Genomic DNA, 72,089 nt, shown 5'->3' with positions numbered 1-72,089 from the left:
CTAGAACCAAATGAGGGTACCAACTGCGTCACAAGGCAAGCCGTCATATGGAATCCTCAAGGCCAAAGGAAAAGAGGAAGACTAAAGAATACACTACAACGATAAATGAAGACAGACATGAGAAAAATGAATAAAAATTAGATAGAACTGGAAAGAAAGGCCCAGGACAGAGTGGGTTTGAGAATGCTGGTCAGCAGCCTATGCTCCTTCGGGAGTAACAAGCGTAAGTAAGTAAGTAAGTAAATAAGATTTATAAACCAGTGTGAGGAATCAGAATTAAAATTTACAGTTGATGGTTAAGGTTAGGAATTACATTTACAGTTTTCATCACGAACTGATATCAGCTATAACGCCAAAACTCTATTTAGTCAAATAGATGAGTGAATTTCGCGCCAAAATCCGAGACCTGTTATCTTATACCTGATTGGTTCGTCCATAAATTATAGTCTTGCTCAAAAAAGTAAAAAGCTATATAAACAAACTAGTTGTTAGTTTATTTTTCTTTATCAGAATGAGGGTTTGTAAATATTGTTGTAATTTTAATAATTCAAATCATGAGTTGATCTAACCTAGACCACTGTTGAGGAGTATCATACTGCTACTAAACAACCGTCTATAGTTTCCAGGTTTTCAATAGTGGTCTGTATTTTTTGTTAACAATATGAAGTTTCCGGTTTCAAACAAATAGCTTGTTTACTCAAATGTAAATAGGATTATGTAATAGATATAAGATAGATATGTGGATAGATAGATAGATAGATAGATAGATGTGTGGATAGATAGATAGATAGATAGATAGATAGATAGATAGATGTGTGGATAGATAGATAGATAGATGTGTGGATAGATAGATAGATAATAGATAGGTAGATAGATAGATAGATAGATAGATAGATAGATAGATAGATAGATAGATAGATAGATAGATAGATAGATAGATAGATAGATAGATAGATAGATAGATAGATAGATAGATAGATAGATAGATAGATAGATAGATAGATAGATAGATAGATAGATAGATAGATAGATAGATAGATAGATAGATAGATAGATAGATATTTACTAAATCATTGTCACATATACATACACATAAATTAATTCATTGACAATTATTATTACTATTTAAGAAATTCATTGAAGAATAAATTTTATGTAGCAAAACAAATGTGGAATAAACTAAAATGTAGATAAAAAATCTCGACAAAAAACTATTTCCCATTTATTCATTCATTGATTTTTAGCATTTCCAGTTTCATTACATAATAGACATTGTGGAGTATACCTCCTGCCACATATATATTCAATAAACGAATAAATCTTCAGATTCTCTAACTTCCTCTAATATTAGTACAAATAGTTGATCGTAATAAAGGGAATTAGGGCCAAAAAAAGGATGAGAAGTTTAACGAATCATTTCTGCACGCATAGTTCGAGCTTAAGTTCATGGATTTCCAATGCCTCAGCAGTGCTTAAAATATTAATTCGACATCCTTTGGCATCGCTCCAAAAGATTTTTTCTTTTAAAGTTATCTATAGAGTCAAAGAGATTGGATCGAAGAGATGTCGAATCAATATTTTTTATGCACTACTGAGGCATTAATAATCCACAAACTCAAGTTCAAACTTTGCATGCAGAAACAATTCGTTCAACTTCTCATCGTTCCTTGGTTAATTCCCTTTTATTGCGTTACATAATAATTATAACAATGAAATACAATAAAAAAACATTGATAACATTCTATTTTCTCGTTATGAAATTGTGTTTGTTTTTACGAATGAAAAAGATTAACAATCGAAATCAATAAAACTTTATTTGTGTAGATAAAATGAACAAACAAACAAATAAAATGATGAATGAAACTAATTGAATTATAAATAAACTTTTAACTATTAATGGATTAAGTAACTTGAACTATGTAATGTATACGAAAACTTACTTTATCATAGCTTCCACTTTCAATAATCATATTGTAAGGTAGTAACTCACTGAAGACAATGGTAGATGTGTCGCTCGATTCCATGGATTGGTTGAAGTTAAACAATAACACCGTTGGATGCCGGCTCAGTGGTCTAGTATCAAGCGCCCACGAGCGAGATCGATAGGTCTTAGGTTCCATTCTTGCAAGGCGGGATCGTGGACGTGCACTGCTGAGGAGTCCCATACTGGGACGAAACGGCCGTTCAGTAATTCCATGTTTTTCATGGTGGTTTAGCTTCAATTGACTCACGAATTCAATCATATTATTATTAATCTTATATTCGTTTGCTTGTGAAATGTGATCAACTGTTTGCAATTGTTTTAAACTTAAGTGGAGCTTACATGTTTATCAAACTATTGGCTTGCATTTTTCTACTGATCTTTTCTCTTCAAGATTCTTTAACAATCATGGCGTAATATAAACAGCCCCTAAGTACAATTACCCACCAATAGCCTTATAAGATGATTGCACAATATCATGAATTAGAAATATAAACAAATGGGTGCCACCTTATCGGTCTAAATAATAAACAGCCACCACTGGGATTGAAATACCCTGGTATGAATCCCTAATGAAACCGTAGATAAGCATTACTGAAAAGTTCGATACGAGTACTAAATAGTTGTCTAGTACTTTCTGGTTTTCAGTGATTATTTAACTAAAATTAGTTTATGAAATAAACCATGAAAAATATCACTAAAAATTCAAAAAGCTACTAATACCTTGTTTCAGTAGTTTTTTCGTTTCATAAAATGCCCGAAGATAAAAGGTTCGTGTAATATGGACGTTTTTATAAGTATTTGTTCAATTTCAATGTGGCTTATTTTAAATATTTATGATTTCTTCATTTATCCTGTGTATTATACTTTTATACATTAATTATTCATGGTTTACATCACGGAAGATCATAGAAAACCAGAAAGCACTGAACATTTGTCTCATCTCTGGTGGCACTACTCAGCAGAAAATATACACAACCTCATAACGGATAGAACCGAGGACTTTTAGTCATGCACATGAATCCAACTTAAAATTTCCCGATTAACACATAAAACCCTTATTCATTCTGTAGTAATAAATATCATTTTGACTGAATAAAAATTAACCATTGAGTTCTATTGGGTCTATTCGAAAAAGTGACCAGACAACTTTGTGTAATCATTTTTATACCATTTGTCCACGTTAGTTTCTGATCATGACTTACCAAATTAATCTCATCAGTGTCAAACGTATTATGTATAATGTTATCAATGTGAATCTGTTCTGTTCTATTTCAGGGCGATAAAATGTAAATATGCTGAAATAAGAGGAGAAAACTCTGAAAAGACTGAACTTGTGAGATGATGTTCAAGATTGTAAAGACTTTCGTTTTGAACCACTACCGCATAATTCACTTGTCAAAAATTTAAGTCATTATTCTGCCACTTCGTATCCTCCCTTTTCGGGCATTCATTGATTATTAATTGTATGATGTTCTTTCAGACCCTTCCTTCACTCCAGTAAACGGTGTTAGCACGTGTTACAAATGGTGATAGAGGTAGGATCCAGTTGCTTACATTCAGATAGAAGTACATCACATGGTAATTATCCTGCTCAATGTGACTCACGAGCCACTCACATTGACGTGCATCACATAGCTTCTAGTCCAGTTTATATAGTTCATTACCCACTCATGCTATTCCTAGCCTCCGCAAACACTAAGGACAATGATTTACAGTAAGGGGATCTACATAATACATGCGAAACTCTATGCTATAAATTCCTAGTTTTGATTATCAGACTGTCTCAATCTCATGCTTGTGTTAGTTTGAATTGTTATCGATCACTTATATTATTAAGTAAAAGTGCATACCCCCATGCTTACTGAGTCATCGAGTCAATTTTCCCTTGTTTTCATTCCAGATCCTCTCACATACTGCTCCTTACAATCCCCCAGAACTCAAGGTACATCCAAACTACATACAAAGCTACCAAAGGCTATATGTTACATATTATCGCGGTAAACGTACAATTTGTGATATATATGTATGATTGCATAGTTTTGAAAATAGACGTATTAGAAAAACACCCTTTAACTGAATTTATTGTTTTATGCTACAACCAATACTATTTAGATTAAGACATAAATGGGAAGATACAAGCCAAACAATACCAAGTGAATTGAAATTCACCCCATAGCAAGTGGCTATCAGGAGTCAGTAGCTAAGTGGATAACGCGGTGGCGTTTGAAGCGAACGGGACTGGGTTCAGGTCCCAGAGTGAACATCAACTCTGAGATGCAGGTTCATCCAGCCGGCTAGTCCCAAATAGGATGAAACGAATGTCCTGGATTTCAGTGCTAGCCTCTACCCATCTGTGTTTTTTCTAATTCTTGTAAATTAAGACAATATCGAGGCAATACACACAGTATGCACATATGCTAATAAGAGACTGATCCATCGCAGTGCTAAACATCAATGGGAGGATTCATGTAAAACAATACCAAGTGAATTCATCTAAACACAGTTATGTTGCATACTAACTACCAGGGAAATGAACTTTTCATTGTTCTAGTTAAAATCTGCAACAGACAGAGTTCATCAACTGGTGGAGTTAAACAAACAACCTAGTGGCTAAGCAAACATGACATTGATCAATACCCAGTAATCAATCTCAGTTCCACTAGAGCGCGTTTAGTATCCGAAAAGTTTATAGGTTATATCTCAGATTGTGAAGATGAGTAATGTAATTTTAAATCTTGCAAAACTCATCAATTTTCTCACGATAATATGTATGTCTAGCTGATGAGTGGAATTAGAATAAATACTTGATCAAGCAAGATTTACTGTCAACTACCTGCAACCAACAAACAAGAAATTCGAATAGATATGTCACTTCACTTCAACTTATTAGTTTAATGATAAATGAGATCTAAGAGTCATGTAATTTAAGATAATGGATAAGATTTGTAGCTCAAGTGGATTATTTTGATAGAGTTTTGTTCTCTGAGTTGAATGGGTTGTTCGTGGAGCTTTGATTGTTCTTCTGAACAACACCATTAGCGCAACCTTTAGTTTCTAAAATTATTAGTGTCCACGGCAAAATCTCCAAAACCGAATTACAACCAAATTCATAACACTCGCTGATTATGAGTAGTTAATGTTCCAACAAATATTAGTTTATGGTAGAAACTGTGGTCAAATTAGCTGTTATTATTTATTAAACAGAAAACGAGATCACATATTTATTTTAAATACCTATAGTTGAGATTGCTCTGAATTGTCAATTATATGGAGCTTAAAATCTTACATGTGTATACATCGTTTCAAGTTGTCATATCATTATCAATACAATAAAGATGAAATTATCTAAACAAATGCCAGAATTATGGAAGTAATAGTAGAAAAGATTAGGTAAAAACAATATGATTCAAGAAAAAAGTATTAGATAATTTTGTGATTCAATATCCAAGGGAAAGCCAAGATTTTAATGAATCTGTGTCATTACAACTAATCCTGTGCAGTGTCATTCAATATCTTGAACCATTGGTTATGATAATCGTGAAGAACACAACCTAATCGTCTATATAACAACATTTCACCTATCAATGACCTCATGAACTAATTCCAAATCTTTTTATTGCCAGTTCTTACTTTCTATCAGCCTTATACTATCACAATAGATGATATCAAAAGTTCAGGCACGTACTGATTAGGTATACGTGATACTCGAGACAATTTAATTCATCTAAAAAATGATGTTATTTAATAGATTTAGTAACAGCAATAATCTAAAGATAACCATAATGAACTTACAAAAGTTTCCAGTGGACTAAAAAATATTCTTTTTCGATTAACTCCACATCATCACTATTTTTAAAACTAATATATATGTTTACTATCAGAAGGGAGTTTTTATGGATATCATAGTAATTTCAATAGCTGAAATCATGAGTCATTTGAAGCTAGACCACCATGGAAAACCTGGAATTGCTGGACGACCATTTCGTCCTATTATGGGACTCCTCAACAGTGCGCATCCACGTCCAGTGCTTCCAGGTTTTCCATGGTGGTCCAGCTTCAATGGACTCATCACCTCAACTGTTGAAATATATGTTTACCTTTTACAAATAACAAATTAATGAATACAACTTAAATAGTGTCAAGTTACGTAATAGCGTTGAAAACTAATTGATAGGTAACGTCTAAAATCTTGGTAGAAAAGTTTTGTATAATGAAGTTCAACTGTGTTGGACATAAAATAAACCTGACCGATGGCAATGAATGATGATCATTAAAATGTGGTGAGTTAACTTAAATTAAAAATACAAACCATTGGTACTCATTACTGAAACTTAATATCCTGATTTTGATTATTAGCAGGGTGGTGAGTGTATACTTGAGATAAACTTGGTACTAATATAAAATGGCTGTCCGGTACTTTCTAATTTCCACTGGTTTTCTAGGCAGCCATTTTATGGTATCAACTATCGTAAAACTTATCTTTATAGACTCCCTATACCAACGTATCATGCAATCATAAGACTATATGATGCTTATTAAAACAGTTGGAACTGTTTGCTAAATAATCAAATCTTATCAATTCTCACTTTAAAAATGTTTATAAAAATAAGTACTCAAATTCAAGGAAAAACGAGCATGGAAGATCATTCACCTTAGTCCATTTTGAATAGAAGGACAGAATGATTATATTGAATGTACTAATAACCAAAAATAGTGACAAGATAGTGAAAAATCAAGTTTGAAACCCAGAGTGTAAATTAACTCTGGGATTCAGGTGCATTCAGCTGATGAGTTCCATGTAGGATGAAATGTGCATCCTAGATTCTGTTGCTAGACATTATTTACCTGTTTGATTTGTTTAATCTGGCTGGCGTTTTTGAAGCAAGATTTTTTTTCTACGGGATAGGGTTGGCGACACCATACCCAAACCTCCTCCTTTGGTCGGGCTTCAGACCGGAGGTAACTCTAGAAGAGCTACAGGCGGAGTTCCATTTACCTGTGCTTGTAAGACTTAAATCATATATTTAAAAAACCGTTCAGTTTATATAAGTATATAGTGAAAAAAAATAAGTATTACAAACAAGGTAACTAGTTTTGATGTGAAGTAAATGGTGACAATCGGAAGGAAACCCTATTTGACACATGTTCAAATGAAGGTTTGAACTCTTTGATTTTTCCTGTGAGATTTACACTTAACCATTCAAAATATAAACATAGTATACGCGATAGTGAGTCCTGTATACAAACGGTCACATTGTAACTTGGTCGACAGAATTCGGTCAACACTCAGAGTTAGATAAATATCACTCTATACGCCACTCAATGAACAATCTATATAACCTTGTGTTTTTTTAATCTCTTAATTGAAAAATAGTTGACTGTATTTATTAATTATCTTTACTAAACTCCTAACATTGTCAAAGTATGCAATCGTGAACTCATCTTCTACGACTAGACCAACCCTCTTTTACAGTATAGATATCTAAGAGGTTTATGGGGATTATTTGCTAAACAAATAAGAATTCATTAAAATAATTACATATTCTTGCTTAGTGTCCTGTTTGTCTCTCATTCTTCATAAAGGATGAGAGTTAATAAACTATTATGTATTTATTCTATGCTTTAATGAAAGAGAATGCCTTATGTATGAAAATCAATAATAATCCATTAGTAAGTTAGTTTAGAAAAATCGGATTATCTAATTTTGTTTTTCGGTTGTTGTTTTTTTTGTCAACTGATTTCCTTCGTAAAAATTATTTGGTCAGTTTTATAATAAGGTGAATGTATAAAATTTAGAAACTCCACTTGTAGCTCTTCCAGAGTTACTGCCGGTCCCAAGCCCGGGTAATGGAGGAGGGTTTGGCATGGGGTTAGCGACCCCATCCCGTGGAAAACTAACTCGATAAAAAAACACTAACCAGAAAAAATTACTCAAACCTTTTAAACTCTGCCCTGGGACTTAGAAGGTCTTCATTTAGAAGAGTTATGACGCCTCATGATGAAAGTCGAGTTCCTTAGGAAGTCACGAAGCCGATGCCGCTTCTAACAACCAGACCAACCATTTATTTAGGTACATGGAATGCTCGTACAATGTGGGACACCGGGAGAGCCTTCCAAATTGCTGCAGACATGAGGAGATACAACCTAGAGGTACTTGGGATCAGTGAAACACATTGGACGCAATTTGGACAGCAACGACTAGCTTCAGGGGGGATTCTGTTATACTCCGGCTATGATGAAGAAAGTGCCCCCCACACACAAGGAGTTGCATTAATGCTGACCAAACAAGTACAAAATGCACTTACAGAATGGGAATCTCATGGACCCAGGATCGTCAAAGCCTTCTTCAAAACAAAGAAAGAGGGCACTTTAATGAACATCATCCAATGTTATGCGCCTACCAATGACTACAATGAAGACTTCAAAGATCAATTCTACAATAAGCTGTAGTCAATCGTCGAGAAGTGCCCAACAAAGGACCTGACCATTCTGATGGGAGATTCAAATGCCAAGGTTGGAATGGACAACACCGGATATGAAGACATCATGGGACGACACGGACTGGGAGAAAGGAACGAAAATGGTGAGAGATTTGCAAACCTATTTGCCTTCAACAAACTGGTCACAGGCGGCACCATATTCCCACATAAACGCATTCGCAAAATCACATGGACTTCACCGGATCACACTACACAAAACCAAATCGACCATATTTGCATCAACAAAACGTTCAGGAGGACGATGGAGGACGTGAGGATCAAGAGAGGAGCTGATATAGCCTCAGATCATCACTTGCTGGTTGCCAAGATGAAGTTGAAACTTAAGAAGCACCGTACAACGGGGCGGACAACAGCACAAAAGTTTAATACGGCTTTTCTTCGGGATACTGACAAACTCAACAAATTCAAGATAGCCCTCAGCAATAAGTTTCAGGCCTTTCATGATCTACTCAATGGAGAGTTACTGGATAGGGATAAAAGAGGCAATCACTTCAACATGTCGTGAGGTTCTGGGACACAAGAAGCAACATCACAAGGGATGGATAACTATTGATACACTGGATTCAAGAAAGAAGGCAGCATTCAAAACCAGCCGAACAAGAGTAGAAAAGCCAAGGCAAAAGCTGAGTACACAGAAGTAAACAAACAAGTGAAGAGGAGCATCAGGACCGACAAACGTAAATATGTAGAAGATTTAGCGATGACGGCAGAAAAGGCTGCAAGAGAAGGAAACATGAAACAACTGTATGACACAACGAAGAGACTGTCTGGAAATCATCGTAAACCAGAACGACCAGTGAAAAGCAAGGAAGGCGAGGTAACCACCAACATTGAAGAACAACGAAACAGGTGGTAGAACACCTCAAAAAACTCTTGAATCGACCAGCTCCACTGAACGCACCCAACATCGAAGCAGCACCCACGGACCTCCCAATCAATGTTGGCCCACCAACAATTGAAGAAATCAGCATGGCCATCAGACAAATCAAGAGTGGAAAAGCAGCAGGACCGGACAACATCCCAGCAGAGGCACTAAAAGCAGATGTAGCAGTAACTGCAAGGATACTCCACATTCTCTTTAATAAGATTTGGGATGAGGAACAAGTACCAAAAGACTGGAAAGAAGGAATTCTGGTCAAAATACCGAAGAAAGGCGATCTCAGCAAGTGTGATAACTACAGGGGCATCACTCTTCTCTCAATACCGGGAAAAGTCTTCAACAGGGTATTGTTAAACAGGATGAAGGACTGCGTAGACGCCCAACTTCGTGACCAACAGGCAGGATTCCGTAAGGATAGATCGTTTACAGACCGAATCGCAACTCTACGGATCATTGTGGAACAATCAATTGAATGGAATTCATCACTCTATATCAACTTCATTGACTACGAAAAATCATTTGATAGCGTGGACAGAACAACACTATGGAAAATTCTTCGACACTACGGCGTGCATCAGAAGATAGTTAATATCATACAGAACTCATATGATGGATTACACTGCAAAATTGTGCATGGAGGACAGTTGACAGACTCTTTCGAATTGAAGATCGGTGTCAGGCAAGGTTGCTTACTCTCACCTATTCTCTTTCAACTGGTGATCGACTGGATCATGAAGACGTCAACATCTGAGGGGAAGTATGGGATACAGTGGACAGCTAGAAAGCAGCTGGACGATCTAGACTTCGTAGATGATCTGGCCCTTCTATCGCAATCGCAACAACAAATGCAGGAGAAAACGACCAGTGTAGCAGCAGCCTCAGCAGCAGTAGGTCTCAATATACACAAAGGGAAAAGCAGGATTTTCCGATACAACACAGCATGCACCGATCCAGTCAAAATTGACGGAGAAGATTTGGAAGATGTAAAAACCTTTACATATTTGGGCAGCATCATTGATGAACAGGGTGGGTCTGATGCGGATGTGAAGGCGCGGATCGGCAAAGCAAGAACAGTATATTTACAACTGAGGAACATCTGGAACTCAAAACAACTGACAACCAACACCAAAGTCGGAATTTTCAATACAAATGTCAAGACAGTTCTACTGTATGGGGCAGAAACTTGGAGAACTACGAAAGCCATCATCCAGAAGATACAAGCGTTCATCAATAGTTGTCTACACAAAACACTTCGGATCCGTTGGCCGGACATTATTAGCAACAACCTACTGTGGGAGAGAACAAACCAGATCCCAGTGGAGGAAGAAATCAGGAAGAAGCACTGGAAGTGGATAGGACACACATTGAGGAAAGCACCCAACTGCGTCACAAGACAAGCCCTCACATGGAATCCTAAAGGCCAAAGGAAAAGAGGAACACCAAAGAACACATTACGCCGAGAAATGGAGATAGACATGAGAAAAATGAACAAGAATTGGATGGGACTAGAAAGAAAGGCTCAGGACAGAGTGGTTTGAAAATTGCTGGTCGGTGGCCTATACTCCATTGGGAGTAACAGCCGTAAGTAAGTAAGTAAGTAGGTAACATAATTTATCCCACCTTAAGTATTATTCCTTACACATCATTCCCACGACAAATCAACTTAAGTACGACAAATATCACATCTAGAAGAAAGTGAAACACAGTCTATCTCTCACTCACTTTTCTTCTCTTCTTGAAAACTTATTTTTCTCAAATGAATAGAATAGAATATACAATAAGGATAGAAAAAGTGTTAATCTCTAAACATATATCTAATTATATCATCATAGTACGCAAATATAGACCAATGTATTTAGGTTATGCAATCAATTTCTTTCTTAATGCTATTCAGAAGGTATTTGTTTTTACAAATTGCAATTGTAAAGTTTTAAAAGAAATAATTTACTTTATCTAATGTTATAATTTAGCTGGTATAAAAAAATATTTCGTTAATTCTGTATATATGTCTATGTATATATGTGTGGTTGTAACTTAATTCGATGATGAAGTAAACTTAAATGTCAGTTGATTGAAGAAAGTCACTAGGATACGCTAGAACTTCGGTTTTGTACTAGCTTCCCCTGAATATATGAGTTAACTGATGGGCTCCTTAACATTCGAGTCTGAATCACTTAGTTTCACTATTCGAGATATTACCAATGAATTATTTTGATATTACCTGACCTACCGTAGGAATAAGATATTTAGTCACTGTGTAATGATTGATGTCATATTTTAAGGGGTTTTGTGAATATTATAGTAATTTTAATGGTTGAGATCATGAGTCAATTGAAGCTAGACCGCCATAGAAAACCTGGAAGCACTGGACAGCCATTTCGTCCCATTGTGGGACTCCTCAGCAGTGCACATCCACGATCCCGTCTCGAGAGATTCCAAAGACCAAAGAATACATTACGCCGAGAAGTGGAGATAGACATAAAAGAATGAACAAGAATTGGATGGAACTAGAAAAGAAAGCCCGGGACAGAGTGGGTTGGAGAATGCTGGTCGGTGGCCTATGTTCCATTAGGGGTAACAGACGTAAGTAAATAACTAAATAAAGCCAGTCAACGGCTTAACTAAACCAACTAATATGCGATAAAAGATTGTTTAAAATTAATATAGAATCATGTAATGGTAAAAGCTGACAGACAATTTTCAAGTTTATCTACTTAGACAAAGCATAATCTTGTGTACTTTATTCTTAAATTTGTTTAAATTAAATATTATAATTGGCAACTGTTTCATTATAAGTATTAACTAAAAGACTTTCTTAAGACAATCACATGTTATGTTTTGAAGAACTTACTACCACCTATCTGACAATGCTTAAAAACAAATTTTAGATTGATGAACTCTAAGAATGTAAATAAAAAACATTATTTGTTTGGTGCCTGTTTTTTTCATTCGTTCACTATTTAATGAAAAGGACTAAATGATGTTAAGTGGCTAAAGTCAATCAACAGAAAGCTTCAGATCATCTGTAAGAATTTAATCAACACTTAAATGGCTCAGTTGTAGTATCTTTGATTGTGACTTTATATAGTAGGTTTCTGGATTATATAAATGTTAGATACGGGAGTATAAGTAAAAAAAAGTAGGATTTTGAGAACTAACTTACAGTGGATGATTACATATGCGTTTATGGTATATTTACTAAATAATTGATTTACAGTATTTTGATATTCCTCTAACTGTAAGTCTTTTTTTTCTCTAATTAGTGAAATGTTGACATACCCATCACGGTTCATAAATTACTATGTTTCTATTGCTCAGTTCTGTACCAAAAATGAACTAGTCATATACAAATTGTGATTTCCCGACAATGATGCGCTACAATTGTGTAACAAGTCTTCCTAAACTACAGTAGTAGTAGTACATAATAATGGATTTGTCATACTCCCCAAATACTGCCTTTCTTGTAAGGTTTAAAATGCAGATATGTTCATTGGTTCAAAGGTCAATTTATCTATATCATTATGAGGTTTTTAAGATTGTTGAATTTGATTGAAATCCTAATCCAATCACAGTTAGACAACCTTCGAAAATACGGAAACTTGGATACACTTGATGACTGTTTCGTTCTAGAATGGGTCTTCTAATCAGTACTCATCCACCACCCAAGTCTCGCGTGCGAACACTTAACCCCTAGACCACTGAGGCGAGACCAAATAGAGTTCAATTGTGTTGGGCATAAAGAAGAGACGCGACGAAGACAATGGAAGATGATAGTGCAATATCGTGAGTTAGACTTGTTCACCAATCGATTTCAGGTCAAAGGTCTATGGTTTAACTGTTCGCATGCATGACGTCGGTCATGAGTGTCCACTGATCAGAAGTCTCATACTAAGACGAAACAGTCATCCAGTGTTACCAAATCTCCAGGTTTTCAATAGCTGTCTATCTAGAATCGGTTCGTGATTTCAATGATATATATATATATATATATATATATATATATATATATATATATATAAAACAGGGAATCTAACTGCTACTGGAACGTATTGTTATAACCACTGAATTAGTTCGATCTCCCTAAATTACATATAATCAGTTGTTCAATTTTTTCCCTAGCCAGGATTTTCTCCACACCATTCGACTAATTATTGATCAAGAACAGTTTATACTTCATATTTAGACTTTCTATGGCATAAATTGATCTTTTTCACATACATATACTACTCTTTTTTCATAGAAAATTATTGTTGATCGAATCAGATCAACAAATATGACAGGAATTTTTCTCAGTTACTTTGAGCGCATGCAAAAAAAAAATCGATGATGATGTGGATGATGATGATGATGCTGAACAAACGAAAGATTGAGATGAGATGGGGATGAAAACGCAATATATAATCAGAAATAGTATGCTATAAGTATACAAACATTGACAAACATGAAATACTACTACCCTATTATCCTGATGAGTCGTGTTTCACTAAACAACACAAGAAAAATAATCACAAAGAAAATAGTATACAATGGAGAGAGAGAGAGAAAAAGAACACAAACAGAAGTTTTATTTATTCAAGCATGAGTACTATTATTATTATTATTATTATTATTATTATCAACCATATTATTATTAGATATACACACGCTTATACATCAGAACATACACCAGTACACATACGAACAAATATAGAGAGATATACCCAAACACGAACACATACTCACTGTCATTTATAGTGAAAGCATTTGGAGAGGGGATGGAGAGGCTAGACAGTGAATAACTTCATTGTCATAGATTTCTACTATCAAATGTCATAGAATATTCTGAATATGATTATTATTATTATTATTATTATTATTATTATTAATGACAGAATTGTAATATTATTCAATTATGTTTCATTCTATTCTGCCTTCCGAATTCATTTTATCCCATTTAATTTACATTATCATATACATACATAAGTATGTTAATATTCTGTTCTTCTCTATTTTCTCAATATTTGTTTATTTTTTATTTTATAACACACACGGTGTTGTTGTGTTTGTTTGTTTATTTCTTTGTGAAAATATCTAAGTAACTAACTTTACAAATAAAACAAAGTCATTGTCAAACTAAAATAAACATTTCAATAGTTGAAATCATGAGTCGATTGAAGCTAGATCATTATGGAAAACCTGGAAGTACTGGACGTGGATGCGCACTGCTGAGGAGTCACATAATAGGACGAAACGGCCCTCAAGTGCTTCCAGGTTTCCAATAGTGGTCTAACATCAATCGGTTCATGATCTCAATCAAAAACTTAACAATCTCCACAACCCCTCAACTCTTAAACGTTTTTTTTTGGAAATTATAAGAAAATATTATCAGGTAGATAATAGTAGTACGAACGTGAAGACAGTTCCATTGCACGGAGCTGAAACGTGGAAAACTACGACATCCGTAATCAAAACGGTACAAGTATTTATAAACAATTGTTAACACAAGATACTCAATGTCCGTTGAACAGATACCATCAGCTACAGCCTACTGTGGGAAAGAACAAACCGACTTCTAGCTGAATAGAAAATTAGGAAAAGATTATGGAAATGGATAGGACATGCATTACGCAAATCATCAAACTGCATCACGAGGCAAGTGCTAAATTAGAATCCTAAAGGGAAACGGAAAAGCGAAAGGCCAAAGAACAAACTGAGTCGATAATTCGAAGCAGACATGAATAGAATGATTTATTTATTCATTTTATTTGAACACATAAATATTGGTAGAAGAGTGCGCCAAATATATATGCGCCACACAGAACAATGAGAATTTAAAGACAAGGAAAAAAAAGGTAAGGAGCGTAAAAAAGAGGGGAACAATGACAAAGAGGTTGGTGTAAGGTAGTGTAATAATAATAGTGGTAATAATGGGGGAACGGAAAGGTACAATCAGAAGACATCTTTCAGTTAAGGAAGATACAACCACTTTTTACGAAGAAAATAAAAGGTTACATCAGGATCGCCACTGGCCTCTATTCTGAGTCATATCTGATAACGTCTCTAGCCACTGTGTAGCACCATCTCTCGGACCCCAGCCAGGGAGTCGTGAAGGACCAACACGAGCCAGTCCTTTGCATATTTCTTTCATGCCACGACACCATGTCATATACTGACCACCTCTCCGCCTTTTCCAACCAGTCCCAGAGTCGGCAAATAATGCACGACGTGGAATTCTGTGGGACGACATTCGTAGAACATGTCCAAGCCACCGAAGTCGGTGCTTCAAGATGATGACACCGATTGCATGCCTTGCGATAATGCCCAAGGCATGCAATCCGCACTTAATTAGTTGGCAATCAGTGTCCGTAGGTATGGTATGTGCTTTGCACCTTCGAAGTGCAAAGTACTTCTACAAGACTGGCAGGATTCTAATCCTGTACTCACCCTGGATGGTGAGTAGATAGAAGTAGTCGAGAAGTTCGTGTATCTAGGTAGCAGCATAAGTGCTGGTGGGGGTGTGAGTGATGAGATTAATGCACGTATAGCGAAAGCCAGAGCGGATTATGCCAATCTGGGCCATCTTTGGCGCCTTCGTGATGTCAGTCTGGCTGTAAAAGGTCGTGTCTACAACGCGTCGGTGAGAGCAGTTTTGCTCTATGCTTGTGAAACCTGGCCTCTCCGAGTTGAAGACGTTAGACGACTCTCTGTGTTCAATCATCGTTGTCTCCGAAGGATTGCTGACATGCAGTGGCAACACCATGTTAGTAATGCAGAGGTTCGGCATCGTGTGTTCGGGCGCAGAGACGATAATCCAATCGGTGTCACCATCTTGAAGCACCGACTTCGGTGGCTTGGACATGTTCTACGAATGTCACCCCAGAGAATTCCACGTTGCGCATTATTTGCCGACTCTGAACTGTCTATAATTATGGAAACTACTTTTCTTGCTTCGAATAGAATGAATAACAACTAGAAACAAATGGAAAGGATTACTCAGGATAGAGTTAAATGGAGAATGCTGGTGGATGGCCTATGCCCCTTCACTAGGAGTAACAGACGTATGTAATCAAGTAAGATGATATTATGATTGTTTTACATGATATAAATTTATACTATCAGATTTCACTATGAAAATGGCATTAAACAGTCAATAAGTTATCGGTCAATATTTATTTCAGTTAGTGTAATCCATATTCAATAACATTGATAGGTTATTGTCTTATTTAATATTGAATTAACTTCACTATTTTATAGAGTTACGATAAAACATTGTGAAACTCATTATGAAGCTCATTGATTACAAATATGTGTTGAATACTTATTTTAATGGTCTTTTTTACAGTGTGGGTATTGATTTTACGATGAATTCAATGAGGTTCATTGTTCTTGCAATCTTTTCCACTCAGAAATTATTTCTTATTTGTAATGGTTTACATTTTCACATTCTCAATTGGCATATGTGTATCATAAGTGGATTGGTTCTGCACTGTCATCGAATAACAAAGTTTTGTAAAAGTTAAATCATGAATAAGAATGGAATATAGAATGTTTATATACCAATAAAGACTGATTAACTACATTTCTTAGCATCAACAATGAGAAAAAAATAGAAATATTTCGAATCAAATCATTGACTAAATTTGATAGCTTAATGGATAACGCGTTGGGATTTGAAGTAAAAGGTGCTGGAGTCAAATGTTAATGTGAAAATGAACACCAGGATTGAGTTCTATGCAGCTGACGAGTTAGAATGCTTACCTTAGATTTCACTACTATCCAATACTCAATGACTTAAAAACGAATATTTTAGTGTTCAGCTCTAATATTGAAGTGATTTCTTATGATTAGAAACAATAGACATTAAAAGCACTTTCTATTAAATCAGTTCTAAGGGTTTGAATATTCCGAATGTTGAAGTTGAAGTCGGTAAGGATTCAGTCTCTTTTAGCATATGTGTATGCTGAGCGGATTGCCTATATATCTTCATCAAATTACAAGCATTTTGAGCAGAATTAGATAATGATTAGCGGTGAAATACGCGGTGCACGTTTTATCTTATTTGGGACTTTTCAGCTGTATCAACTCGTCCGATCCATGATGATGTTCACTCAGGGACTCGAATTCAGTAGGTTTCGCGTCAAACTTCATCGTATTATCCACTTGTCTACTCAATCCAAAGGTGAATTTTAAGTGACTTGTACAGGTTGTTTAAATCTTCCTATCTTCCGAAACTAATTACGTCTAATACTTGATATATTTTAGTCTTCACTAGTCTCAGTTTGTCTCTAAAACTCTGAAAATCACCTCACTTCATGGTTCATGATTATTATTAGTATAAAGAGGTTTGTGGAAATAACTGAATTTTACTGTGCTTTACAGACTGATTTTATTTACTTGTAATCTCCAGGACCATATACTTGGCTATTTCATCATCATTACCAAATAAAAGTCGACAAATTTGATCAGTGTAAACAAGTAGATTCAAGAAATTCTTATTTTGAAATGTTATTAACTTTTCGAGGAAATAAGTTAATACACACATATGGAAGATGTTTAATAATTATTTTCTTTCAAATAAAAATAAACAGTGAAGGGAAAAACATGACTGCTATTATTCTCTTTTTTCGTCCAATACCAATCAATTACAGTCCTAAACAACAATGGGAAGATTCAAGTAAACAATACCAAGCGGCTATCGGGACTTGGTAGTTAAGTGGATAACGTGATGGAGTTTGGGACGAACAGTAATAGGTTCGAGTCCTGAAGTAAACGTTAACTCTGGGATACAGATGCATTCAACTGACGAGTCTTAACTAGGAACAACGCGTGTCTTTGATGCTACTACTAGCCATCATCATCTCAGCTTACAATACTTTCCGCCTAATAGTTTCTTATCGTTTAACTTCTCAAAAAATGATGGATCAGTTTTGATTGACATTCCTGTATACGAATGTGCGCCACATATACACACGTATGTATATATACATTCTGCACATACACTTATAAATCATTTACACATACACAAACACATGCTTCAAGCAGTAGCTAAGGTAGCATTATTATAAGTAAAAATTAATACTTTCCTATCTATGCACAATCTATATTTTGAAATTTGTTTGTCTTATTGGACCAGTATAGATTAGATGGACAGTTGTGAAGATAGGAATGTACACATTTACATAAGCATACAAATACAGAAAATTTATCAAAACATTAATAATAATTTTTGGTATAAAAATTAATGAAAACATTCTTCATCCTCATGATGAATGACAATATTGTAGTAATATTTTACAAAAATAGACATATCGTACACACAGACACAATAATTCCAGGATGCAAATCAAATGTCTTCTTCTTGTTGTTGTTAGGTTTTTTTTCGTCTTTTTAAAATAGAATTAAAAAAGAACGAATGGAATCTTTTGATCTAATATGTAAAAGACTTTAACTAGTCGTTGAACAACTGATTCATATATAAGTAAATTGATAATAAGTGGGGGAGGGAATCTCAACATGTATTCCCGTTTTTATACATTTTAAATAATCCGAACAGCGCAGGAATGTGTAACCAATGGTTGGAGACTGTAGGTGACATGGCTCAGAATCAATCACAATGGTGTCGGTGAATACACTCTCTGTTTTCTCTTAAACTAAGAGATTAAAATCGCTTTAAATCCTTCTCTCTACCAACTAATTCTTTCTTCCTGTACTATATCCTTATATGGAATCTTTCTTTTATATATTACCACCACTCAATTAACTAGTTCTAGGAATTCAGTGTTCATCTTGTTGTGTTAATGTAGTATGGCAACTTGAACTGATGCATATATGTGCCTGGTCCTACGTTGTTACTGACTGATTGACTGAGGAAAGTGTAAACAAATTGGTAGAAAGAGACTGAATAACCTAGTGATGATGGTCAAGATTAAATAACAGGATTGTCGACAAAGATTAATTGGAATTCAATCTTAAATAACAACAACTTGATCATTTACATTTTCTTCCTAAGAATAATCTATATATCATTTAAGCTGAAAAAGTTGTGGTTTACGGAACTCGTTAAAATTCATTGATGTTTAAAACGAAGGATACTGCGAAAGTTAATACATTTCAATGGGGCTATCAATAAATGGAATGAAAAAGCATCCAGTTATGACATGTTCAACTTTATCATGATCGATATACACAATGTTAAAAATACAAGCCGACAGAAGAAAAGTATCTTTTCACTTAATTCACTATGATACCTTTTCATATATATTAAACGTTTTGTGAAAAATGACGAAGGTTACCAAGATCACTAACCGATCTAACTTAGACAGCTATTAGTAACCAGGAAACACAGATTTCATCTTAGCATGAAGTATCTCTATAATGCTCATCCATAAACTCACCAAGTAACAAACACTGAGTCCTTATGTTTTCAAACAAAAAGGCTTAACATTTAAACTAATCAATTAGCATTAAATGATGATGAATAGTGACTAGCAGTGGAATCCAGGACGCGTGTTTCGTCCTATTCGGAGCTCGTCAGCTGGATGTACCTGCATCTCACAGTTGATGTTCACTCTGGGACTCGAACCCAGTATCATTCGCTTCAGAAGCCATTGCGTTGTCCACTCAGCTACTGAGTTCTGATAGTCACTTGCTTGTGCAATCGGGTGAATTTCAATTCACTTGTTATTGTTTGGCTTGTATCTTCCCATTGAGGTTTAAGACTGGATTAAGCAATGATGGTTTAAATTTCTAATTTCACTTAGATCCCAGTATTGAATAAACAATATCTAATATGATTAATGATATTTGTATTACGTATGATTTAGTAGTTGTTAGGTTTGTCTGGTTAATTAATTAGATTTTATTGATTTAGATGTTAAACAAAAAAGGACAAAATTAATCCACATCAATGACGGAATTCATTTGAAAAACGTACTCACATAAATCAATAAACGATAAATCCTATGAAAAGCTTACGTAATTACAATTATGAAATAGTTTTTTTTTCATTTATTCTATGTTAAATAAACTATAAAGCCTAGTATAACTAAGTTATAATAATCAAAACAATTGACCATGTATTGACTATGGTAATGATACGTGATAAGTCTTGTAACAACACGCCTAAAACGTTTTCTTAGACTGTTCTGATAATTCAAATTATTTCTACATCTTATCTGGAATATTAGAGAGAAGATACAAATTGAATATAAAAGCTTTACTCTAAGGGTTGATTTGTGCACCGAAGAAAAAACGAGGGTATTATAAAGTACAGCACAGTTTTGGTCTTCCATAAATTACTGAAACCATACGCGGCATAGAATCAATATACGTAAATATCCAGTGGAAACCGTAACAAGTGATTACTTAGATCCTAGATGTTTCTGTGAAAATTCTATTTGGTACTGATTAAATAAGACATTTCATGGCATTTTCAGCCCTTAAGGAACTTTAACAAGGCATATGCTGAAATTCTCCCCCCCCCTTCAACATTACTACCTTTATTCAATTCCAACATGTATTTAATTATAGTTGAGAACTGTCTGCATAGAACATAAAAAAGTGAAATGGAATTATTATTTAACAAGTACTTAACGGATGAATATTTAATAGAATGTGTATAGAAGGCTTTTAAATATTCTTTTAGCTCATTCAAATTCATCCATAATTGTTTATTAGTGAGTCTTACACTCATGACATCTCATTTTATCACCGAATATATTTGACACAGGAATTTTGTAGTAATTACACTTGCACATACCTATTCATAACTTTGATATTGTCATATCGTCACAAATAATAATCCAAACAGCTATCTGTATCTAGAAATGTTAAATAATATATTATTTTTTTCGATTAGTTCGATATTAAAAATAGATTACACTGTAGAATAATCTCTGTCAACTAATTAGGGACAACCAAGAAGTACTGGACATGTATTTAGTTTTAGTACAGAACTCCTCAACAATCTTGATTCATGACCCTACTAAGAATCAAACTCCAGACATTCATATTCCACAACAAGAGTTTATTCTTCAAACTACTAAGCTGTTTTCCAATAGTTCGCATTCAATCAATTCGTGATATTGTAAAATCCATTCTCTAATATATTTAGTTGTTAACTACTTCATAATAGACATAACTAAACTCCACAGATCATAGCTACTTGCGAACACTTCTAAAATTTTCATCTGTAAATTAATCACTAATGCGTATATAATTATAAATTATATAAAGTACTTGTGCAGATCTTCAAAAGTCTTCATAATGTACGTATATTATGACATATGATATTGTAAACGAATATGAGCTTATCTAGAACTATTATACATCAATATATTGCCTAAAGCTACATTGACTTTTTTCTAGGGTAAACAACCATATATATATATATAAGAATATTTTGTTTGTTTTTTTTTCTAAAAGAAAAGAATAGCTCACATAGGAAATGGTTATAGTTGTATAAAGGAATATAAATAGATAAGTTAAAACATGAATAACTAAACAACAAGATTCAAGATAAAGAAAAAAAACAAGCAAAGTGACAACGAGAAACGAATAATGAATGAAAGAGATAGTGAGATAGATATACAAGCTGTTCATTTATAGGTCATATGATCTAATCATTATTATTATCATCATTATTACTATTATTATTGTTATTATTGTGACATTACACTTGACTTAGTCGAGCTTATATATGCTTGAACAATAGTTTTACTATTTATGAATATAAATAAATAAAATGACAAACTATTTTAGTGTTCAGATTAACCATGCGGATAAATTAAATATTCAATCATTAATTAAATATAATTTAATGTTTAAGGAAAGATGTAAAAATGGATGGTATCTAGAACGCGCGTTTCGTCCTATTCGGGACTCATCGGTTGAATGTACCTACATCTCAGAGTTGATATTCACTCTGGGACTCAAACCCAGTACCGTTTGCTTCAAACGCCATAGTGTCATCCATTTAGCTACTAAGTCCTAATAACTACTTGTTTGTACAATGGAGCGAAGCTTAAATTTATTTGGTATTGTTTATTTTAATCTTCCTGTTGATGTTTAGGACTGTAATTGATCAATCTCTTATTGGCATATGTGTATACTGTGCGTATTGCCTCGATATTGCCTTAATTTACAAGCATCCAAAAATTATTAAAAGGTGTACAACCCAAAAATGAGAGTTTTTTATTCAAATTCAGGGTTTCGTATTTTGTTTTAATCACTAACAAAGTATCATATATCATTTAATATCTATTTGGATTCATCGCAAATGATACTCACTGTCATTTCATGTCTGAATTTCAATTTTAATTCTCAGGTAAATCAATGTTTCTAAAGATTGAACGGTTTAGAAAATATCAATTTCAATTACTTACGGTCAAGAAATATTAGACGGTTCCTTCAAATATAGTGTGAAATACTTTTAAAATCATTAGAAAAAAAACATTCTTTCAGAAACAAAAACTCGTTGGAATAGTATTCTCCATAACTAACCAATGTTTCATTTATGAATTATCACTCAAGAGAATTACCACTGCTATATTTGTGACGGCAGATTAGAGGACAGCGAATTATCGATCGGACCAAAGACGCCCAAACACGTAAGAACGACCTAGGGTTCTGATTGGTCCGGCTTCCCTGTTTGGCCCAGCCAGCTGAGTCCAGAATGTAAGTCTCAGCCTCGGATATATGAATCATTATATTTCAAACACACTCTGTTTATATACCAATCAAGCAGACCACATAGTACCATAAAATAGAAAATAACATCGTACAATACTGACCAGTAGGAAAACGACACGTGAAGTAAATATTGACCAATAAGAAAATAACACCGTTTCAAGTTCAAGGATAGCGTTAGACTTAACAGAATAATTTTTGGGATATTTTCCTGAATATCCCAACAACCACTTAGAGATAGATAGACAGCAAATGCAACGAATTATTACTTACATATATTTTAATATACTGAATAACCTCATCATTATATTTTAATTGTAATGATATCAATCATCAGTTAGGTGACCATTGAAAACCGTAATACATTAGACATATATTTAACTATATCATAAAACTCATCAGCAATACGGATCCATAACCCAACCAGCGATCAAACTCAGGGTCTACAATGATTAGGAAGTATTTACTGCACAGCAGTTCGTTCCGTCCTACTTTATGGCAGTGAAACATGGCCGGTAAGAGTAGAGGATATTCGTAGGTTACTAGTATTTGATCATAGGTGTCTTCGAAACATTGCTCGTATATCCTGACGCCAACGAGTAATTAATGCAGTTGTTAAAAAATGGGTACAAGATAAAAATGGCAAATCAGTTGATGAAGTAGTGAAACTTCATCAGTTGAGATGGTTGGGAAATGTGTTATGTATACTCAACCACCAACTACCACGACGAGCGATGTTCCATGGTATAGGAATAGGTTGGAGGAAAGATAGGGGTGGCCAGATCAAAACATGACACAAATCCATGGAATCAATGACAAGTGGACTGAGTCATGTTGGTAGGTGTAGACTACCTGGTTGCGATCCGTGAGACTATAGCAACTGATGGTTGGAGACCTTGAATGACATGGCTCAAAATCATTTGCAAGGGTGCAAGTGCATCCACTCTCTATTTTTTTTAATTCTTATTTTCTGAATTTTTCATGTCCATTTTTATCTCTTTCTAACTTCATTTCACTGGATTATACTCCTTGACCAACATCCTCAAACCCTAATATCTCCTATTACTGCTTATACTCTTACTACCTATACCACTACGGGATTTGAATCGACAACTGCATCTTTGTGTTAATGTGGTATGGCAACTCAAACTGATATACGTACGTAAGTACGAAGTTCTACGTTGTTACTGACTGACTGATAACTATAAGTCTTGCTACTCAAAGATCCAGTTCGTACAGTTGTTCAATGCTTGATAGATTAACAGTAATCATCAAACTAAGGTTAATCCGCGATGTGAACGATTATATTTATCTGTTATTTTTATGAGAAAATTCCTAACTAAGGTAAAATCTTTTTCTTTAAATTGTCCATTAATGTAATAATGACATTAAAAAGGTGACTGAAATGAACTTCGTCTTTATTCGATCCCCCACCATCACCGCCACTACCACTACCATCCCAAACCCTAAACTTTAAAACACCGCTTCAATAGTTTATTACATTTTTCAATTTCGATTTCAATCAACAAAATTTTTTTCTCTTAGATCCAATTAATTAAAAGAAAAAGTAGGAAATAGGTAATCAAAATAAAAATTAATTAATTAATTAAAGGATGAATCTTTAGCTTGACAACAATTTTTTTTATTACTAGAAACATAATGTAAAATTGCATCATGCACTTCATTCGTTTTTGTTTTTATGTAAAGTTGAGAGAACCCTGATGTCAGTTATATATATGCAAGCATATAGGCTAAATAAATATATATTTATTGGTTTGGGGGGTGAAATCAATGACAAAAAATCAATTTAACATTTATTACAAATGATTGGTAAGTTTCTAAAAAAAAATAATATAATTAGTAATATAATCTATCATTAAAATACTACTGAAATCTTATTGAATAGTATATTCAATGTAAAGATAGATTTAAAAATGGGAAACTATGAGATTTCAGGAGATTCTTGTCATTCTACAATACATTGTAATTTCTTATTAAATCAATGTTTTACATTTGATAAAGTGAAACGTCTATGTAAGGATCCAAATAATTAAAATTGAATTGATCATTATACAATAAACTATACAAAAACTATAAACTATTGAAGGCGAGACTATAATTTATGGACGAATCAATCAGATTTACGATAACAGATCTTCGATTTTGGCCCGAAATACATTCACTCATTTGGCTAAATGGAATCCTGGTATTATAGCTGATGTCAGTTCGTGATGAAAACCCTCAATCTAATTCCTGACCCCAACCATCAACTATAAATCGTAATCCTTATTCTTCAAACTGTTCTATAACCCTCACTTAGTCCTAGTAAGTAGGTCGACACTTTCAAGGTCATTTTAGCGTCACTCAAAGGTCGTCCATAAACTATAGTTTCACCCTATTGAATACTAATCTAATGATTATACAGTATAGTGATCATCATACGACTTTATATCGTAGATCTCATATCATACCAGATTATGTATGACTACTAATGGTAAGTTTATTTTTAACAAATGAAAAATAATTTTACATTCAATATTCTCTGATTTTAAATCTAATTTCTATACTTATGAATTAAGATCATGAATTGATTGATATTAGACTACAATTCTAGTACATTCTAGTATAGAACACATTCACAGTAAGCTTCCACAATCTCTTTCACAGGAATCCAAATCATAACCTTCAGTCTTGTGAGCAAATATTTCACCTCGAAACCAATAACTTGGTATCCAACGTTAATAATATTGAACTTCAATCAAGTTTAAATTGATTGATTCATTTACAATAAATTTCTACAAATTGTTTTTTTGGTTTCATTTAAAGTTTAATAAAGTTGATTAATTTTAGATAATAAAAATTGATTAGAGATTTAATTCAATCATAATGAAGACAATGAATGTCTATCATTACCAACACCACCACCACCCCCTTAATATATTTACAATGAAACCTTCACTGCTTGATTTATTTGTTGTTTCCAACTTATATTCTATTCAAATTATATTTGTAAATATAATATATATAATAATTTTATTAAATGAAATTATAAGTTAATTAAAACTAGATCATCATAGAACACATGGAAGTGTTCATGCGCGAAACTGATAAATGTTAGATGGGATCTTGTGAAGCGTAATTGTGGATGTATACTACTGAAGAGTCCCATAATAGGACAAAACAACTGTCTAGTGCTTCTAAGTTTTCTATGATGGTCTAGTTTCAATTGACTTATGATCTCAACCCGCTCTGACAGTAATATGAATTTTATTAATTTTTTATTGAAATTAAGTAATAATTAAATGATTTGATAAATAGAAGTATTCAACATGAGACTTAAAGATAATGAGTTTGATTTTTATTGACATGTTAAATGATCACTTGTGAGGATTATCACATTAACCATAAATATTTATATGATATTTCCTGGTTAACAATAATTTTCTATGTATAGTTAATTCATAAAGTGAACCCTTTAAAGTAATAGAGTGATTTGTAATTTTATAGTTGAATTCATGAGTTGATTAGAACTAGACCACCATAGAAAACCTAGAATCACTGTTTGACAGCCACGTCTTACTAGTATGTGACCCCTCAGCAGTGCGCATCCATGATTCCGCCCTCAGGACCTATCGGCCTCCTGCACAAACGTCTAACCTCCAAACCACTGAGCCATTATTCAATTATGGTAATGGCTAATTTCAATCAATCCATATTAATTTGTATATAAAATTGAATTATAAGTTAATACTCATTATTATATCTTATTCATAATCATCAGTTATTTCAAGATAATCAAGTAGACAGTGATTAATCTACATGCTGAAAAACTGTCGATTTCAACTCTAAACTGATTATTACTATTATTTTCTAAATAATCAATAATAAATACTTGAGAATTTAATAGATGAGATCATGATTCAATTAAAGCTAAACGATCATGTATAACCTGGAAGAACTGAATAGCTGTTTCATCCTATTGTCATGATTCTCAGCTTATAATTAACTCATGATCTCAACCTATTAAATTATTATTATAATATATCCATTAAAACCACTTTCTGATCTTCATTAAGAATTTATCAAAGAAAATACAGGAAAATATCTAATTTATACAACATGATTATGAATTGAATATAAACACTTACATGAATATATAATTCAATTGATTGTTGAGTTTGTTTTCTTTGTTCCGATGAGGGCGGAAGAGAGAGAGATCAAGAATTTCAGTAAAATCGCTTCAAATCTTCCAAATTTGGTTAGATGGACCGAAAAAAATTAATGAATGTACGTGATCGATTCATAAAGATGTAAATATGAATGTGAATAAGATTGAAATCCAATTAAACTACACATAAATTAGACGGAATTTATTTGATAATAATAATAGTGATAATAAATAAATAAAGGGTACTTTTGGAATGATATCGATTATTTTAATTCTCTGTTTTTTTCGCCCGTTCAATGTTCAATTTCAGAAGGGGATTACTTCTTTTTTTTAAAAAAGATATATCTTCTTTTACTTTGTTTACATAATTATTTATATTCAGTATTATACTACTTAATATAAGTAGTAATAAGTAATATAGTTAGAAATTAAAATAAATAATCAATCAAATAAACATTGAAAATAAATTAAGAATCATATTCAAGTGTTGAATGATTTGACAAGTAATCTTATTCATATATAAATATAAGCTTTTTTTGAGCGCCATTCGTAATCATCATTCTGATTGGTCAATTATAAATGTGATCACTTTTAAGTTAACCAATCATATTCACAATTCGTAGTAATCACTTCCCAACCTGTATCCTATATCTATATATATATATATATATATATATATATATATATATATATATGGATTTTTATAAAACAGAAAAAGATACGAATTGAAATAATCAATAGTTTTTTATGACTTGTTGTTACTAGTTGTTTTTTTTTTCTGTCTTAGAAACAAAAACTCGTTTATTCGTTCTCATTTTCATCATTTATTAAGTTGTTTATTTGTTTGTTTGTTTGTTTTTTTCTGGTTATGTCTTATTATTTAAATTTTTCTTGCTTTTTTTTCTTTTTAAAAGCTAAAGTTGGAATAGTTTATCTAATGATAGTGATATATCATGCAATTTGTGATAAGTGGTAATTTTCTTCTTTTTCTTCTTCTTCTTTTTTAATTCTTCTCTTAATTTTTCTCTGTATATTTTAATGTTTTATATGATAACTGTCAAGTTTGAATTAATGAATTTTATGCATCTGAGAAAATTATTCAATGACTGACATAAAGATATTGTTCAATTTGAGTTGGATTCAGGCTAATATATATATATAGCTAATGGCAATTTGAGGATTCCCAAAGCAAGGGCCACATTCTTACAAATGAAAAACATATAGAACTAAAAACAAATGTCAACCAATATCAAAGTCGGAATCTTCAACATGAACGTTAAGACAGTCAGTTCTACTGTATGATACTGAAACTGCGACAACCATCATCAAGAAGGTAAAAGTATTTATAAACATGTGTCTACACAAGATACTCAATGTCCGTTGAACAGATACCATCAGCTACAGCCTACTGTGGGAAAGAACAAACCGACTTCTAGCTGAATAGAAGATTAGGAAAAGATTATGGAAATGGATAGGACATGCATTACGCAAATCATCAAACTGCATCACGAAGCAAGCGCTAAATTAGAATCTTAAAGGGAAACGCGTGCGAAACCAGTTGGTCTTGGGTCCGGACCTCGCACGGGGCGAGGTCGTGGGTGCGCACTACTGAGTAGTCTCACAATAGGACGAAACGGCCGTCCAGTGCTTTCGGGTTTTCCATGGTGATCTAGCTTCACCTGACTCATTATCTTAACCAGTGACATTTCAACATGTTTACCTTATTTATTTAAAAAATTTCCTTTGACCTTGTCCTTATAGATTTTACTACCCTTAATTAAGTTGTAACCAGTGAATTATATAATTGAAAGAAATCTAATTCATTAATGAATGAAACTTACTTAAATGAAGTATCCTATAATGAACTATTATAGCCGTTGATCATCGTCACCCCTTTTGTTTTTAGATCGAAAAAAAAACGATAGCTGAATAGTTGTCAATTACTTTTATTCTAATGATCTTATTTTCAGTAATAAATAAAAGAGTCATTATCTTAAGTAAACACTTATAAGTCATTACCATTAATTAATTAGAAATTAAATTTCATTTCGATTAGACTTAATTCAATAGAGTAGATCTGTAGATCTGTAATATGTCGAATAAGTTGAACAATTTAATATTATTGATTAACTTAATTGAATAGATCAATACAATAATAATAATAATAATAATAATAATAATAATAATAATAATAATAATAAAGAAATAATATTGATGATGCATAAATCAATAAAGAGTAATATTGATTATTTATAAAACTATCCAATATTATGAACGTATAGAATCCCACTCTTGACACTACACTATCCAATATTAGAAGATAAATCATACTTAGAAACAAGTTAACAAGTCTAATCTATAATTGATAAGACAATTTATATTGATTAAATAGAATGATTATCCAATATGATGATTGTATCAAACAAATAGTAACATAATCTGGCATAGAAAATGTTCTGTTTTTTTTTATATTTTAATCATTTCCTGTTGTTGTTATTACATTGTAGATAGTAACAAAAATGACTAAAGATGCATGGTCTAAAGAAACGTAAAATTTAAAATATATCCCAACTAACTTTGGTTGTTCTCACTCGATTCCTTTTTTGGTGTATAACGTTATATTACTTACTACTATTCAATAATATACATCATTATCGATCATTTTTAATATCATGGTAATTCGTTACGTGTTATAATCTTTAATGACAAATTACAAGATCTCATTCAATAGATAAATGGAAATCAGTAGATTGGTGGAAAATATTTTACAACATTCAGTATGAATCTTAAACAAATTCCTTCCATTTTTTTTTAGAATAAATTATAAAGTAGACAATTTCATAAATCAATGCCCAGTTACGTATTAATATCATCCTTTGATTATGGATAGAGCAGTTATATACTTCACCTGAATATTATAAATTATTCCAAGGACACTTTTATATCGTAGAAGCTGAGAAAATTACTTTTAATCAATCCGTGTGTTTTGCAAAATTAGCAGAAAAACCAGGAAATCACTTCAATCTGATACGTTATGTGTCGAATCGATTATCAATTCTATTGTCCTTTTCAGTTATTTTTACAGCCCTAAACTCACATTTCATCTTAAATATACCACGTTCGTAATACACAAAATAACTGCAGAAGTGTAGTTTCTATGAATTTCTCTCCTCTTTTTAGGTTCACGAGGCTCAGGTATCGAAAATTATGGTCGAAAACCTTGTCACAAAATCATACTTAAAAGTATTTTTTTAAACTGTCAAGACCAATGTCATCATTGTCAACAATGTGTTCAATAGATATATTATACATTCAATTTGAATTCGGTCATACGCTTGGTAAAACACCATCTAAATAAAATCCTTTTGTCTTTTTAGGTGAAGGGGTTATATGGAGATTACTTCGATTTTTAGGTGGTATTCATCGCACAATGATTTCAGTTGAAGTACTGCTAAGAACCGGGAAACATTGGACAACTGTTAGGTACTAGTATAGAACTCCTCAAGAGCGGAAATCTACAACCCGACCGGCGATTGAAGACAGAACTTCCTAATTTTTGAGGACAACAGTTAATGATTAAAACAGCCGAAATAACACCCGATGCTACTTTCATATATTCACTCAATTTGTGAAAGAGCGTGACTATCCTATATCGTTGGTGACATCTGTTTCACTCTTGAAATAAATGAACTACACTGATAACTTCCTGACCAAACTTCACGAACTCATCTCCAAGTAGCCCACCAATGAGCTGATAATTTTGTTTAAATACCGTTTCATTTTCTCAATCTTACGATGACAGCTATCGATTTTAATTAGTGCTGTTGATACAGCGGACAATTCCACATTTTTGATATCCATCTCGTTAATTCACTCCGAGGCACTGCCATCATAACAGTAAACTGGTGATCAACATCAATAACAAACCTCCCAATGATACCAACTACCTTGACGTGGAAGTTGGGTTTCGAGTTCGTAATGACCCAGTCCAGTTATAATTGTTGAGATATTTATTCCTTTAGAAACTACCATACCAAGCAGGTTGGTTGAAGAGCAGTGAAACTAAACGCAACAAACTCGTGGTTCGCAAGTCGAGTCGTACTGCTGAGTACATAGGATTGTGTCGGTAGAAAGTTTTTTATCTCAACCAACATTTACAGATATGCTGCCTTTCTACAACGGGAGAGGACTGGGAAGGCCCTGAAAACAGCACATCACACCTTGCCAAAAGGATTTCCGTCCTATATGGTAAGGTCTTATAAGTACGGAACTAGCACACTTAAAACTATCCGCAAACACGTCGTGCGTGACCGGCCTCAAACAGTTGCATCAGAACTACTCAAATAACAAATAAAAGAACACTAGGACGTCCAGTTGCTGAGACCCAACTAAAACCCTCATCCTGAATTCTCCAACCATCCAAGTACCAAGTAAACTAAAGCACCATAAAAAGACAATTTGCTCAGAACGCAAATATGGCAACAAACACTGATCAGTCACAGTCCTGAACATCAACGAGAGATTACAACCCCTTAATAAAAGAATACTATTGTTAACAACAATAGAATAAATTTGCTATAACACGAGCTGACAGAGAATCAATGCTGATACACTTTCTACACACAAGCCCTGTTACTCAAGAGGAAAGATGAATAGTAAGAAAAAGTTTAATTGGCTGAACCAAATAACATGTATGTGTACTCATTAGCATACACGTACGTCTGTCTCTTAGGTAATCAAGCCTATCAATGGTTTATATTTTATCAATTAAAAACTAAAGCTATTTCTTGGACGATCATGTGCACACATCATTTGATGACTTCTGATTGGCCCACTACTGTATCAAAATTCTATATGTACTGTTGAATAATTTACTCATTTAATTATAAATGTAATGCAATCACGTAATGGTTCCTTATTGTTAACCACCCCCCTGCGGTCTCCTTCCGAAACTTGTCACAAACAGAAAACAAGAAAAGATTTTTACAAAAGCTATGGTAAGAAAAATAAAACTTCGTCTACAAATGATTTTCATAGGAAAAAGAATGATAATTCAGAGTTTTTGCTAAAAAAAAAAGTTACACAATCAAACAATAGAAAAATCAAAACCATAGAAAAAGAAAGGAAAAGAATAATTGAAATGCCAGCATACACATACACACAGAAAATGATTCAGTGACATGTACACATCATCATCATGTGTCCGAATGAACTCCTATTTGGGATTCATAGAGAAGAATATACGGTGTGCGTGGATGATTGATAGAAACGTTTAATGCACTGTGATGTTGGTTAGATGATGATGATGTTATTACGTGTTCAGGATTAGTTTGAAATGTTTTTGGTTTTTTCAAATGAAGGAATACACAATTTCTTGTATCTAATGGATGATGTGTGGTTAGTAGGAGATTTATACTTTCTGCGTTATTTAACACACAAGCACGATCATCATCAAAATAGATAAATGTGGAAGAGTTGCTGTTTGATTTTTTCAGGGGATTAGTTATACGCACAGCAATTGTATAGTGACCTGATTCAACTGTTTCACCAACATGAAATATAACAGCTTGAAGACGATAATTACGTTGTGAATGACTGAAGTGTGTTTCTTGATTTAAAAGTTCTAAATGTGTAAACAGAAAGAAAGTAAAAAGGTGATGGATTAGATAGTGGAATATATATACGTATACAGGTTCGTGCAGGTAGAATAGATCAGTAGTAATGTCTCAGATTGTGAAGCTACTTAATCCAGTAGTCTGAGTATCATTTCCCTCAAGATTCTAGATACAACTTGCTGACGAGTACCGACCAGCATAAAGTTAAGCTCTGCTGTCTCCTGCCGACAACCTCCAATAATCCAACATTTGAACACAACCCCTTAGACTAGTGGTCACACTGTAACTTAATCGATGGAATTTGACCAGCACCAAAAGACTAAACAAACGTGATATTCGTTACTACTCTTGGTAAATAAGAATAATGACAATTTAGAGTGTTAATTAAATTGAAATCAAACGGGCTCAGTTTTGTAAAATACTTTGCACTTACAAGGTGCAAAGCACATGCCATATCTACGGACAACGTTCTAACTAACTCGGTTCGAACAGTCTAATAGAGTCTCATTAACCCTCCGATATAAAACATGACTCACAGCTGAGTCCACAAATCTATACTTGGTAAATGAGAGTAACATCACATATCTATGCTACTATTATGAAAATATACAAGCGCCAATCACCGCGTTTCGAACCTACCTTTTGGTATAAGAAGTTTAGATTGGATATTAACTGATTTCAAATGTTTACGAATAATTACAGATGTTTGTGATGTAGTAGAGTTAAATTTATTTACAGATGTATTGATATTTTGTACATTTTTCACCTTAGATTCATTATAAAATCGTTTCAATTGTATAATTAAGTACGGTGGAAGACGATCTATCATTGATCGACGACGTACCAATGATATTTGAGAATCAGAAGAATTATGATAATCTGCTATTACTTCAAGTTCAGCTAAATACCGTAAAGCTGATTCAACGGAATTAACCTGTGGAAAATGATATAATTTGTAATCAAAATTACACACATAAAAGTAGGCGAGATATGTCACATCAACAAAAAAAGACAAGCATATGTAAATATGAGTAATTTTGCTAAAATAAAATCTCATTTGAGTCTCATATTATTAAGTTTACCTAAGGTCAATTTATTAGCTTAAGAACATCTAATATGCACAATTAATGAATTAAGATAACTGATTAACCATGTATTGACTTAATTACTTGAGGGTCAATCACAATAACTGGAGCGATTGAGACCAACGCACGTGTATGCCACAGCTTTACGATGATTATGACCGACTGACTGACTCTATTGATCAAATATTGTGAATATAAAAAACAGCTTGTGAGATGGTGGAGAAGATTTGTAGCTCAGGTGGATGATTTTGATGGAGTTTTTGTATTGTTATTAATTATTATTCAGTCAATAAGTCAATGTTTCTGTTCTCGCAAAATTCATTCAGTTGTGATGTATTAATCGGTTACGTGTAAGAATTACCAGTTCGACCAGTAGAAACTATACTGTACTCCTGATCTTATGAAACACTGAAGAAGAGCTTAGATGGTTTGTACTGCTCATTGGCCAAGGAGCATAGAATTTATATTCTTAAGAATTTAACGAAGCTTAAATACAGTTTTATACAACTTATGAGTTATTTATTTAGTTATTTTAACACATAGATATTGGCACAAGGGGCACCAAGTAGATATGTGCCACATAAATCATTCGATTTGCGTGAGTGCTGTGATACTACCCGGGTGCCCAGACCGAAGCAGGTGGTTTTCTTAGGGGACCACTTCCCGAGCCTTCGACCTTAAGGCCTAACCCACAAGGCAATGGAGCATAGTGAGTAGATGCAGTCCCATGGTAGCCGGTGACCAACGATTGGTTCATACGCCATTTGTTCCCGCAGGATACTGGAGCCCATGTGCACCATTGGTTTGGAATCCGGTTAAAGCCCCGGACCTTCGCTTTTCGTCTTCTCAATTTCGTAAACAACACTACTGCCACGAGAAGGCAGTGATTAGGACTTCCCCGGCACAAGATTAATTCTTTTTTTCCTATCCTCAAGCAAACATTTTTCGTTTTAAAAAATTATTCATTTAAGAGGAGATCAGTATATGCTTCAATCTTTGATTAGGTCACAAATACTTTATCATAAATGATCTCTCATAATAGAGTGTCTATTCATTGAATTCATTAATAATGATGACATGATTTAATTATGAGTTTGAGCAAATGCAAACTCTTATTTGAATGGAATCCAAACAAGAAGGACTAAGTGATTCACGTAAATTTGTTATTTTCACAGGATGATTGTACAAGAGACTGGTGTTTTTCTTTTTTTTGAAAAAAAAAAGGAATGTCACATCTACAATCGATATCCTAAGGTGAACGTTACCTGGAATAAAAGTATAATATCGTAGAGTACGAGTTTTAAAGATTCTTAAACTAATCGCGTGAACTTGAAGCCACTTTCCAGCCAACATAACCAGAGAGTTTTTTATAGGTCAAAAGACATTCACAGCAGAAATAACGGAACTTGTAAAAGTTTAATGATTTTAGGAAGTTTCGTTTTTTTTAAAATCCTTATTATCAGTATCCCTGATTTTAATATTGTACATAGATTGCTATATAATCTCAACAATTCGAATATATATTCACTCTAAAGCTTTGTTATATTGAGATCATGGATAATTTTATAGGAAATTCATTAGTGCCTAGAAAATATTAAATTAATTAAATTTGCTTAAGAATTACATATATAGGAATTATAGAACGTTATGAGGAAGTTTAGTATGAAACGACCATCCAGTAGTTCCAGGCTTTTAATGGTAAACCAGCTAAGATCAATTTTGAAAATACTACAATCTCCACACACACACACACACCCCTATATTAATAAAGAAATATTTTCTGTTTGCTACGTTATACTACTAAAATACAGCGACACGACCGCTGATAGGAATTTTTCTAGTCTTAGACCAGATACTCGATCGATACGTAGTACATAGACAGGGATCACATTATACTAGATATACGATTCACGACCAAACATAGAGATATCGAGTAATCAGACTAGAGATAATACTTTATTCAACATAATTATGAGCACTTTAAACTCAGTGAGTTCAGAGAAGAAATCAATCAATAGGAAAGGGAATAAGATAATAAATAATTAGTAGTCAGTTTCTATTTAGTTAGTATCTATTGACGCTCAGTGGTTAATCATATCTCACTTTTACTAACCATAAATTAAATGACACTAAGTATTTTCCGTAACAGTTGTGCCCCCAAATGCCGAGAGTGGGGAGAGTCCGCTCTCCCTCTCGAAATGCTCTCACATGGCCACGCTTATATAGCCTCTGCCAGGGAAGTCCTAATCACTGCCTTCTCGTGGCAGTAGTGTTGTTTACGAAATTGAGAAGACGAAAAGCGAAGGTCCGGGGCTTTAACCGGATTCCAAACCAATGGTGCACATGGGCTCCAGTATCCTGCGGGAACAAATGGCGTATGAACCAATCGTTGGTCACCGGCTACCATGGGACTGCATCTCCTTACGATGCTCCATTACCTTGTGGATCAGACCTTCAGGTCGAAGGCTCGGGGAGTGGCCCCCTAAGAAAACTAACTGCTTCGGTTTGGGTACCCGGGTAGTATCACAGCCCTCACACATATCGAATAAGATTTGTGTGGCGCATATGTATTTGGTGCCTTTTTGTACCAATATATGTGTTGAAATAAAAAAAATAACAGTTGTACACATTCTGAACACTGTATAAAAGTATCTCTATCAAGTATTTTACGATAAAAATGATTTATTTCTTGAAGTTTGTACAAAAAACTTGATAGTTTCCTTGATTATGGATTAGCTCATCGTCATACTATACTTCTAACTAAAACTGCAACTCTATATTTAGAATTCTACTGATTTTGCACGTCAATGTATACACCATTTGTTTGTTTTATAGGTCAAGTGTGTGTGTGTAAGTTGTAGTCAAGTGACCACAGCAGTAGAAGCAACTACATCATAGTGATAGAAAATTAACCAACACAGTGCGTGGAAACAAATTTCTTTGCAAATGATGATACAACATAATAAAACATTTGTATTATAAATGGATATATATATAAGTATTTGAGTCATGCAATAGAAGGTAAACAAGGCAAATTCTCTTGTGATCTATTTGAACAGGCTGAAAACAGAAAGAATTTTCATGAGCTAATAAGAAGCGTCAGGACAATCAGGTCATTAATTATTTATTCTCTATTGAACAACATAAACATTCTTACAACAAGGGTGTACCAAATATATATGCGCCGCACTTCATCATTCGATTTGTGTGAGGGCCGGGATACTGCCCGAGCGCCCAAACCGAAGCGGGGTTATTGCAACAGTATTGAAATAAAGTGGACTTATCACTGGTGGAGCCAATAATTAAGCGATCCTCTCAAGTGAGTACATAGAAGTTGAATTTATAAAAATACTATGTCGAGTGTGGGATATTTATTTGGTGCATGTGATTACTATTATTATTATTAATGGCTTTATTCAATATAATATTTTGGTACAATATAGAATTTCCAGCACAAAGTATTTCAACAAGTTTCCTTTTCTTATTTCTTGATCGACCCTTGCGATAAATATTCAGTGATCGCCAGTTAGATGTAAGCAGTTCAGGAATCGACATCTGAATAATGTTCAGTCCTTTGAATGCATATTGCCAGCTATCACAATGTCGCTGATTGTAAGTTTTTGTAACCTGTACAGTGAAAGGTAGTAAACTTTTCATAAACGCACCTGAATAAGTTATGCGATTAACAGACTTGTTGAAATATTTAAATGGCAGCAACAGATAGTCCAGGTATTTAAGCAGGCCGCCTGACAGTTTTGCAATATCGTGAATTGATTAAAACTAGACATTAACACAGTTGGATACCGAACAGGTGATTTAGAGGCTGTGTTCATGCGCGAGGTCATGGACATTCATTGTTGAGGAGTCCCGTACCGGGACGAAACGGTCATTTAGTGCTTCCAAGTTCTCAACGGTTGCTTAATTAAGAACGGTTAGTGATTTAAACTGTGAAAACAGCGATAATAATTAACAGAAACTGACTAGAATATGGTGAGTATGAACACATACTTACTAGAGGATTGTCTATAGGTACATGAAGCATGAAAAATGGTTCTTTGATAGCAGATTTTTTGGCATGACTATTTACAGTTGAATAATTATGAACATTGTAACTATTATCTGATTTGCTTAGATTAGAACGAGTTACAAGTGTACCACAAAATAATGAAGCAATAGGACTTTGACCACCATCAAGTTCTATCTATAGAAAATTGAAAAACAAATAAGAAGATAAATTAAGATAAGAAATTTTACTTCCCAGCTGTAGAATAACAAATTTGCCCTTACTGGTTAACTACTTTAGTAATTTGATTTCAATAAGTTTGTATTATTATTACAAACGATGTGTACATACTTTGAAGAATTAACTTTTGATCAATTTGCAAAGAATAATACAAAAAGTACCATTTTTTACGTTTTGTTATTTGAATTATTTAATTTAAACACCTGGATTAAGTTATAGACCTAGAAAGTTCGCATTTCGAACAAAGATCTTTTCATCACTTTCCTTTATGATAAGTTGTATATAACTCCCAAAGACTGAAGCTGGTTGAAACGGATTTGAATCTCATAGGGAGAATCTATCCACTCAAGATTGCAAGTACGCTTTTCTGACAAGTATTAACTTTGCGGTAAGAATGAGATGATATTAACTCACCGGAATGAAATTATGTGGTTAAAAATTCCAAATTTAATTAATACACAGAAGAGCGGCTCCGTGGTTAAAGCATTCAACTTTTAGGCATTAAGTCGCAGGTTCGAACCACTTACATATATTCCTGTTCAAGCAATTAGATTGTATATACCGTCACCATTACAGAAACTTTTGGGAAACGAAACAGTCGACTTTCAGAAAGCGCGTAAAAGAAAGATAAATTCCACTGAGGGACTCCAAACAACTCGTAATTATGGTCTATTCTCTCCCATATAAAGAAGCTTAAGGGGTTTTTTAGAAAACCCATGACACTCCTGTAATCCATTAAATTTCCACATGATTTACATGAAAACTGAAACGAAATTTTGTAATTTGTCATTCGAACTTTTTATAGCTTACACTAGTGTGTTATTATGTATATGACTGTTAGATACAAACGAACAATACTTTGATTATTTTGGGAATTCTTGGCCAAAACAAACATATGAGTGCTTCAACTTCATTTCATGAAAACGTCCCATACTCTTTATATAAGTCTTAATCTAATCAATACATCCATAAAAAAAGACTGAAAATAACCAAAACTTTTAGTGACAACAAACTTTTCTAGCTTCTGGAAAGTGTTTGCCAGCTCGACCAGTAACTATCCATTCTGAATCATTTTGACTTTGATCTGTATTATTCAAAAGATGTACATCTGTACTCTTAGCTACCGCTGTACAACCCAGTTCTTCATGTAATTGTGTAAGCAGATAAGTCAAGCATTCCTGAGTGAAAGAAACAAGCAAAAAATTAAACTTGAAGTTGCTCACAATATCACAAGTATAATCTATAATCAATCAGTCCCCAAATCCCCAGGTACCGCCGAGAGTAGAAAGAATTCACTCTCCCTCTTAAAAACCCTTCATATAGTTGTGAGTTCAAACCCTTTCCTAGAGAGTCTCTATTCACTACCTTAATGAGCTGGGAATGTTGCTTGCAAAAGTGAGAGGATCCAAAGTGAATGGTGATTTGAACCGGGTGGTTGGATTGACCTAAGGGAATCGGAAAACTCTGATTTCAAACCAGTGATGTACATGGGCTTCAGAATACCGAAGAAACAAATGACGTATGAACCTATTTTTGGTAAGTAGCTACCGTAGAACGTCTCCCGATGTTACTCTATTATCTTGTGGATTAGACTTAGGTTTAAGGAATGATCCCGTAAAAGATCAACTACTTCCATTAGTGCGACCGGGCAGTATCCCGGCCTACACACAAACTTATTTTGTGTAGCACATACTATCTTTGGAGCGCAGTTATTCCAAAGCTTTTTTATGAACTAAACAATAATAATAATTTCGATGTTCTCATTTATTAAAAGAATACTAGAAAAGAAATGCAACAATCATAATCATAACTATGAAATTTTTTCACTAGATTGAAAATGTTTGAATACTCAAAAATCCGAGCATCAGTCCATACTATATCTGAGGCATAGTGATATTAACCAGTTGTCCAAACCGAAGTAAGAGAATTGAGATTTGAATGTGCGGTTTAGAAGAAGAAGAAGGAGAAGAAGAAGAAGAAGAAGAAGAAGAAGAAGAAGAAGGGTATTAGCAAGTTAATCATACTGACAAATATATAGAAATTATAATCTTTAAACGTTGAATAAATTGGACCATATTTCTTATCACATGAAATACTACTCATTGAATAAAATCCCCCACAAAATAATGATTGTTGCTAAACTCAGTACTGATTATAAAAAAAAGCTTAACATTTCTAACGTAAAGAAACATTTCATACAATTAAATGACCACCTATTCAAACTATCAATTATAACGTAAACACTCTGAATATCATCAACAGGCGGGAGAACCAAGTTAATTAAACCGATCAAATTAAATAAATAGTTCTGTATGATTTAATAGGACATAACTGAAGAACATAACACATCTGGTTATCTGAACCTAATTAAATGAAGGACGGTTCGAGCATGTGGTTTATAGGTTGAAAATCGAATGCCCCAGCCACTGAACTTCATCACACAACTAAAGTGCAACTCAAAGCCAAGAACATAAGTCTGTGTTTCAGTCGTGGATGCCTACTGCTGAGGAGTCCTGTACTTGAGAGAAACAGCTGTTCAATCCTTGCTAGTTTTCAACAATTGTCTAACGAAAGTCTATTCGTAATGTAAACTATGAAACTCAACAATTACCACAAATCCCTTATATAACCTAAATGACTGGCAAGCATAAGTTTTTTTTAAACAAACGACAAAGAATACTTTACATAAATCCTATATATACTTACAGCGGCATCTTCTTGAAAACCTGTGTTCATATGAAGCAATTTTCCAAAAATTGGGTTCGGTGTAATCAAATGTTTTAGCATGAATGGTTGTACACCATTGGACTGTGACAGTTTATAAGTTGAGGGAACAGGACTATTCGAATTGCTGCCCACTCTTGTTTTGTTTGCATAAATGACATTATTATCAATATTATCATTTTTATTACCATAACCATTACAACATTGGGAAGTATTATTTAGTATGGTTTCATTCTCCACTACTTGTGGATTGAGTTTTTCAATTAATTCTAACCTATGGGAGATAAATAAAACAGGATAACAGTAACAATATAAATATTTATTTATTATTTCTTTGAGTTATATCTGCAGAAACATTGACACTTAAAACAGAAAAACATTGAGAACTATACAATGTAACGAGAAAGACAAAAACTGATATCCGAAGAAGACTTTCTTTACTCTTCAGAAAAAAAAAACACGGCATCAACCATGTTAACTAGTATTTGTTAATCAGTTAACAAATACTAAACATAATCAAACAATAGTATTTATTTATTTATTTGAACACATAAATACTGGTACAAGGAGGCATCAGATACATATGGGCCACACAAATCTCATTTGACTTGTGTGAGGGCTGTGATCCTTCCCGGGTGCCCAAACCGAAGCAAGTAACCAAACAATAGAGGAAATAAAGAAGAATAAAATTTACACTGAATTAATGTAAAACGCATAATTCATGTTATACTGAACAAAAAAACGTACAGTAGTTTCGTTTCGTTTTTGACAATGGAATTTATGTGTTATCAAATATATGACATTTTGATTTATTTGTTTTTACCAAATATTACAAGAATGGTTTTTTTTTCTTAAATCCCGGCACAACTAAGAAATGGGAACAGATACGCCAGGAGATACGTTATTATTCCTATAATCAAGCTTATCATTTGTTTTTATTAGGGGATCGAATGTATTTTTCCCAGAAATTATCACCTATGTTTAAATTTGCCGAAAAATGAATGCCCAATTAGCACACACACACACACACAAGTTATATGTATATATTATTCATATAGTCTGCATAAGTTTTTGCGTCTGTCGTGTAATGACGAAATGATTCAAACATGTTGAATAATCAACGGATCTAGCAATCACATTATTTAGGCTTTAACCAGTGGAACAGTAGGTTGACAGTTAAGCTCGTGTCTTTCAGACAGTGAACCATAAATTTGAACCCATTCCTTCGTCTGCTTCATTATTCTGTAAATTATTCACATTTGAAATGTGCCACAAGGTTGAGTACATGTATACGTACTTTATAAATTAGTTGTTTCAATATTACGAGATTTCTCACCTTTATTTAACCGTAAATTAACTTGACGATTAAAGAAATGTTTTGATCTTTAAAGACGGTAGTTTAGTTCCTTAGGACCATACTGCTTTTTGAACTTCAAAGAAAATTTAACGAATCAATGTAAAATAGTTTCGTTTCCACTCTTTCATTCATTCAAACTATTTGAATGTCGTGTCACTGAAGACAAAAAACACGGAAATAAAACATGGTTCAGTCAGTTATAATCACTTTGGATCCCAGTATAAATGTCCAACAGCCTAAATTGCTATACTACACTATTGTAGTATTGGTTAAATGAAAAATTCCTATCGCATAAATACTTATTTTCATAGTCCGTTGTTTTGTTCACCACTTACATAAAATATTCATACAATTGATAACCAGGTACTACTATCACCCTTAAAGCTGTCTACCATACAAAATATTTAGTTCTCTTCTATACGCCACCATTATTGCCCAATACTACCAATTGACTAATGCTTAGATAACGTCTTCTAAGTTGATTTAACTTTTATATTACCAAAAATGATTAACTTATTGTAATAAAATAGTGTAATATAGCAAAAAACACTACTAGTCTTTAAATGCCTTCTAATATCTATCAAAAGTAGAATGTAAACAAACACGGTGTACACAATGCATAACTTGTAGTCAAACATTTGGGTAGCGGTAAGCGCAGTATAAAACTAGTAATCTCTGTGGGAAAATGAATGGTAATGAGACATCTGATTCAGAGAAATAATGAATATTTCGACGTAATATTCTGATCTCCAGTACGATATCCTAGTATATTTCTGAAAAGTAAAGACTGACAATAATGTCCAGATTCTTTTACCATCAATACAAAGCTACCAAGTGTGAAGGTTTAAATAAAAGGTCAACTAGACGAATGGAAGGTAAAACTTACAATTGATCTGTCAAAGGGGTTTTCTTTCCTTGAACGCCTGAAGCATGGAAAGCGGACTCAGCTGAAGAAACGCATATACCGCGAAATTTATACAAAGTTGAACATAAAGTTGGAATATTGAGTAAGAGTTGGAGAGAAGCATTAAGGAAACACGAATTTCTTACATTACGAAATCCACACGGTTCAATGTACAAACCATCGATATCGTCTAAAAAACAGAAAGAAATTTGATGAGGGTTTACATGGGTCAGTTAGTCATGTACAACTCAGAACCTGGCGCACACGAGCACCGTCAGTTCATGTCTCCATGCCTCACATTAACACAGCGGCATGAAATCATCAAGACAAAATAGAAATAATAACCTTATCAGTAGTATATACACATATATATAATTAACTCACCAAACACTTGGGTATGAGTCATACTCCACTTATTATACTACCCGGTTCTTTAAACTGGAGTAGGTAGAGAGTGTTTTGAACCTGGGTCAGGATGTGACAACAAAACTAACGTGACAAAAAATTACAAGTTTTCGTGTTTACCTTTTAAGTTTTCTTGTATATCTCTACAGCTCTCAAGGGTAACAGTACTCGGTGTAGGTTTTGCGTCAACTTTGGATGAATGAAACAAATCAAACACGAAATACTAAGGATAAATTACGAGTGAAATTCGACTGTTAACTAAAAACAATCTTTATCTAGAACTCCATAAACAATAGTACAGTAAGTAATGGTGAAAAGTCACTTGGGAAAATGGCCACGTACTGAGAAACATTAAATCTACACTCAGAATGTGTAGGTTATAAACAATAAATACACATAAATAATGAAGCAATCTATAGATTACTAGACTATGTTTTAAATTAGTGAGTTTAAAAGTGGCATTTGCCCAAGTGTCATTTCTCGCTATCCATCGAGGTTAAAAGTTTTCTCAGAAGCTAAATGATAAATGTCATTTCACTACCAAGCAAACTCTGAACAAGCTACTACTTGCTACCATTTTTGACCATTACATACAGTGAATTTAGCTAGAACCTCAATAAACAAAGTTACACCTGGTTAGCAAGTTTAATTCAATTCGAATTACATGTTCTGGTACACCCGATGGAATAAACAAACCGCTGTCCACTCAGAACGCTATTTCACGACCGCACCTCCATTACCTCTCCCAGAAAAGACCTACTGTGTCTGAGCGTGTTAGGGGCTATTCTCATCAAAATGAAAGGCTGAAGGTAGAAGTCTGGTGATTGAATTGAGTTAGTAGAAGTCGATGGTCCAGAGCCCAATTTCAAACTAATTGTATACATGAGCCTCAAAATCCCGATAAAATCTTTCTCAATACCCTTCTAATTTAAACTACATTTCAGCTTTTATTAAAAGTAATTGGTAGTCTTTTAATGGATATTTCATAACTTATTAGAGACATATTTCCGCAGAATTATGCAGCCTTATCATATTGCATGGAACACAGGATAGTGCGCGAAATATGATCCTTATGTATCTGGGAATTTTATCATTCTCGTTTGAGTTCTAGATGAGAAATAAGTGCATGAAAAAAATTGTTCCTTTTAATCATCAACACAATAGGTTATACGTAGACGAAAAGAAAAAAACTCACTGAGATAAGATATATAGATTTAACCTCTCTGAATCCACTACGAATTTAAAATATGATTATTTTATGTTCACTTAACATCCATAAAAAATAGAACAATTATATTTTAAAAATGAAATAGATTCAGAGGTTAAATCTATATATAAGTTGTCACAATGCGTTTACTTTATGTTTTAGTTTTAGTTAACATTCACCCCCCAAATACCCTGGTACAGTCAAGGAAAGAGAGTTTGTTCTCACTCTCCAAATGCTCTTACATGACCACATATATACAGCCACTATCAGGGAAGTCCTACTCCGTCTTCTCTCATCAGGAGTGTTGCTTACGAAATTGAGAGAACGAAATGCGAATGTCCGGCACCCTAAACGGGTTGGTGGGTATGGAGGACCCACCTAGTAGAGTTGGAAGACCAGGATTCCAAGTCAATGATGCACATGGGCTCCAGTATCATGGAGGAACAAATGGCATATGAACCTATTGTCGGTCACTAGATACCATGGAACTGCAACTCCTTACGCTGCCACACTACCTTGTGGGTTAGACCTTCAGGCCAAAGGCCCGGGTAGAAGCCCCCTAAGAAAACCACTTGTTTCGGTCTGGGCACCCGGGTAGTATCACAACCCCCATACAAATCAATGATAACTACTACTGCCGTCATTGTTATTGTGTGGCACATATGAATTTGATGCTCCCTTGTATCAACGTTTGCGTTCAAATAAATAAATAAAAAGTTAACACACAAACTGTTTAAAAACACCTGACCAATTGTTATACAAAGATGTATTGATGAAATCTTTAAAATGAGACACAGAATTAAAAATCAAACCTACTTTTTAAAGCAGTATCAGTGGAACGCGACTGGATGGACTCTGTCGAACGCTTTGAAGCACGAGATTTTCTATCCTTTGATTTTTTAATTGAATTTGAACAATTATTTTCGTCCCCCGGATAGAGTTCCGAGGTTGATTTTACATCCCACGATTGTTTTTGTAGATCAGAAGACCCAGCAAGCTGAGAAAATCTGCTCATAGTCAATTATGTAGGAAAAACGACCACAATATATTACTAGTGAGACTAGTGATGCTAAATTTTCGAAAAGAGAAAAGCATAAAACCATGGGATCAAGAACGCATATCACTCTGAGGATCTATTTAAACCCCTACAACTTTTTAATTATCTTTCTCTATAACTGCATATTTATCCCTTCCACTTTACAATCAAAATTATCGTGGGCTTTAAAACCACTATAGTGAGCAGCGAATAGCCGGTAACCCTTATCCCTTCTAATGGCTAATTGATGTGATGATCACAAATCAAGATGCTGACAATTTATGAGAAGTGGAGAAGCAGATTTTAAAACAAGGGATGAGAACTTCGATATCAATCATTAATGATTCGACATGCATGTCGAATTCTTTTCCCGTTGATTGTATCACGGCGCTGAGTACTTGCATCTGTGTATTCTGAATGAAGAGTGGACTTAATATTTTATACCCTAGATGTAAATCTTTACGCAATGGATACGTGATGACAATAGGCATCATTCCCTTTAATGTGAATGGGTGTCAAAAACAGTGACGACGAAGTGTCTTAAGATTCATATTCATCAAGCTAACGGGAATTAATTATTTACTACTAGTTAAGAGAGTAATTTCAAAATGGTAGTAACTTTAAAACACACTAATGGCATATCCACCCTACAACCCGTTAGGCAACGTGGTGCAACATATATGAAACCAGTGACCTTGACGCGAAGAAAGGTTGAGTAACAAAAATTCAATATCTCTACAATGAATGATTAAGTTGATTGGTTCCCTTCTTCTCGATTCTTCCTGTTTCACTCAAACTCTAGGTCTTTATTTAGCTATATTTACATAATATTGACGGATCACATCTAAGAATAAACAGCTCATCGTACAAAGCATTTCGTTTGTCTAGTGGGTAAAAAAGCATTTTAAAAGGTTGTTATCTATGACGATGTAACCACACATCCCATAATTTGGAAAATTCATTTTAATTTCTTACATTCTGAAGTGAATGATGATGGATATCTTTCATCACATTAGGTCAGTAGGTCTATAAATTGTACATTCAGTGGATAGATGCAATAAAAATCCAATGCGTTGTTCGTTGATTAACTCATAGTTATTGTCAGTTATTCTTATATTTTCTGTAGGTTCGATCTTTACGATCCACAAGCCGTGGACTGGCTCACGTAGTAGTGTTTGCTCTTTGTTCTTTAAATCGGCTCTTGCCAGTGAATTTCTGTGAAAACGTTTTTGTTGTATGGTGAAAAAGTAGTTACAAAGTCAAATTTATCCAGAAGACTAGTTACACTTTTTATTTTATCCGAAGGTTTATGCTACATTATCCCAGAATTCTTTCGAATGTGGTTCTAATGTTAATTGACACAAATACGGACACAGATATTAATATTGTCCACAAACAGCTAACTGGTATTTGAGTTCTTGTGAGAAAACCATCTTGGAGTTCTTCAGTAGTGCTATTTTACAGAAATAATAATGTTTACATTATATGCACTATTGTGGTATTTTTGTATGAACTGATGTCCACCTATGTTAATCTAGGCCCATCTGCATTAAAATGTGCAGTTTCTGGTGTTCTTACTTGATAAATCAACTTGTACACTTCTTGTTACAATATCGGCTTTGCGATGAAGTCTGTGACTGGACTGTTGGACATACTTTCAAAGACTAAACTACTTGAATTCTAGAATATGTTCAGGAAAGACGTTAGAGACGATAAATTTGTGGCTGAGTATTCAGTAACAATGATAGAAGGCCAGTGGATCTGTGTTAATCCTGCCACCTTGTTTTCTAGCGAAGATTCAGTTTCTCATTGAAAATATTTGTTGATGGATCTAGCACCACTTGTTCGAGTAGGACCTTCGAGTCACTGTCTTCTCAATGAGAAAAACGGAACTCCTTTTCTGAGTTTAATAGATCACAGTCTTTGAACCATCTTAATATCGCCTCAGAGATGATTACTTATGGAGGAAGCAAAATGATAGGACGTATTAATATCCAAATCATTTCTTTAAAATACAGAATGCCGATATCATGTCACTTAGCGTTCTACGATTTGACAGGCGAAAGTTATTTTTGTGCATTAAGTGATCAATGTATGGGAGTTGGGATAAGACCTTAACTAACGTTGAACACACCCGAGTGTGTTAGTATGACATGAACTGGCTACTTGAACACAGAGCTTCATCTATGGTCTAACAAAGATTGGGTATAAAATCAGTAATATCCCCTCGTCAAAGCGCTTGAATGTTCGATTAAGTGACGTTCGAAAACCTTTGGCGGCTGCTACTTTGAAATACACAGTTATTTTTAAGTCGTGACATACTGTTACCCCTAAGCCTTTGTGTTCTTTCATGCATGAAAGCGATGTACCTTTGATAGTATATTATAACTATTGCCATGTCTAATGTGTATTACCACGCTTTTTCTAGAATTCATTTCCAAGATCCAACTTTGAAGCCATTTAACTAACTAGTCTAGGTCAGCTTGGAGATCAAGATGATCAGCCTAACTACCTACTATTCCTCAGATTGTGACACCATCTGAGGACAAAAATGTCGATTCCTAAAACAGTCGCGACAATTCATTTATGTAAACAGGAAAAATTAGTTCGATACCAAATTGAGTGGGATTGTTGTGTACAGGAGGTTACCATGAATAATAAGAATCCTCTGGGTATTGATAAGAAATTCGAACACTTCACTTCTATCTGAAGTTTATGCTGATGATGTCGTTCAGAAGAACGATGAAAGCTCCACGACCAAACCATCCAGCTCAGATAACAAAATATCACCAAAATCTTCACCTAAATTTTCATTTCAAGCGTGTTAGGCAATAAAACACATTTCAAAGTTATTACATGTAGTTCCCGATCAGTTGCTTGATTTGTCTTTCAGCTTATCAATACCCGGAGGATTCTTATTATTCATGGTAACCTCCTGTACACAACAATCCCACTCAATTTGGTACCGAACCAATGCTACGTTGATTCTGGTGGGAGAGTAGTATAGTGGCGTTGGACCCTGACCACACGATCCTCAAAGCTGAATACGAGACAGTTGAGGAAATAGATATTCAACATTTAGCGCGAGGGAAAACTCAACGATGGGAAAGGGGGGAAGAACAAGTAGGTTCGTTCAAAATTCAAATTCACCGGGTGGCATGGGTCGACCTTGCAGGCGTGATCACTCTTGAGAGTTGTGTTATATCTTTTTTCCACACTAAATATATTCCACAGTTTTCATTCGAGTTTGCATAATCGGATCTAGTATTACTTCCAAAGTATCCATTTTATTGATGAAACGTATCCAATTACAAAATATAATGAAATTCGTCGGTTCAAATAAAAAACTACCCATCTCCAATTTGATATAATGAATTTTCAAGATATTTCTTATCTCTCTCATGTATATTACGATAATATATTATTAAAATTAATCGTTATATCAGAACGAGAATTGACGACTCAAAATAGAAAACCAGAATAACACTAAGCAATACTTCATTCAATACAATTACAATGTTACACTTAGTGAGTCGAAAATAGAAATCAGTTACAGGAAGGGAAATCATATATCTAATGGTCCGTTTGCTGTGACTGTTGTTCACGCTCAACGACCAATCATATTTTACTTCCACTACCACACATCAAGAACCAACAGCACTACAGTCATGAAAAATCTTATGTTCATTAATTGCGATATAACCAGTACTTTGATTTTTCTGTTCACTTAGTGTATAAAAGCTACATCTGAATAAACGTCACTCGTGTATTGGATGTCTAGAAACCCACATTCAGCTAAAACCAAACCGATGGAGTGAATCTAAAAGCTGTTGTTTAAAAGTCATTTACGTGGAGATATTTGGACGGATTCGCAGTAGCTTATAAACAACTGGAAATAAATGAGATTGATAGTGAAGAAACAGAGTAAGCTGGCTTGGTATCTGTGAAGCTATTGAATTCATAATTATTGCATGCTACCAGCGGGTTTATCTAGGCTATTACACTAGTAGGCCTAAATTTAAGGAGTAAACAGATCTTCAGTAAGACTGAACTGGCTTATCCTATAGTGATAATCATGCGAACAGGGTACCTTGATGCTCGTGCAAATAAAGCAGAACCTTGCCATGGCAATATTATTTGCTAGTTACAGATTTTAGGTGGAGTGGGACCGCTGACTCATAGGCCTCTTCGTCATCTCGTCGGTTAAACTGCGCTAGTCATCTTTCACTCAAACAAGGACTACTTATCTGCTCAATATTCAATGATCTAACGTAGAAACGAACTAGTGGCATTGACGTTTAGCTAGGACTAACTCGGTTTTTACCGGCCTAAGACCAATGTACCAGCCCACAGGTAAACAAATTTCTAGACATTACCTAACCTACCACGCTACACTCTGTAAACGACGCCGAATCACACTAGAGAGCAGCAGAAAGACTCCCAGTACTTCAGTCCTATCTCTACATATTCTTCGGCTAGCCTAAGATAAAATTGACATCCGGTAATTCACATAATACCAACTCAAAGCTAACAAAGCACCTAGACTGTTGGTCGTTGTAAAGGTATATGGGTAGTCGTAAGTTGCAACTAGAAGATAATTTTCAGTCACAGCTAATAAAACAACTATCAAATTTACGGACACCCGTCCGCAAGAGCTTTGCTTCCAGTGAGAAACTTCCTGAAAATCTTTGTGGCGAATCTTGCTTGCATTGTATATTCACACTTATACAGTTAGACATCATAAAACCAACACCATAATAAACGATAATCAACATAAAGCATAAAAGTTTTGCCATAAGCTCCCCATACAAAGTCAAAATCGAACTTCTGGATACCAGCGCCATTCAAAATAAAAATCACTGAGTACAATCATCTGTAATGCAGGTGTACTAACTCCTTTTTTCCACTACCAATATAGCTTCAAAACTAACTGAGAACTTGAAAAAACAAACCCGTGAGGTTTATCAAACAAAGTCATCTACAAGAAATACCCTACAGAACAATAAACAAATATCGTGGATTTACATTACAAAACAGTGGAAACATATATGTCCAGCTTTCATCATATTACCCACCAGTTTTTCATTTAATATGAAGACAAATAATTTTTGCAAAAAAGCTACATTTTAAAAAATCTTATCAAATGTCGAACTAGCAAAACGCATTGGCCTGACCAGTATTGTACGAACAACTTATAGAACTAATTAGTAAGTGAATAAATAAGTGTATATATACTCCTAATAATCAATACATGCTCATTCTAAAAGTTCAATTTCCCCACCTTTATTAGGGTAGACAGATGAAGTATCAAACAGTAAAAAGTGGAGGAAACATACGCACACATAAAGAGAGAACATGATATTGATTCTATTGAAGAAAACTGAAAGAAAGTTTACTAAACATCCTTCGGCAGTGGTCGATTTTTGTAAATAATCTTCCTGGTTTTTATATCTGACCAATGTTTCCGTTTATATATCCCCATTATTACTAACACAACGCTCGTAATTACTACTGCCTGAAAATTAGAAAAAAAAAACAATTTCAACAGTTTAAAAGTAGCACATACTATATTTCATGTTGTTCCTTTTTAAAGAAAAAAAGAGTAATTAGAACAAGTGATAAATATTTACAACAATCTATTGTCTTTAGCTTGATTAATTTTCTTTGGGAATTTTCATAGACTTATAAACTTTGAGCCTTTTAAGAAATCATTTATTCAAAAATAATACATAACGTGGTCAGTCAGTCAGCTAAAACGTAAGATCATGCACATATATGCATCGGTCCAAGTTTCCATGCCACATTAGCACAGCAATATGAACACTGGATTCATAGGAGTAGTTAAGTCAATGATGGTGATATATAAAAGAAAGATCGCATATAAAGATGTAGTACAGAAAGAAGGATTTAGTACGTAGAAAGAAAGATATGAAGCGATTTTAATCTCTTAGTTTAAGGGAAGACAGGGGGTGTATACACCGACACGATTGTGATCGATTCAGAGCCATGTCACCAAGAGTTTCCAACCATTGGTTACGATGGTCACGTGGACTCCAACCAAGTATTTTGCATCTACCAACATGGCTCAGACCAGAAGTTAGTGACTTCAAGCACTGATGTCACGTTTTGGTTTGGCCGTCCCACATAACGTGGATATAACTATGTATCAGCCTAATATATTATAATTTAAACTAGAAACAACATAAAGTGAGAACACTAATTGTGAAGATGGAAGTATTAAAGGAAGATAGATTGTAGTAACAAAAAAATGACAATAACATATAATTTCAAAACAACGAACGGAATCAATTGATATAAAGTTTAGGATTACAATAGAACTCAAGATTTAAACGATACAATTTTATTATTGCTATCTAAATTTGAGCCATTTTGTTCTTAACAGCTCAGATTAATAGTCAATGACTATATGAATTGGGGCTACGCTTTTCAAATGTCTTACAAAGAAACACTTGATCATATCTATTCACTTTCTCCTAGTTTATATATTAGATGTAATTGTAGTTTTGTGAAGTTGCATTCTTTAAGATGAACGGTTTTAGTCGTGGAGTTTCCACTGCCTTTCTAGTGCAAAATTATTATCAACACAAATCTCGAATGGAGGTGAGCTATTTGAATTTCTCTACATATTATTAACAGGTTTATCTGTCGACTTCGAATTTGATTGATCGTTATTAACACTTATTCTGTAGTTATTTTTATTGTCATTCCCATAGACCTTATGACTGTTGACAGTTTTTTTTATTAAATTGGTTAATAAGTTGATTTTATTGATTGGTGAATGATCGGAGTCCCGAATTTTTCTGGTCTTCTTTGTACTGACTTTGTTCAAGATTTCAATATATTTCAAATCGGATGTGAATCCACAAAAATCACTGTGAGCTAATACAAATGAGGGTTCGTTGTGACGGTTGAAATTTAATTAGTTTTCATTCAGAAGAAGGTAGTCATTCTTAGGTTGATTGATCAAGTGGTCTTATTGGGTTGTCAGAGATCCCTACTCTTAATGGCCTTAACAATTTTTGATATATATATATATTCTCGGACAACGTTGACAGCACACTAAGACGCCGAATAGATCTAAAAATGTCTAATTTATAGGAAAATGATTATACCTTTTTCCCTCAATCTTATCTCTGAATAAAAATCATTACTATTAACTCATTAACTGGATACGAGTCTGGGTACTTCACTTTTAGTCCTATTTTAATCGTGTCTTAGTGATACCACTTGGTTGTCTAAACAGAAGTAGGTGGGGCGGGGTTCGAACCAATGGATTAATGGCCGAAAATCTAACGGCGATACCATTGAGCCATCTCTCGATAAACCAATCCAAGATGATGATTATTTGGCTGTTTTTAAGGCTTTAAAGTATGAAACTTTGACTAGAATATGCATAATATATAACTCAAGAGTATAGATCATGGTAGATCACGTCTCCTTAAATGAAACTTTCCATCATCATAACATCAAACTATGCAGATAAATGTAGATGCATTTTTTAAGATCTATTTTTTAAAAAGTAATTTCAAGAAAATTCCATAAAACAATAAGACATAATTAAATTATATGGAACTAAATAAACTTCCATTATAGCTCCAATGAAACATTAATATGATAAAATTAAAACCACCCCTCATTACCTTAAGTAAAACACGTTTACGTTCATCATGAGTTCGATCAGAAGTCCAACAAAGAAATGTTACTACATCTTTTGCCATTTGACTAGTTGTAGCAGGTGTTCCATCAGCATATTCAATTAAATCATCATACAATACTCTTGCCATACCTATACCACCACCAGGGAAATAAGGATTATAATATTGTCCATCTGAAACTGTACGACCTGGTGGAGGATCCATATAACCTGTAAGCGTAAAAATATTAATACATATTCACAAATACAGTTAGTCAGAAGCGATGTAGAATGTAGCATACAGGCAGATCGGTTAAAGCTGTCACACCAGATTATCAAGACAATTTCCAAAGTAGAAGTATTGACAATATCAGTGGTGCCAAAAAAACACTGAATATAGACAACATAACTTGAAAAGAATGGATTGGCGGAATAAAACATGTGAGATAATTTTAGAACTCAAGATTTAAGGAAAAACAAAGAGTGATTGCATCTGTGCCTTTCGGACTGATTCTGAGCTACATCATATAATGTCTCTAACCATTGGTTATGATAATCACGAGAATCCCAATCAGTTAGTTTTCAAATGATAACATGGCTCAAACCAAATCAATGACTTCATGGACAAATGTCATGTTTTTATTTAGACAGACTTAGCCTTCTTGGATTCTGCTCTTACAACAGCATTGCAGGAAAGTCCCCACAATAATAAGGGAGCGATTGAAAAGGGTGTACGTCAATAAGGACGACCATCAAAAAACCATGTTAGTAAGGGCGAGCTTCGGGAATGGGAACAAAAATTTTTTTAATATGGTTGGTTTACCGTCTATCAGTTTGCCTTTAAGATCAATCAAAAACATAGTTTTTGATAGGTTTAATGTACCGCTTACTTTCAACAAAAGCTGTAGTTTTTCGGATTAAGTAACAACCATTCTTATCACTATGGTCATGCTATCTTGTACATCCGTTTTGAATAGGGATTCAGGTCAACAAACGAAATTCTACAGCAAATAAATATCCCCAGAAAATATATTTGTCTAACTTTTATTCAAAGGGAATTAGATTAGTATAGAAACTGAGCTCCAAATAAGGACCAGCACTGAATTTACCTTTTTCACTCTTAAGTTAATTATCACCTATGAATCTAAGTTAAATAACATAACTCCAGTTGGATTTATCTATTTCCTGGAATAGAAAGTAAATTAATAGAAAAAAATTATCTACAAGAATTTATAAATCACCCAGTAGAGCCGTAATTTAGTCCGTTTCAAAAATGCCTAACAAATGTTAGAATAATCTGTTCCGTCAAATAATTCATATTCACGCTGGCGTATGCGCCAATTGATGAAAGTAATTCGTGAATATGATTGCAAAATATTACTCAATAATTACTGGAAAGGTACATTGTCTAAATCTCACTGTTGTAAAACCTCATACTAATTATTAAGCAGGTCAACTAGATTCTTAGCTTTGTTGTTCAAAATAGATGTACAATATGACTAAGGTAATAAGAATGAAAGATTGTTATTTAATTCGAAAAATTACAGAATTATTCGAAAGTGAGTGGTACATTAAACGTATCAAAAACTATGTTTTTGATTAGTCGTCGAGGCAAACTCACAAACGGCAAACCGACCACATTTCAAACTCTTGAAAATCCTAATTCCCCCTTCTCGATCCTCATGCTTTTTAATGGATGCCTTCCAATTGAAAATATGAGGCGATTCACTCTATGTAACATATATTCAAACCATGTCAATTATTGGAGATTAACAACCTCAAACCGACTTACTATCCTTACCTAGTAACCTAAGTCTAACCGTAACATCCTTCATCCAATGCTCTCAGCATATGCGAACAAAACACAAACAAACTGTAACTAAAATAATGAGAAACGCTGTAAATTCGTCAACTAGTGTTGAATTCTTTTAGTTGGATGGGTTAACTACGTAACATTTATAACTTCATGCTCGACATTATCAATGCCACAAGTCTTACACTCATGTTAGTTTATTCTAATGAATTTATTTGTGATTGGTTGATTTCAACAATGCAATAAACAAACCATACATGACTGGAATGATTTCTTCTTACTATTTTGATTAATTGAATGTGTATATTAAAATTATAAACTAATCCGGATGTCAGACGTTTGTAAAACTTTAATTTTTAGAATTCCATCAGTTAAGAATTTTGGTACTTTATAAATTGCATCTATATCTCTTCTAGTAATTTACACCTATTACAATCAGTGACAACATATTGTGTTACCCAATTACCAAACAACGTTAACAGTAGCACGTTGGTAGAAAGGATATTTATGTTTTGTTAAGTTACTGCTTTTCGCATTTGTTATAAATGTTGACATACTTGTCATTCCATTATTGTATTTATTGATCCGTATACAACTGTAGATGGAATGGGATGAGGTAATAGTGTAATAGTTATTAAGCAACACACTAATTTCAAATGGTCTCTAAATCTTTGCAATGATTTCTAAAACGTCTTTCTGAGAGGATGATTTCCGGATGATAGAATGTCTTGTTAAACATGGATTGAAGTTTCAAGAACGGTTATTCTGTTTACATAACAGAAATAAAAGAGATGAATTGCTTAAAATTTTCGTTAATTAAGAATCCCACAGAAAGCCTCTGATCTTATGAACAGTGTGCAAACATAACTAATTTATATATTGTTGAGTTATGACAGTTGTAAATTTTTGTTTTTCGTCTCTGTAGCTTATCTGTTTGCCCAGTTATGTCTCGCTTTTCAGGAAATCACCGAAGAAATAAAATTTGTCATCTAATTCTTTTTCCTTCATACATTTCATGCTGTTGAAAATATTGTCGGTTGGCTTACGATTTCTAAATCTGTCTCTTACGATGTATACGAATGCATTGTATGCCTTACGGATCCAAATCTTTGAAGTTGATTGATTGTGACAGGAAGTGGCTGAAGTGGAAATCAACATCGCAGGTGATTGCACAGTGAGATAGAAATTCCTCTACTCCGAATTTTTATTCATACTCCTATGTGATCGAAAAAACTTTACTGGGAAATCTATTCTCTACTCAAAAGAGGAAACTTTTTGTTCAAAGATGTATATAAATAGTAGCATTTTCCCTAAATATTGATTCTTTTGTAGTTACAGAACAGGCTGTCTTGTGATGTTACGCAGCTAATTGTAATGTAAAGATCTAAGGGTAAAAGTTATATTTTTGTTGAGCTCACTAGTAAATAACACCAAGGATATTCCAGGAATTCTAGTAAGAAGCCGTAACCAATAGAGTTCAACTGTGTTGGCTATGAGGCAGTTACCCAGAAAAGACAGTGCAAGACGCTTGCGCGATATTGCCCGCTGATTGAAGTTAGATACGTACATCAATGGGTGACGTATCAGTAGTCCAAAGGTGAGGTGCCCGCCGCGAGACCTAGATGTCTTGGGTTTAACCTTCATTGGATTAGAGGATGCACACTGATGAGGAGTCCCATACTAAGACGAAGTAGTTATCCAGTGCTTCTTTATACTCAACGGTTATATAGTCAGTTTGCGATACCAATACATAATTAATAGAGAGAAACAAACACTTTTCCAAAAAGTTACCTTGACCATATTAAAGAGGGCCTCTTTGTAACACGTTCTATTCTTTAAACTAAATTAATTGAAACACCAACCTTAACTAAAAAAGTTTTCTAATAAATAAATAAAGTATTAAGCATTATAAATTTACAACAGTTACTTAGTGAAATTTATGTACCTGTAAGGAGATGGAATATATAATTCTCATTACCCTCCCGAGCTTTGACAATATATGTCAGGTCCGGTGGTTCTGCGCCGTTATTAGCAGCACGCGCTGCTTCTTTATTCGGATAAGGAGATGGAAGTACATCAGTTAACCGACCTGGTCGTTCAAACATATTTCCGTTATCGTCCGGTCCATCAGGATACATATGCTACAATGCAATTATAACAGATAAATAATAAATCTTTTGTTATTCTTTTCTTCCATTTAAATCTTATATCTGTATAATTCATTGATGCTTACATGGTGGCATATAGACAATACAGAGATACATACGGCTAGTTTTTTGAAATGTTTGACTTCTCAACAACAATTAATATGAAAAATCTAACGGATAACTGAATAACTATTTTTTTACAATTATAGTAAATCATCAAATGATCAGTCATTGTAACTTTCAGTCCTTAAATTTATAAATAATGGTGCTAGGACAAGAATGTTTAGCTTTATATTACCACTAAAACAATAATTGAAATAATTAGGTTATTTTTTATGCAGAACCAGACATATATGTTGCATCGGCTCAGGTTTTCACAATACATCAACAGAGAGATGAAATTATTAAGATAAACAATTAAGTAGTAGAATTAATAGTGGTAGTAGTATTAGTGTTGGTAGAGAATGTTAGACACAGAGAATGTGATTTTAGATAAGTTGATTTGAGGAAGGAAGAGAAAAAATAATCTTAGAACTAATTACGTAAGAAAATACAGTGAGCGATTGCATCTGGGACGATTTTGAGACATGTTCCCCAATGTCTAGAACCATTGCTTGGGATAATCGAGAGAACTTTAACCATGTAGTCGCTACTTATAAACACGGCTCAAATCAATGGTCAATAATCTCATGAACTAACGTCAAGTTTTGGTTTGACCACTCCTAGTTGTCTTCCAGCCTACTCATATGCCACTCGACATTGCAAGTAGAGGTAGACAACGGTTGAACATACGTTACATATATCCCAGAGACAACTTTACTAGTGTCCTGAGTCTAGCCACAATAACCTAGATTCGATGTTCCAAACATACAGTCTGTAAATAACAATACGAAAGCTTACACTTTTCATGGCAGTGACATCTTCTAAACCAAAACTATGAACATTAGTTTTCGGGAAAATTAACATCAAAATCATATATATATATGCTTCAGTCTTAGAACATCTGAATCCTTGGTCCTCAACACAACCTCAGTATCCATTAATTTACAGATGTATTATAACAACGGGCCTCTGTAGATTGATGATATACTTATGTATAAAACAATATTGGTAGTTATTAAAAATTTTAAGGAACACTAGTAAGTTAGTGACTGATTGATAACACGAATGCATTAGCACTTTACGCAAATAATGTAAGAATAAATATAGTTTTCTCGATAGGACTTATTATTTCGGAACTATTTTTAAGTGATGTTATCTAGTATAGATTGAAGGGCGGTCAAACCAAGACGTGGCACTAGTATATGTATGCCTTGACAACTGGACTGAGTCATGTGAGTAAGTGTAGACTAGGTGGTTTTTATAACCAGTGGTTAGAGACATTGAATGACATGGCTCAAAATCGTTTGCAACAACGCAGGTGCATTCACTCGTTTTCGTCCCTTAGACTCTAAGTTTCAAAATTCCCCATAAGTTTGTTTTTGAATCGTATTTTGAGGCCTAATCTTTTCTATTACTACTAGTACAGTTACTACCTGTACTATTCTTGGGTTTGTCCTAACAATTTCATCTTGCTGTGCCAATAGGGAATGGGGACTTGGACTGATGTACACATATACCAGATTCTACGTTGCGCTTGACTGACAGACAGGAAATACTTACATCCAAAGGACTAGTTACGCAACAAACTTAAGCTACGGTTTAGATATATTAAATGCAGTTGTACAAATTCCGACCAAATGTAGACTGAGAAAGCAGGCTGTACGAAGAGAGCATCGATGATCAGTAATAAAAGTTAAATGAGAAGTCATTAAAACAAGGAGCCAATGGCTAAGTGGTTTCGGCAATCGACTTTTAGCCAAGCCACAGGTTCGAACTCCATTACATCTAACACGACTTTAGCAACTAAGTAGTATCATTATTCCTCATACCTAGAGGGTAGCTTATACCTAAGCACCCAGTGAATGAGCCTAATTATTTATCAGTATAGGGTTGTGGAGATTAATAAGTTATTGATTGAGATCATGAACCCAATGATGTCAGACCACCATTGAAAACCTTGAAGCAATGGACAGCCGCTTTGTCCTATGGTGGGACTCCTCAGCAGTGCACATCCACGATCCTGCTCGCGGGATCCGGACCCAGGGTTTTCAGTCTCGCGCGCGAACGCTCAATAACTCGATAATCTCCACAACCCTATACTGAAAATTACCATGTGCTCACCAATGACTAGCTTTATGAGGGAATTATCGGAGTTCTAGTGAGAAGCCGTGACCAGTGGAGCTAATCCGTATCGGGTAGAGACATGAAAAAAGACTATCCTACTCGTTCTTTATCTATAATTATTGAAATTGGAAGAATTTGTAATTCACAAACACCCCGACAAAATCCCCATCCTGTAACACTAGAGAACTAGCGGGTCGCCTTGCCGGGTAATTTTTGAGTATTATTTTTTAATAGCCTTTTGTTAAGTTTTAGAGTGTATGGGTTATTACTTCTTGGTCTTAGATGCCCTTAGTTGGAAAACAAACTGCACGAATTCAGTGATTTAGTATGTAATTAACATTAGAATGAGTAAACATCAAGTGACGCCGGTCATCAGCTGAAAATTGAAATGTGGAAGTATATTATACTGTCTTTTTGAGGGAAGTGGATATAAATTATAACATTTATGATTTAAATCTACATATATTTTCGAGCTCTATTTCTTGGAGAAATTTCTTAGATGTATTATTATTGTTCCTAAATTCCTCATAAGTTCATTTTATTTTACTAACTTATATTTTCTTCAATCGCACTTCCATACTTAATCTTTTCTATTACCATTAATACTGTTACTACCTCTACTATTTTTTTAACATATTCCAAAAAACCTTCGAACAACAGAGAACTGCTTTAAACAAAGCAATTACTAAACATCTCTTGGATACAAAACATCGGGTCGACAACTTGCAGTTTTTCAATGCGATTATTAAACACTTAAACTTCAGTGTTCTGAAGTCTGCTGAAGCCATTGCTATCAGGTGTTATATTTATTTGCTTAAACATGAACATTGGTATAAGGACGCACCAAATACATATGCGCCACACTTCATTCGATTTATAACATTAGTAGATACAGTCCAATTGTAGTTGGTGACCAATAATGGGTTCATATGCCTTTTGTCCCATCAGGATCCTGGAACCCGTGTATATCACTGGTTTGGAATTCAGATTTTCCAGCTACTCGAGGCCGATCTTCCGCACCCACCAATCCGGTTAAAGCCCCAGATATCCACTTCTTGTCTTCTCGATTTCGCAAACAGACCCACCGTTAGAAGGCAGTGAGTAGGACTTCCCTGGGAGTGGCCGTGTTCGCGTGGACTTTTCCAACCCTCGGCCATAACAGGACATTTGGGGGCGTCATAAACCTGATTTATGTGCTTGGAAGATTATTGTTAATCTTTATTTACCTTGGTTAATTACATCACTACGTTTTTTTATTTCTTCTGTATTCTAAATTATTAGTCTTATTTTACTAACTTTACTCGTTTTATTCTTACTTATTACCAAAGTCTACCCATTACGTAACTAATTATTTCTGTCCCTTTGGACTCTTGTTAGATCCAGTGTTGTAGAATATCCTTTTATATATATTCACAATATTTCACCCTTGCTATACTATAATGATGTCTACAAAGTTACTTCTAACTAAACTCGTTCATGTAAGCGATTTAAACTAATTTTGTAATTATGATTTTCAAATACCACAGGTTGTAAGCAGCTGACGAGAACCAAACGAAGTAAAGGGAATCCATGTTATTCTGCTCAAATCTTTGTCCTTACTCTCTGCAAGATGATAAAGGGAACTATGTGTGTGAAAAAGCTCTACTATCCTGGGATTTGTCTTAATTTCTTGCTGTGCTAATGGAGAATAGGAACTTAGACCAATGTAAACATGCACCAGGTCGTACTGTGCATTTCACTGATTAACAGATTGTTATTATCATGTTTTAAAATGTAAAGAGAAAAAGGTATAGGTAGGATGGAAAACAATTCAAACACTATGACTATTCAGCAATGAGTTAGCAGCATTCACCAAGTACTTTTATGAATCAACAAACAAAATCCGCATTCAGCTTACTTCAGCTGCATCCGCTTTAGCCTCATCTTCTGTGAGTACTGTATTGACTAAATGTCGATAGCTCATATACTTCAAGCTGTGACAAGCACTACACACTTCTTTGTATACTTGATAACCTCGACGCATAGAAGCATGATCGTAAGAAGATATTATCCCATTGTGTATCCAAGGTAGTTTTGCAGGATGAGCTCGTAAGTCTGATGCATATACAGGTACAGCTAAGCTTACAATCCCAATGCCAACAACTCCACTTGTAATTGTAAATTTCGTCCAAAGATAGTATTTAGATGATTTCCAATATGGTAGATTCTGAAAAGATAACCACTAAGAAATGAGATATTGTGCCTTAGTTATTAAACACAAGAGACAAACCAAGGGAAGAATATTGTACTGATCTTTTAGCATAAGTAAATCTGAAATTTTTACAATTTATGAATAGCCATGTAATTGTTAATCCTCATTAAAATGTCGACTTCTGTAACCAACATCTCGAGTATCTCGGAATATTTTGTCCCTCCCCCAACACACTACAATATAGAGATATTCGCACCAACAAACTGTTAAGGTTTGCGTACATTGGTGTAAAGAGTAGAGATGGCATCAACTACGAGTGTAAACAGTTGGAGATTAGAGTTATTAAATAAAGACAGTTTGGTTCTTAAACCTATTAACATTTGTACTCATCTGCTCTTGGTAAATTGGTTTTCAGCGTATTCGAATGAGCGAAAATAAACCACTTCACAGTAATTAATTATTTTGGATGTATCTTTCAAGCAACAACGGACTATGGTAAACTTTAGTCCCAACCAAATGACTATCCGTAATTAATACTTTTTTAGAAGATAAAATATTATACTAACAAACAAACAAGTTTAGCTGTAGTACTCCAGTAACTTTTCAACTAGTTCTCTAATGAATTATTTAGTTGACATAACTCATTAAGCGAATATAGGCTTGCGAGCACGGTTTTTAGCTACACTTTGAGTGAGAATGACTAATATTACCCGGTTACATTAACTGAAATAGGTAGAATGAGACTTGAACTTATGACCCAGTAGTTGGATTAAATGTTTTAAGTGCTAAATCACTATTCAATACTTTAGTACTAATACTCGATGTTTTAAACTCGACTAACGAAAATTCTACAGAAACAAATGTAATGACGCACAGATTTAAGTTACTATACCCTCACAGTTACATGATGAGAGAACCAGCAACTGGATAGACAAGTGAGCAACAAGAAAACACGAACTGTCTGGGACCTAAAATAAAAGTCAAAAGCTTTACGTCGATGTGGTCACTTTTGAGCTATCATGTTGAGTCCCAATCAAATGATTTCTTGCAAACTTAAGTCTGGGAACCGATGCATAAAAACGAAACAGATAGCATCTGTGGTGAATTTACGAGGCGAATGTCTGAGTTTATACATGTCCTAGCCCCCAAATGCCCTGGTACGGCCGAGGGTGAGGAGAGTCAGCCCCCCTTCTCCAAATGCTTTAATATGGCCACGCGTATACAGCCACTATCATGGAAGTCCTACTCATTGTCTTCTCTCACCAGGGGTGTTGTTTACGAAATTGAAAGAAAAGCGAATGTCCGGCACTCTAACCGGGCTGGTGGATATGAAGGATCTACGTAGTAGAGTTGGAAAACCCTGATTCCCAACCAATGGTGTACATGGGCTCCAGTATCATGAAGGGACAAATGGCGTATAAACCTATCGTTGGTCACCGGCTACCATGGGACTGCATCTCCTGACGCTGCTCCACTGCCTTGTGGATCAGACCTTTAGGTTAAAGGCTCGGGGTGTGGCCACCTAAGAAAACCACCTGCTTCGGTTTGGGCACCCAAGCATTATCACAGCCCACACATATGTGGAGTGATTTGTGTGGTGCATATGTATTCGGTGCCCCTTTGTACCAATATTTGTGTTGAAATAAATAAACACGTCATAAACCCATTTTATACTATATAAACAATTGAGTTATTCCGATTCCATTGAGCAGTTCTTTACTTATTCAAAAGATTACCTACAGAACTTTTTCACATACATGTATATAAGGACATTAATTTTTGTTGACAGTGCTGACTGTGCAGTTAGAACCAACTGCTTGAGTGAGTTGTAATTGTGAATACAATCCAACACCATATTAATGAATTAAATTTTAAGAGATATAATTCAAAAAAGCATTAGCAAAAGAGATTGTACTTCTTTTGACATATCTTAATGTTCACGTATAACATGTAAACTTTAAACCATATCCATGCATCTGAAATCCATATATTAAGGAGACAGCTGATCTTGAGCCTAAACTTTTCAGCCTCGTCATTTAACAGTATAGAGGTAGTATCGTGACAACTACTAGTTATTAACATGAAGCAAATGACACTCAGGTAAATTCAACAACAGGAAATCATTATAGGATGAGACTTGCTCCTTAAACTGTGATTTATACTCATTATACATCCTTGGTGTTCTGCCTACCATCCGGGTTAATATAGGAATAGGCAATATAATGAAAATTAATATTCAAGTACATCTGTATGTTGTTTACAGTAACCTTTTTAAAGGTTCGGCTTTAATTTTACTCTATGTACTTTAGAAGTCAGGTACAAGTTTGTAAACTCACCTTTAAGTCACACTTTTGATCCAAGACTAACAGATCGGCAAGACTATAATTTATGGACGAGCCAATCAGAAGCGTTTGAAGGATTTCAAGTCCACGGCAACAATTTTAGTACCTGATGCTCACGTACGATCGGTTCACAGAGGATTTTAGAGAAGACACAATTGAATGGCTACAACAAATTAGACTACTAAGAAGTTCCTGTATTTGTGATCGTGGTAATCAGATGACTTGTGCAAATCACCGTGTTGTCTTGCAAGGTATATATGTTGGAGGAAGATTTATGCTAGAAGAGGAGCTTTTTTTGCTCGATCCAGATTGAGGCTAAGGCAAATTATGATAATTGTTGCGAACTGAATAAACAAAGCACCAGTAACACTGGCTGCAAAACTTGCAGATGTTACTGAAACTTTGGTTGGTCAGTGGTGAGTATTGTGGAGACATGTGCAGTAAATATGACAAGCATATACAAGTCGTTTGGGGAAGTCGGGAGAATCGTTAAAATAGATGAGATAGTTGTGAGAAAACGAAAATTCAATAGGGGTGTAGTGTTAAAGACTGGGTAAGTAGCACTACCATAAATATATCTCAAAAGTCCTTTGAACATACGACAGATAATCTCAAAATAGACACTCCCAACGGGCTAGAAACCAACAGGCTACAACGATAATACCAATTATACAGGAATATGTGCAGCCAGTTACTACAATATATAGAGATGATTGGAGAGCCTGCAGATGCCTACATAGACTTGATTATGTCCATTGTGTCGTTATCCACAAGCGGCATTTCGTGAACCCAGCAACCGGAGTGCACACAAACAATATTGAAGCTATATGGTCGATGCTAGAAGATTTTTTGCGACCTCACCATGGCTCCACAGGTCGACTACTATGGAGCCATATGAATGAGATCCTCCATCGTAGGCATGATGATTTCAGAACCTCTGAACCTCTTTCTAACCTTGAAGTTTTTTAAACCATGTACAAGTTTACCCACTATAATTCTTTGGTTTTGTATAACATATTTTTACCTCCACTGTTTTCTGATTGGTTATTTCTCAAGGTCACTTAGGACCCACTCGAAGGTCGTTCGTAAGATGGTTCCACCACAGTTTTCGTTTATGAAGTTACTGATAAGTAGCTTAAGCAGTGCTGAGATACAGAATCTCTGGACATTTCCTCAGAAAATATAATCAGCGGTATCGAGACAGAAAACAACATAGTTTGAAACCGCTTGTGAAGTCTTACATCTAATTATCTTTTACACTTCCACATGTTCATCAGAATCATGTAAGCTGCCGTAAACCAGCAACCAATATTTCTACCTATATCAGCTTGCATAAATTTGATACACTACCGGGCAGGATTATACGTTGCCATTTCTACTCTCACTGATATCGCCCTGAGAAAATCTCAAATCAAGGCGATTTCTGAGAAGTCGCACACCAATAGTTGTGTGAAGTGCACTTATACCTGATGTCTAAATATAAATTTTTTATCCTAAATTTCCACAAATCAACCAGCAAAACAGTCGAGCTAACGTTCTCATTAGAAGCAAGGAGGTCGAGGATAATCAGTGTTTGATTACGCTGTTGTCCATAACATATTTATGATCGAGGATCCCAAAGTCATTTATTTACTGCTTCGAGCGATTCATCCTAGTCAGACCCTAGTTTGTCGTGGTTGCATACAAACCTGCGCTTTGTTTTCGATATTAGTCCCCTGAAAACACAACAAGTAGTGGTGAAATGTCCAGAAAGCAAGGGCAATGCACAAAATAACCAACCTTCTGGAAATAACTAAGTATTCCGTACCACTTGCTATGCATTTCAAAAGTGGCTCCAGTGAAAGAGCCAACGGTTATATGCCTCAATTCTCAATTACTTCTTTGCAAAACAGCTTTCAGAATGTGCATTATGATAATTTTCTGTGGCAATTATTGGGCTTCTCAGTAATAAAGTAACACAGATTCATACACCGATAGCACAAAAAGCAGTATTTATTGACTCAATGCTCTCGGTTGTGCTACTCATGAAATAATTTTCGAGTTAATCTCTCCTAAAGTAAATTTTCAAAAACTTCGTGCTCTCTAAATCATGACATGATTTGTATTCATGTATATTGTGCCACATAAGCCCGTGGACATTCTGGAGTATAAGAGCGATCTGTGAACCAAAGCCTTCTGTTGATATAAATCCATAGATTTCTTCAAAGCATTCGAAAGAGTTAATGACTGGATCTTTTCCTAAAATAAACAGGAGTTTATGAGCATTTGATTCAGTATTCAAAGGTCTACTTGACAGGAAGGTTATAGCCTATCAGATCTCTGAAATGTTCATTCTGTTTATAACGTTGAGTAAAGTACCAAAAGAGTTTGTAGTGATGAATTATTACCCGAAATAAATAGTTATATGAGTCTTTGACATTTATTCTGACGTCGTTAGTTTTTGCGGACGTTCGATCATGCACACGCACCAGATCACGAGTTAGTACGTCGTGCTACGCATCCCGTGCAACAAATCAAGAGCTTTTCAAATATATCATCGAACTCGTTCATACCCTACTTCTGATTTGAGTGGGTTGGTGTCTTTCGAATATAGAGGTGTTACGAACGAATGCGGTCACATCCTAGGTATCTGTGGTACCTTAAGTCGCTAACACGACGTGGTCTGGCAAACAGAACCACAAATTATGGGTTTGTTTCATTTTGCAACGACATGTATTATTTTTAATTTTTACATACTGTGATATTATTTTTGCATTCCAGGACATTTTAAAGATTAGGACTTACTCCTCCCACTTCTCATCTGTCATTCTGGCAAGATAATATGGCAACCCGTTTCCGCTATGTACGGGCCAACGTCTACGAGCACAGTGTGATAGACCTATGTGCGCAGTTACTCGCATTAGTCAAGGAACTGCCTCGTGGTTTTAACAGGCACGTTACATCTACAATATTTACAAATGGTATTCACGAATCTAGGACACCCAAAAAATTCTAGGGGTTAGGGGTTTGAGGGTGGTTATCACTTCCTAGTTGCCTATATCGTGTAAGGGTTTTTGAGGCACCTGAAATGGAAAATGGGCTAGAGTTGGTCTTAGTGATCGGAGAGCGTGACCTCAGTGCCCAAGGGACATGTGCCTGAGACCGGTCAGACACGACTTTTTTGTAGGTAATTGTTGTGTTAGCTTCATAGTTGTTGAGATCTTACGGCCGGAAACAAGTATCCGTATGATGAGGCGAAGTGTTCAATCTTAGGACCGACCTTTTCTAACCCCACCTCTCCTTCATGGGAAGGCAGTATCGCTGTTATACCGGTAGTCTAAGAGAAACACCTTACTGCCACCACATTTTAGTACAGTCAACAGTACGACTTTTCCCTCGGAACTTGGATTTGTCACTTTTTGCCTTACCGCTCCTCAACCGACTTACCTGGAATGGTAGAACCTTGAGAAACGCTTTCTGCAGCTAATATAGCTTGATTGATTCACTACGATAGGTAAGCCCGACAACCGCATCAGTGTAGTAGCAGCGGTTGAGACACCTGAATAATGGCCATCCTTAAACGAAGGGATGAAACTGACTGACAACGTATAAACCTGCTCTTCCACAGTAAAAAAACTCCCACACGACTCAGTAACAATAGTGTTACTACGCATGTGGAAGTCTCCGGTCAACGAACTTTCAATGAATGTCCCTCTACGCTTCCTCGACTTGCGCAAGCGTTTCTCGTCTCATTCCCAAGTGACTCCATAGTTGAATTAGCTGAATCTGCCGGCCCGATTCTAGAAATCATCATACCTTTCAGCACCGATGTTTGTACTGTCAATAAAAGGCCTCAAACGATACATAATGATATTGAGGATCTCTATAATACTCTTACTATCTTTGCAATCATCATGACCGTAAACTATTCTAAATTCCTCAAATAAGCTCGTCACAACACTGATGCAGAATTAAGCCTTCCTGAGAACTCTAATGATCACTTACATAATCCGGCCATCAACTTACTGGCAGAAAATGGAAAGAAGATCCCCAAATACGGTAAAGAAAACTCTTACATTAACGTGGGTTTATGTAAACCTAATCACTAGATTCTAGGTGTTGCAAACGTCTCTTTCTCAGTCGATGCATACGATCTACACATGCTTCCAACGGAAACTTAACAAGTGGCCCGAACTTCATAGAATAGGTCGAAAACTATCACGTCTAATCAGCAATATAACATACCATGTCACTACAGCAGAACCACTTGCACTTTCGAAAGCCTACGTACTGGCTCACGAAAAGCTAAGATACTCCATAAATGACCCCGTGCACATGTTAAATTTTGGCATTGTCCGGCTATTAAACGACCCGCAGGCAACACCTCGGTTCATGGCCCCTATAATGGACACCAAGGATTGGCGTCCAACTGATGATTATTGCTGACTTAACACACTCGATCGTATCCTCATGCTACTTCTACGACCTGACAAATACATTGAAAGGTACAACTATTCTGTTGAGAATCGGTCTGGTTAAAGCGTTTAATCAAATTCCTATGGCTGAAGATGGCAATGTGAAAACGACTATCATCACTCCCTCCGGACTACAAAAACTTTCTAGCGCTTACTTATCGGCTTAAAAATAGTGCACAGACTCTTCAGAAATTAACTGATGATGTACGTATTCAGGGGTTTAACTTAGAGCATGCTTACATTAATGACTGTTCACTCGTAAGTCAGGATCAAGAATCCCATCCCTAACATCTGGATCTTGTTTTCAAATAACTGCAAAAACACGTCATTCAAGTAAACAATCACAAATGTCAAATCAGAACGGACCCCTCGAACTTTCTTAAGCATGCCATGGATGAAGACATACGCCTTCTGCAAGACAATGTGACAGTCATTCTGGATAACCCAGAACCGACCGCAGTCAGGAAATTATGCAAGTTCAGCGGTCTGGTAAGCTTTTATTGATCGTTCATACCGAATTGCGCGTCTCTCATGTGACATTTAACTGATCAAATTCCTGGAGATGCGAAAACTAACAATATCGACGACAACACAAAAAAGCACTATCTGCAGTTAAAGGATTCAATGCAATATCAGCTCTCCTCCCATACAAGTACATCAAAACACTCATTAGCCCCACTATTAACTAATCTGACTTGACTATTTGTAGAGTCTTACAACAACTGTCAGTACAGCAGCTTCGGAACTCAGTAGAAGGCTAAGGATTCGATCTTTTAGTCGACCAACGACCTCCAAAATCTTTCAGATAATCATAAAACAGGTACTGTTTTGAAAGTTTTCGGCGTGGAAATCTCTCCACGTACAAAATGTTATGTTTTATACTTTTTGATTTCTTCAGATAAACATTTCGTTGATCTTTCGATTCTGCTTGAAAAGTTATTATTTATGTACTGTTGTTCTAGTTTCCCATGATTCCGAAATCCTTCTTTACAAAGTTTGTGTAAGACCTATCGTTGAACAATTCACGTTCTTATTTTCCAACCTACGTCTATATGATATACTAAAGGTGGAAGGAATACAACGATACTTCACCCGCAAAATACTTAAGACTGACTCAGTCATTGACTATAGTTCCCGATGCCAAATCTTAGGAATATCACCCCTTTGGGAGAGAAGGCTCAGGTCTAATTTGATTCTCTACTTTAAACTACTTAAAAACCTTACTTATTCAACATATAAGATGGTTCTTGCTAGAGATTCACATGAATACGAACTTCGGAACAAAGTATCTACCGTCACAGTTGAGAAATACAGATCAAAAACTCGGGAAAACTTCTTCCTCATCAAGTATGCAATAATATGGAACCATCCTCCCTCCGAAATACGCATGATAGCTGAATTACATAGGTTTGTAAAACTGCTTGATCAAGCTCTCACTTGCACTGATCTAGCACGTACGAACAAATCTGTGCCCCACTCAGACATCATAGGCTCTCTACATGTCTGGACCAAAATGGACTTCAAGTTCAGTTTGCCTTATTTTTCCTACTTTGAAGTTGTATCAGTTACTTTTTCCACCCTATTCCTTCACTTGAAGTAGACAGGTAACTCACTGAACTTATCGATACTGTTCAACTAAACTCGGTCGCTAAGGGACACTCACTACCACCATAAAAATCAAGAGAACCGCACAATCGACTGCCTACTACCAGTGGTCTTGCATCTATGGAGCCTGTTACCCATCAGCTAGTTAGGACAACACAAAATAACATCAGAACCAAGTTAATGTGAGTTTCTTCCTGTTTATTCTTTATTAGCTTTTTACTCATCTGTACACTATGTTGACTAGCAATTAATATTATTTCTCCACTCGTTACCTTATCTACAACTCATACACTTCTATACTCTTCCGCCTGCTTTAATGAACAACTATCCTATATTATACCCTTCTTAATGCCTATACTCCAACTGGCAACTTATACTTTATACTATGGTCAATTAAAGCACTACATCGATGCCTTACCCGAAGTCCATAACTTGTAACTGCCTGATAAGCTTGTAAAGTGGTACTTATAGAAATAGTGTTTTCCAACAGGATGTGAAACACAGAGGATTGTGTGAGGTATGACATATCCAAAAATAAGATAAAATGAGCCTGACATCACAAAAAGAGAGAGAGTGGAGTTACTGACCAGCAAGCATTGATGGTGAGGGCGATTACTTCAGTCCACCCGTGTTTATGGAGCAGAACATTTTGTATGTATCAGGCTCCTTATGACTGAGAATAAGTCAATCAATCTGTGATATAGATTGTGTTCCTACGCTTACCACTCAGACTCATGTTTCCAATTTTATGCTGGATTAGCTATTCTACTAAGACAACCTATAACATGCTAACTCGGACTTTTACACTAGGATTGTGTAGCTGGCATCGGATGGACAAAATAAAAAAAGAAAGAGGAAATTAGACAGTGAAAGATATAGTTATTAGTATACTTAACACTTCACCTTCTATACGCACACTCCCTTCTAATAAACCGCTTTCCTTGTACCAACCTTGACTTCTCTTCCTTCATGTGAGCTTACTCCAACGTGTTAAACAACACAGCTCATTGTTCTTTATAACCACATTCTCTTATGTGGAGCCTCTAACTTCATTTCATTCTAACAAGAAATAATATGAATTTATTCTTATTTATTACACCTCTGTCTGCTCTACTACACAATGTTAAGCAACGTTTCGCGTTTATATCCAAGCGCCTTGCTGCTCTTCTGTTTCTCTTTTCTTTTCTTCAGAATCTTGCTTTGAGCGCACAGCTATGGAACTTCTGACGTCTGGGACAAACTTGACGTACGCGTCTCCTCAAGGTCATAGTTTACAGCAAGCGTTCTACGAGTCTACTTCATAACAACTATAAACTTAATAAGTTGGGAAGCATGCTGTGTGCCAACAAATGTTGTAATTTGTATATCATGCCTGTAAAATTTGGCGTGTACCTGACCATGAAGAAATATATTATTATTATTCACTGCATTTACATGTTTTTTTCTGAACTATATCTATATTTTTCTAGTCGATAGTTGGTTATGGCGGCTGCCACATTGATTCGCTCCTCTTTTTGATTATGCAGCTTGAATCGACTAGAGTTATGAATCAGAGCAATTTTCGAGAATCGAAAACACGAAATTAACGAATTTAAATGTTATCTTGCAAACAATCTGTCTAGAAAGTATGGAGTAACATTTCTATGTTGGCGGTGTAGATCACCGACGTAGATGATCTATATCGAAAGTGATTGGAGGCCTACTCGAGTTAGACGTGAAAAGTGTGACAAACCAGCTAACGTCGAAGTCACACCTCATGGTCAGTACCTTACGTGGACTACCCCATTGACGCATCAAGGTACCATAGACGCTTTGAAGACTGTACAACACAGAGGACGTTATTACAGAAATATATTAGCTAAAGTAGATACAATCGAAAGTAAG

The 72,089-nt window shown here is 34.8% G+C and overlaps 2 protein-coding genes across 4 annotated transcripts; both read right to left on the bottom strand.

Moving 5' to 3' along the window:
* Positions 1-29,790: 29,790 nt before the first annotated feature.
* Positions 29,791-46,474, bottom strand: USP10 (Ubiquitin carboxyl-terminal hydrolase 10). Of its 2 annotated transcripts, XM_051216790.1 has the most exons (7): positions 45,554-46,474; positions 43,108-43,315; positions 40,847-41,138; positions 39,154-39,318; positions 37,910-38,098; positions 33,452-33,746; positions 29,791-32,820 (listed from the first exon to the last, which is right to left on the bottom strand). In XM_051216790.1, the coding sequence occupies exons 1-7, from the start codon at positions 45,750-45,752 to the stop codon at positions 32,393-32,395; spliced, it is 1,776 nt and encodes a 591-aa protein (XP_051065405.1). In that variant the 5' UTR covers positions 45,753-46,474; the 3' UTR covers positions 29,791-32,392. The 2 variants fall into 2 exon arrangements, with proteins under 2 accessions (XP_051065405.1, XP_051065406.1); XM_051216791.1 differs by lacking the exons at positions 29,791-32,820; positions 33,452-33,746; positions 40,847-41,138; positions 43,108-43,315; positions 45,554-46,474 and adding an exon at positions 36,325-37,877 and having other exon boundaries at positions 37,910-39,119; positions 39,154-40,207.
* Positions 46,475-49,275: 2,801 nt separating this feature from the next.
* Positions 49,276-65,992, bottom strand: CYC1_1 (iso-1-cytochrome c). Of its 2 annotated transcripts, XM_012940216.3 has the most exons (5): positions 65,926-65,991; positions 61,511-61,819; positions 57,186-57,381; positions 53,435-53,658; positions 49,276-51,288 (listed from the first exon to the last, which is right to left on the bottom strand). In XM_012940216.3, exons 1-5 carry the CDS (start codon positions 65,965-65,967, stop codon positions 51,169-51,171), a joined length of 891 nt encoding a protein of 296 aa, XP_012795670.2. In that variant the 5' UTR covers positions 65,968-65,991; the 3' UTR covers positions 49,276-51,168. The 2 variants fall into 2 exon arrangements, with proteins under 2 accessions (XP_012795670.2, XP_051065404.1); XM_051216789.1 differs by having other exon boundaries at positions 53,435-57,381; positions 65,926-65,992.
* Positions 65,993-72,089: the final 6,097 nt, after the last annotated feature.

This window comes from Schistosoma haematobium, chromosome 6 (genome assembly GCF_000699445.3).
Source record: "Schistosoma haematobium chromosome 6, whole genome shotgun sequence".
Classification (NCBI taxonomy): Eukaryota; Metazoa; Platyhelminthes; class Trematoda; order Strigeidida; family Schistosomatidae; genus Schistosoma; species Schistosoma haematobium.
The sequence above is the reverse complement of the archived record's forward strand: the minus strand, read 5'-3'. Positions and strand labels throughout refer to the sequence as shown.

Coding starts and splice junctions, on each gene's coding strand:
- USP10 (XM_051216790.1), bottom strand. CDS start 45,752: ATGAGCAGATTTTCTCAGCTTGCTGGGTCTTCTGATCTACAAAAACAA. Junction 43,316..45,553: donor CACTGATACTGCTTTAAAAA/GTAGGTTTGATT, acceptor TCTGTTTTTTAG/ACGATATCGATGGTTTGTAC. Junction 38,099..39,153: donor ACTTTCCAGAAGCTAGAAAA/GTTTGTTGTCAC, acceptor AATTTTCTATAG/ATAGAACTTGATGGTGGTCA.
- CYC1_1 (XM_012940216.3), bottom strand. CDS start 65,967: ATGCATAGCAAGTGGTACGGAATACTTAGTTATTTCCAGAAG. Junction 57,382..61,510: donor CTAAAGCGGATGCAGCTGAA/GTAAGCTGAATG, acceptor ATTGCATTGTAG/CATATGTATCCTGATGGACC. Junction 53,659..57,185: donor TATATTCCATCTCCTTACAG/GTACATAAATTT, acceptor TTACGCTTACAG/GTTATATGGATCCTCCACCA.